The sequence below is a fragment of the Lycium barbarum genome, chromosome 12 (assembly GCF_019175385.1).
Source record: "Lycium barbarum isolate Lr01 chromosome 12, ASM1917538v2, whole genome shotgun sequence".
NCBI lineage: Eukaryota > Viridiplantae > Streptophyta > Magnoliopsida > Solanales > Solanaceae > Lycium > Lycium barbarum.
This window is the reverse complement of record NC_083348.1, coordinates 90,203,111-90,275,199: the sequence shown is the minus strand read 5'-3', so window position 1 is coordinate 90,275,199 and position 72,089 is coordinate 90,203,111. Positions and strand designations below refer to the sequence as shown.

General features: G+C 34.7%; 6 protein-coding genes across 7 annotated transcripts; 4 read left to right on the top strand and 2 right to left on the bottom strand.

Annotated features, from left to right (window-relative positions):
• Positions 1-1,072: 1,072 nt before the first annotated feature.
• Positions 1,073-3,066, bottom strand: LOC132621585 (uncharacterized). Its single transcript, XM_060335913.1, has 3 exons — positions 2,459-3,066; positions 1,512-1,636; positions 1,073-1,379 (listed from the first exon to the last, which is right to left on the bottom strand). The coding sequence occupies exons 1-3, from the start codon at positions 2,690-2,692 to the stop codon at positions 1,241-1,243; spliced, it is 498 nt and encodes a 165-aa protein (XP_060191896.1). The 5' UTR covers positions 2,693-3,066; the 3' UTR covers positions 1,073-1,240.
• A 6,962-nt stretch (positions 3,067-10,028) lies between these two features.
• LOC132621586 (uncharacterized) lies at positions 10,029-10,803 on the bottom strand. The gene has a single exon (XM_060335914.1). The coding sequence runs from the start codon at positions 10,600-10,602 to the stop codon at positions 10,222-10,224; it is 381 nt and encodes a 126-aa protein (XP_060191897.1). The 5' UTR covers positions 10,603-10,803; the 3' UTR covers positions 10,029-10,221.
• Positions 10,804-16,818: 6,015 nt separating this feature from the next.
• On the top strand, positions 16,819-25,224 carry LOC132621433 (DNA-directed RNA polymerase II subunit RPB1). The gene is made up of 14 exons (XM_060335698.1): positions 16,819-17,110; positions 17,197-17,460; positions 18,168-18,467; positions 18,548-18,706; positions 18,852-19,013; positions 19,118-19,338; positions 19,451-19,592; positions 19,676-20,011; positions 20,107-20,393; positions 20,662-20,920; positions 21,008-24,090; positions 24,358-24,429; positions 24,636-24,692; positions 24,767-25,224. Exons 1-14 carry the CDS (start codon positions 17,027-17,029, stop codon positions 24,882-24,884), a joined length of 5,544 nt encoding a protein of 1,847 aa, XP_060191681.1. The 5' UTR covers positions 16,819-17,026; the 3' UTR covers positions 24,885-25,224.
• A 7,513-nt stretch (positions 25,225-32,737) lies between these two features.
• On the top strand, positions 32,738-42,211 carry LOC132625017 (phospholipase D delta). Its single transcript, XM_060339782.1, has 10 exons — positions 32,738-33,984; positions 34,244-34,360; positions 34,910-35,104; positions 38,128-38,430; positions 38,504-38,572; positions 38,708-38,855; positions 39,351-39,499; positions 40,120-40,278; positions 41,265-41,465; positions 41,589-42,211. The coding sequence occupies exons 1-10, from the start codon at positions 33,016-33,018 to the stop codon at positions 41,883-41,885; spliced, it is 2,607 nt and encodes an 868-aa protein (XP_060195765.1). The 5' UTR covers positions 32,738-33,015; the 3' UTR covers positions 41,886-42,211.
• Positions 42,212-49,167: 6,956 nt separating this feature from the next.
• On the top strand, positions 49,168-52,373 carry LOC132621829 (serine/arginine-rich splicing factor SR45a). Its single transcript, XM_060336278.1, is given in 8 exon segments — positions 49,168-49,293; positions 49,386-49,405; positions 50,182-50,304; positions 50,393-50,492; positions 50,803-50,952; positions 51,776-51,845; positions 51,929-52,047; positions 52,049-52,373. Coding segments are annotated over 8 exon segments (690 nt in total). The 5' UTR covers positions 49,168-49,290; the 3' UTR covers positions 52,154-52,373.
• A 2,837-nt stretch (positions 52,374-55,210) lies between these two features.
• LOC132622375 (bifunctional nuclease 2) lies at positions 55,211-59,899 on the top strand. 2 transcript variants are annotated; one of them, XR_009575877.1, is made up of 10 exons: positions 55,211-55,657; positions 56,979-57,191; positions 57,286-57,338; positions 57,432-57,488; positions 58,002-58,067; positions 58,161-58,232; positions 58,751-58,860; positions 58,921-59,026; positions 59,128-59,190; positions 59,380-59,899. XR_009575877.1 is itself a non-coding variant. In XM_060336980.1 (10 exons), the coding sequence occupies exons 1-9, from the start codon at positions 55,390-55,392 to the stop codon at positions 59,169-59,171; spliced, it is 975 nt and encodes a 324-aa protein (XP_060192963.1). In that variant the 5' UTR covers positions 55,216-55,389; the 3' UTR covers positions 59,172-59,190; positions 59,380-59,842. The 2 variants fall into 2 exon arrangements, 1 of the variants encoding a protein (XP_060192963.1); XM_060336980.1 differs by having other exon boundaries at positions 55,216-55,657; positions 58,935-59,026; positions 59,380-59,842.
• The last annotated feature ends 12,190 nt before the right edge of the window (positions 59,900-72,089 follow it).

The window sequence follows — 72,089 nt, the reverse complement described above, 5'->3', positions numbered from 1 at the left end:
TAACCATGCTGGTGTGGTGAGAAAACATTCCATGTGTTCTTACTTACCCTCTTTTGGATGTATATTTAACTAACACATCATGGACTGCTAACTATGGTACTAATTTGCCTATTAAATGAGGGTGAAAAGGAATCATACTTTGAGAGCATTAACAGAGACATCTTTTAAAGGGCAAAGAGCCAACTTGTCTGAAAAAGTTGGGATCATCACTGCTATTAGTATCATCGTTAACACATGAGCTCAATGCTGCCCTTATTGACTCTAATAGTAATAGAGCAGGCTTTGGGATAATTATATCTCTAATTAATAAAGAATTCTCAATCTCTGAATCAGTAAGTAGCATTAAAGAACTGATAACAAATTTACAGTTGTCAAAGACTTGGCTGAACATGGTGGAAAAATCGTGCTTCATATATATGTTTGACAAAATAATGCGTCTCTTGCATGGATAGTGTTTTATTTTAATGACTAACAAGTAATTAGCTGATAGTGAACCAAGCTGGAATCATTAGCTAATACTCCAAACTTAGTAGTACGGAGTAATAATTAAAGGTAAACCGAATTTTCTTTTATCAAATCTTATGTAATTAATTTGCAGAATTTCTACTCTCAACTACCATCCTCAGCCTAACTCGTTTGAAAAGTATGAAGCGCAATTTTGTCGCTGCTCAAGGATATAGGTCCCTAGTTGGAGTTAATTGATTAATGAGCTTAAAAAAAGACTATTAGTGTAGTTTAACCCGTTATAATAGGTTATCTTTTTTCTTTTCTTTTTTCGGACTGGATAATATCATTTGAAAAGAAGCTTAAGTAGCAATAAATTATTGTTCAAAATACTAATTCCACTTATTATGCCCCATCCCCCAATCATATGTTCGGATGTGAGAAGACAGTTACGTGTAGTTACATATTTTTAAATGACCAGATAGTGTAAGTGTTTTTGCATGTCCTTTACTCACGATGGCTTTGCTAATGCAGACTAAATCACAATAGTGTCATATGGTAAAAATAGCAGCATATATAATTCTGTTCTGCAATGACTTGATGAATTGAAAGCTGAATAGATCGAGCATCCAACAATAGAACCATTATTTATTAACACCAGTTTTCACACAAAGTCACAAACCCAATACAACAATTTCAATCATATGACACTTCCTCTAATTTGAGGATCACACTTAACAAACAATGATATACGCATACATGAAATATATATGAATGAGTGAACGGCTTGAATTGTCTAGAAGATCCCAAAAGTGGTTGTAACTGGTGGAGGTGGAGCCTTGTAGCAATATAGTTGCGGAATATAAGTGGAGCCATGGCGTTCCATGGACTTCAAAGCAGGCTGGTTTAAATATGCATATTTGCTCTTCGTCCACCTGCAAGTCCCAAATATATATGTGAGCCTGCTTGTTTGACTAATTGAAAGTAGCTGATAAGCACCAAGTACTGAAACTGATTTCATCAATAAGTAGTTATGTCTCACTTTGTTAAAAGTTTCTACTACTTACCAATCCTTTATACCAACTCTCTTATCCTTCACGTTGTCATGAGTTTCAGAGATGTTCTTAGCTACCATCTCATTCTCCTTATCATACTCATACAAGGAATCCACGAAATGTTTGTAGTCCTCCTCCTTAAATACAACGGACAATATGTAAAGAACTTAATTATTAGAAATATGGACTCTAAATCAAATATGAATTAGGACATAAGTATTTCCTTTGATCACGGATGGGCTCTGTACTTTGTACACCAGTTGCCAGTAGCAGGTTACAGAGCAACACATAGAGTTGTCAATTGACCAAATTCATCTAAATAGTGCAGCATTGGGACAAGGAGACAAAAGGGCGAATAAAAGTTTAGTCATAGTCATTAGCTATAGTTATCAAAGTGCAACTTATAGATCTCTTTAAAAATTCAAGAGGGCGAAATAGTATCTTTCCTAACTTATTTTATATTTCTATTGACCCAGAAAATAATAAGGGAATAGATATTCATCAAAAACTTTTCTTATCATCCCGTGTGGTAGTGGCCTGCTGGTCCCATATATAATAATGCAACGTAATAAGCTTTGCTTATGGGCATAGAAGTCTAGCAGTCATCTATCAATTAAATATTATTATTGGCCTTTCGGTTGAATATGACTTTTAAGGAATCTTACTGATAGGAGTATACGCAAAGAAAGTGGAGCACTCAATATTTCTTACTATTATCTATCCGAAGTATGGCAAAGTTGAAAAGTTATGGTGTGATTTGACATACCTCCCACTTTCTATGACTATGCTTTATCAAAAGATTTATGGCAAGCAAGACATGGATCAGGATAAGGAACGACCGAACGATGTAATTTACTATTTTCCTAACGTTTTTCACAAAGAGCATGTATATTCATCAATAAAAAAAAATACGAATTCTTGCGTATTAACTTCTTTCATAAATTGATATGAAACTTTACCGAGAGATTGCGCGCCCTGATTCTGGCTGCAGCTTTGATGGCATCAAGGAAGTGCTCTTCTTCAGTTTTGCGCTTCTGTTTCCAATACTTAGCAATCTCCTGTTTGGTCAGGCTTGGTGTTGCCAATTTCCTGCTAAGAAGAAACCTCGATGCTGGTGGTGGTGGTGGAGGTGGTGGAGCAATCTTCTTCGACTTTTTTCCATCAGCTACACTCTTACCTTCCCTTTGCTTCATGTTTTTCAATAGATTCTTGCCGGATTTAGAAGTTTGAGCTTTCAAGATTATGAGATGATGAGGAATATAAACTTTCAAGCTTTCAATATGACTATAAGTGGAGACCTCTCAGCAGAACTTTATTTTTTCTCGTGTAGGGACTGATTTTAGACTAGTTGGTCCAGTCCACCATAACAAGAAACAAAGATCAGGAAGGAGAAATTGACTAGTAGGTAAAATCAAAGTTTCAGTAACATTAGAGACTTGTTTGGGACCATATGTTGGAGGACTTACAGGTTTTGATGTACGATAGAGTAGGCAAATAACATGGATTAGCCAGAGAGATATGCTGTAGAAATTGCTGATACTTGAGCTAGACGCCTTTGAAAACTTTGAAGGAAACTTTAAGCTTTAATTATGGCAAACTTGTGGATATATATTTACGATAAATATCAATAGAATATGACCCTGATAGAAGGCTTCTAAGCCACTCGCTTATAATTAACTAAGAAAGCGGCCTTCCTTATGTCAGCAATTTGGTGGGACGTTATCAGTTAACCGCCATAGTCTTGTCTTCTTGTGTGCGTCTATGCTGCAACTTTCTTCTGAAAAGCAACATTGTTTCCATCGGAACTTTAGTGCTAAGAATGAAATTGGACGGCCATTTTTTACAATCCCTCAGAATTAAAAAAAAAAAAAAATGCTGCACGCTTTCCCTCCCACTCTCAAGAAAATTTAGAATAGAACAACTACTTCAAATTCATTTCAATTATATGTTAAATCCTCCCTACCTTGTACACTTTACCCTTCTCAGACCTCACATTGTGGGATTTCACTGGGTATGTTGTTGTTAAATCTCTCAAGAGATACTTATTCTTAAACGTTAAGATATCTGAAGATTAAACAAAAAAAGAACAATCAATCTTTATAGGTAATCTTCTTGTATTCAAAGTGTAAAGTATTACGAGGGACCATTTCCTAATTGAGAACTTATCCTCTCACAGTAACTCTAATTAACTTTGTTAGCAATTTTGCCAGAATTACTGAAAATAACCTTGAATACGATTATGCAGTGATTGAAGTGACAATCAGAGAAATGATCACCAAACATTCTGATATATCAGCTGTTTAATTGAAATAGTCCCTAATTCAATTGATACAATTGGATGGTCCTTGATGGGCCAACATAAGCAACCATATGCACCAGTAGTGTCTATAATTGTCTGTGGCCAACACAATTTTCTTGTCAGTACTGTGGCTTGTTGAATTTCACGTTCAACTAGTCCTAGTCTCTTGCACTTGCCAATCCTTCATACCAACAACTCTTTTTTCCTTCTTGTTCTCTTTATTTTTGGTGCAGTTCTGAGTTACTATTTCACTCTCCTTATCATGATTATCCTCCTTCAGGACTCATCAAGGTATTTGCACTTTACAGTCCTTAAAGTTAAAGGAGACAATATGAAAGAAAGTTAATTAGAATTGCTGGGCCAAAATCAATCTCAGGACGCCTCTTTCATTTTTCTCTATTGCTTTTGATAATCAAATATTAAAACCACATAGAGATAAATAATTCTCCTGATGACGAGATGGGGCTCTATTTTTACTCCAGTTGCCAGTATTAGATGATAGGCAAGATGACTCGTGTTCTCACTTTTTCCTGTCAAAACTCCTATTTAGCACAATTTCTACATTCATCTTGACAGTTTTTTTTTTTTTTTTTTTTTTTTTTTTTGCGTTCAAATTTATGCTTTTATTACTGATTTTTCATCAATCAAGATACATTCTTTATGGAAATAATTGGCACCCCAATACTAATATATTATTGCTCCACTACTTCTTGCTCCTCTGCTCTATCTCTTGGCTCTTTCTTTCTTGATATCACCAAAAGCCCAAGCAACTGAACTACACAAAATCTTTTTTCTTTGATTCTGTTTGCCTCCTTGCTCCTTTCTTCGCATCCTTCCCTTATGTCTGTCCTTCATCTTCCTCTTGCCTTCCGAATCCTGAAGTTTGCCATTTGAGCCTTATCCATTCTCAATGCTCCTCTTGCTTGTCTTGGAATTTCTTGCATTGAAGAATATAGATTAGCAATCAAACTATACTGTGCATTGCTTCCAAATTTAGCTAAAGAATCAGCTGCTGTGTTTGCTTCCGTAAAACAGTGTTGGATTTTGATGTTTCTCTTATCGATGATCCTCTTCATAGCTAACACTTCCTTTGAAAGTTCCCAAGGGATATTATATGTGCCATCTAGCCACTTCACCACCAGCATTGAATCGACTTCTATGATGCTGTTGTTGATATCATTATGATCAATCCAGCTGATTCCAAAATTTGCAGCCTGGATTTCTGCACTGTTGTTGGAACAAAATTGTACAGATTTAGAGAAAGCCATGATGATATTTCCTCTAGAGTCTCTGGCAATTCCTCCTATTCCTGCTTTGTTGCTATGTGTCATGCTACTTCCATCAGTGTTAATCTTGATGACATTTTCTGTAGGTTTGCTCCAAATAATAGGCATGCTTGTTAAAACAGCTCTATGTGCTTCCATAGTATCACACAATCTGTCCCAACTATGACACAAGTCAACTTTGTACCCTTTCTTTTTAATGATACAGATTACATGCTGAGCCACTTCATACTTGATTTTGGCCACAGAGTACTTCTTGTTTCCATATTTCCAAGAACTCCAAGCTTTCCATAATTCCCAACAAATAAAGATAGGAATGCATTGGTATGCCACTCTTAGCATAGAGTTCTTTGTATTGAAATTCCACCATGTTATAAATCTGGCATGGATGCTCTGATTTTGCGTAATGATTCCCAAAGAATCACCAAAGAATTTCCAGATTTTTTTTGCTATTTCCCCTTCAATAAAGACATGGTTGATGGTTTCCTCCTTAGTTTGAGTACAACAGATGCACCTAGGATCAGCATTTCTTGAGAAGTTCTTGATTCTATCATACATAGGCATCTTGTTCTTGATAATTCTCCAACTGATAAATGCCATTTTGAATGGGATTCCCTTATTCCATATGCACTTCCATATAGGAGCTTCAGGTAGTCTCTTCCTTAGAACTTGAAATGCACTGGCACAGGTGAAATTTCCAGAAGAATTAACAGTCCAAATGGCCTGGTCCTTCTTGTTTCTCTGCCCAATTTCTACCCTCTGAATGATGTAGCAAACTTCAGGTGGCAGCAACTTTGATATGTAGTCCATATCCCAATTGTTTCCTTCTAGACAGTCTGACACCATGAGAGTACCTGGGTTATTTTCAGATTGGTGATGCATAGCTAGAGGACCAATGCCTGTCCAATTATCCCACCAAAAGGATATTTTAGCTTCATTTATCCTCCATAATATATGAGGTTCTATATCAGCTTTGCTTCTTAATAATTCCTTCCAGACAAAAGATTGACAACCTTGAATTTTCCTGGCCACTACATGACTTCTTTGACAATACTTGGCCATCATAAACTGAGACCATAGATTATCTTCAGCTCTTATTCTCCACCATCTTTTGGCAGCAAACACTTTACATATGTCCTCAATGCTTTTGAAACCTGTACCCCCTCATGTTGAGGGTAGCACATATTTGCCCAAGAACTCCAATGGTACCTCTTTTTGTTATCAGTCTGCCCCCAGAAGAAATCTGCAAAGTATCTTGACAGTTCAAATCACACTAATGCATAGATTGAGTCGATGAGGAAGAAAGGGAGACCAAAAAAAAAAAATCAAAAGAGTAGCTTAAGCATCTCTTCTTCCAGCTTCAAAAAAGATTCAAGAGAGAGAAAATAACAAGGTATACTCATCCAACATATTTTTTTCATTCCACGTTATTGTGGCCCCACCAGCCAAGCCAATGAGAAAACAAATTTATAAAAATGCAACCTAGATTGCTTTTGCTTACTGGGGCAGACATATAGAATAATAACTTAACTTAATGAACATCTACTATTGCATTGTCCTTCAAATTATTATAATTGGCCCACTGGATCAATTTGACTTTCTAAGGAATCTTATTAGGAGGATACACGGAGAAAATTTAGCACTCAATAGTTTTCGTTTCTATTCTAAGATGGAAAAGTTGTAGAGTAAGTTATAAATTGTATGATTTGACTGATCTCCTACCCTTAAATGCCTTACTTTATAATATAAAAAAAAAAAATTATACCAATCAGGGCAAGGCATAGGATGAGGAATCCTTGACAGATGGGAAGCAAATCCTAGCTGATAGGTGTTAAACAAATGATAAGCAGGACAAAAGACCCTTAAATAATCAACAACCTGAATTCTGGACGAATTAGCAGAATGCTATTCCTATAGGCATCACCTAGGTGAATGTACGATGATTCATCAATCAAAATTTACTCATCTGTAAGTTCTAATGACATCTTTAATGAAATTGATATGAAACCTCGCCAAGAGATTGGCTGCCCCGTTTCGAGCTGCAGCCTTAAATGGAGATCAAGTGATCTTGTGCAGTCTTGGGCTTCTGCTTCCAATATTTTAGCAATCTCCTTATTTGTCAGGCTTGCCGCGGCCATCGGCTTAACTGACAGTTCCCTGCAAGGAAAAACCTCCATGCTTTGTAGTCGTAGTGGTAGTGAAGGTGGTGCAGGGGTCTTCTTTAACTTTTTACCAGCAGCCATACAATCAACTGCACTCCGCTTCATTTCAGAGTCCAAGTGACTATTACTCAATAGCATTCTCGTTGGATTTAGAATCTCTTGCTGAACTCCTGTCTCTGGTGTTTTGAGCTTCTCCACACTCATCATTTCATATTATTGAAAGCTCGAAATTTTGTTTTGGATTTTCTGAGAACTGAATTTGGAAACTCAAAGGTTTTGGTTAGTAGCTATTGTTCAAATAAAACTTTCAAACCTTACAGCAAGCTAGGTTGAGACTCCTCCCAGGAGCACTTTTTCTTCTGAATAGGACTGATTTAGAATAGATGATCCACCATACGCAGACAAAAATCAGACACAAAATTTAACTGGTAGACACAAGCATAAGGGTGCCTTAAGATTTTAGAATATTGGAAATTATGTTGGAGCCGATGCTGGAGGATTTACAGGTTTGATGTTCAAAAGAGTAGGCACATAACATGGATTAACCAGCGAGCCATACTACAGAAGCTACAATTGAGCTACAGACCTCTAAACATGAATCTGGGAAACTTCCAGAAATCTTTGGAGCCAATGTCAGAAGAATATGTCATTGATCAAGACCTCTAAACCACTAGCTTAATTTACTAATAAAACAGACATCATAATCCTTAGTTCAGCAGTTCGGTATGATTTCACCAATTAACTAGATGATATAATCACCAGCATGTTGTTCTTTTTTGTGTCTTGCTACCTGGTCCCTTTGCTAAGCAACAGTGAACACCATCTCATTACCGGGTCGAGTTAGAATGCTAGGAATGATATTGGTGTCAGAAATTTATGAATGTAGCGGGGCCAGTGGGCAATATGCACAATCTCTTCGATCAAGAAACTTTAACATAGCTTGCCTTCCCTCAACATAAATTTATATACACAAAACAAAAGGAAAAAGAAGTTTTAAATGACTCTTGTCCAGTCATAATCGTAACAGTTACACCAATTGCCTCAGTCAGTACATTTCTGCATCAGGATCTCTTTAAGTTACAACTACTAAGATCAACCTTGGGTATAATTTTTATCTTCCTCCTCTCCAACCCCCCCACCCCAACCAAAACATTTCCTGATACGATGTTTCTTTTCCCAGCACAAACATACCCAAAGGCACATGCTTGAACTTAATGTTCATTATCAAGATAAATATATAGAAGCTTTTCCCCCTGGGAAAGGGAGGAACCACCGGTCTTCAACCTCCATCAGTTGGCTTATAATTGCATCTTTGAAAGATCCAGATAAGATGACTAATAATTTGGCAAGGCCAATGGTCAGAATAACAACATAATACTACACCTCAATCTCAATCTAGTTGGGGTTAACTATATGAATCATCGCTATGTATATCGCTTTATTCAGACCCGTCTCAATCCAACATCTAATGTTTTAGGTTCCCTAACACTAAAAGTGCTCTATATTTTCTAATAGAACACAAATCTTCTCAGAAAAATAAACTGTCTCTCCTTCTCCAGAGGACATAGCTCTGAAGGAAAAGGTAGTGGTCTTGTTCTGTCAATATAAACAAAATCTTGAACATCCTTTTTTTATTCATACTACGCTACTGCAACAATGAACCTTTTCCGAACTGCTTTGAAATGCTTTTCCTTGAGCCGAGGGTCTTTCGGAAAACCAGCATCTCTACCTCCCCAAGGTAAGGGTAAGGTCTGCGTACACTCTACCCTCCCCAGACCCACTCGTGGGATTACACTGGATATGTAGGTGTTGTTGTAATCAGAAAATGCATCATCAACTATTCTATATAAGCTACATGGAGGTAGCATTCCTCATAAGATAAATTACAAGGAGAAAGTCTTTAACAAGACCATAAAATAGCATAATAAGTAGGCAAATTATTGTTACATTCATATGTGTGACCTCAAAAAAGATATTGTGGACAAACATCTTTAATGTTGAGTGCTAAAGCAGTAAGGATTTAACGACCATAATTGATTTCCTGGAGGCAAAATCAATATATCAGCGCCAAAGGTTGTCATATGGAAGAAGGTCTCACCAGGAAAGCTACTGCTAATGAGAATGGACAAGGGCCATATGATTGAAAGACAAGGAAGAAACGAAAAGCTACAGAGCAAAAACGTATGCATGGCCATTTGATACAGACTTCCATTGACTACAGTATCAACCTCATTCTTCAAGGAAAAATCTATAACAAACAGGACAATCACTGACCGTGCCTCTTATCTCCAAGGAAGAAAATTATTGCAATAATCAGAGATGCCAAAATCATTAGAGATGGCCTAAAAATTAGTTGGCACAGTTGTTAATTTACTAGCTTTTTCAGTCCAAATCCTAAGGTTATCTACAGGCAGGAGCCTCCCTACATCTAATAATCTAAATCACAAAATTACTTATTAACAAAAGAACATGATATATTTGAGCCGAGGGTCTATCAGAAACAGTCTCTCTACCTACCATGGTAGGGTACACTCTACCCTCCTCAAACCCCACTTGTAGGATTGCACTGGGTTGTTGTTGTTGTTGTAACAAAAGAACATGATACTGCTACTCAAACTTCTTATCCTAGCAAAACACAAGAAACAGTTCAAAGCATTTAAAGCTCACTAATGCTAAGTTTCGCTCATCCATTGTTCAAAATTCTGATTCTAGCATCAAAACAAAAAATGGTCCTTAGCTTTCATCCTTTTTTTAAAGGAAATTTTTTAATTCAGCTTCTAAAAACTTCTGTAAAGAAAGTCAAAAAGGTAGTCTTTTTATTCATCCAGTATGAATATTTACACAAAATAAAACAAATAACAAAACCAACATCTGCGACAATCAAAAATCTCTTATGCAGAATGTCATACATCTCCTAAGTCCAAATACAAACCCCCAACATCTAGAAATTAGCCAAAATATAAAAATTGTAACACATGTCAAGTCTCAGTAGTAATCTTCAAAGCCTTATTCTTTAGCCTATACCTTGGTGCTCTAGGAATAACCTGACTAGGCCCAAAATGAAACTGACCCGGACTATCAGTCATGGGTGGCCCATCATCATACACATAACCCACAAGCTTCCCACAATTCATACACATCATCTTGGTCCTTTTCCTCTGGATACCCCAATAATCAAGGGTCTCGAAAAAGGGTCTAATTTTATCTTCTTTCTTGAACTTGAAGTTGGATGAATCAATAGCTGAGAAAGATAGAGTACCTTTGTTGCCTGCTTCGAAGTAAAAATCAGGTGGGTAGAGATATGTGGTGTGGAGATTGAAATTTGTACGGCATTCTTTACAACTGTAGATTGATGCCATGTTTGAATTGAAGGTGAGAGGGTTTGGTGAAGGAAAGGGGTTTTTATGAAGGGGAAATTTTGGGGAAGATGAATTGGATTGTGGAGTGTCAAAACCGCGTCTACATGAATATGGCGAGGCGTTGAAAAGAATGATAATCTAGAAGTTGGCCGGCAACAAGGACTCTTTTCCTTTCCTTTCGGAAATTGGGTTAAGGTTAAGAAAAAGGGAAAAAGGGTCGAGTATAACCCCTCTACATTATTTTATTAGTTAAATATATCTTTCGTCAATAAAAGTTAACAAAAATACCCCTATCATCTTTAAACTTCACACTTATACTCCTATTTGGATAGAAATTTCAAATACTCTCAAATTACCGGATTTCAAAAAAATTATCCACTTTTTTTATTGACCCGCCTCGCCCGACCCGTCTATCATCATCATCAAACTCTACATTCGTTTTCTTCTATGGAGAAAAAAGCGAAAACGCACTCAAATGATAAAATTTCAAAACTCACTTTAAATTTAATATTTAAATTCAACTCCAAATTTTGATGCAGTCAATAGAGACAGTGAATACCAAATTACATCAAGAATTTTTTTTAAAAAAAAAAAAGGACAGTGGCAATCGCAACAGTAATACAAAGTACCAATTCTCGAGGAAAAGGAAGAAGTTGTAAAAGCTATAGCGTTAGCAAGATACATAAGTGCACCAATTGCACTAAGATATGGTACTTCAGGACCAAGAAGCTCTTCATTCTCTTCTTGAGGTCGGAATGGATCTTTACTCACTTTAAGTGAGTGAACAACCATTGGAGTACTTAAAGGATGCGCATTGTCCATGTAAAATCGTTTTAAAACCTTTTAGGTATAAGCAGATTGATGGATAAAGATCCCATCTGTCAAATGTTCAATCTGCAAACCAAGACAATGTTTTGTTTTTCCCAGATCTTTCATCTCAAATTCTTTCTTTATATATTTGATTGCCTTTTTGAGCTCTTCTGGAGTTCCAATTAGGTTTATGTCATCAACATAAACAACAATTATAACGAACTCTGATTTTGTTTTCTTAATAAAAACACATGGACAAATGACATTATTTATATAACCTTCATTTACCAAGTACTCACTGAGGCGATTGTACCACATACGCCCTGATTGTTTTAGAGCATATAATGATCTTTGTATTCTGATTAAATACATTTTCCGAGACTTTGAACTAATTGCTTCAGGCATTTTAAGTTCTTCAGGAATTTTCATATAAATTTCATCAAGTAAGCCACATCTGTGACAGCATCCATCAGTATAAATAATGTGACATTTTTTGATGTTTGGACTGCTGGCCCAATAAACATTACGTTTACCAAGATGCATTATTTTACTTGGTAATTATTTCTACATCAACATGCTTTAAGAGACGTAGAAATCAAATCCTCACAACCTTATACAATATTGCGCGCTATATTCTATCAAAATATTGTCGACAAGATATCATGTTGTATCGGTTCGCAATTCGACATAACTTATTGAGATCTCATCACTTCATTATTTTCAGGTACTTGAACCTCGCATAAGGTTTCATGAAGTGTTATGTCGTCGGCTCTTCAAGAGCACTTTGCCTCCTTATTATGATCATTTGCTCCTCCCTTTTTTCATGGATTATTATATTTGGAACCGATTGGTCTACCATGCTCCATGCATGTTGTAGACTCTGTCCTTCGGGGATGTTAGGAGAATTTTGCAGATGAAATATGAAATAGTTGGATCAACAAATGCTTCCAGCATTTTACTTGAATTATTTGAGGATCATACTGATGATAATTCAAAACATATTTCTTATTTGCATATTCTTTCCCCTTATGTTAGAAAAACTAACACATATTCTCATTTTCTTTGAGAAATCCATCTACGTGCATTTATAGTATATCCATTAATCATATAACGCACATCAAAAGCTACAAGATGGAAATATTTTGTTCCTGACCCAGAACCAATTATGAGGGGAGAATTTCGCATAATTTATTGGTCTGAAGAATACAAGTGTCATTGTATGCAATATATTATATCTCAGACCAACATCCGAAGCTTTGTTCTCATAAGCAATGGTTTAGCTATATAATGGAGGCATCCAACGCCAAACCAGCTTAGATATAAACCAACTTATCAAGATGAATTGTCTTGATTACATATCCTGAAAATTGTGTTTCCAACTCAATTATTTTGAGCAAGCAACTTTGTAAATGTCAAACTTCCAGTTGACAATAAACTTACATGTGATCGTCTCGTAGATACATCTATTTAAGACATCACATGGCAGGTGAAGGGGTCCACATTCACCTTTTATATTTTTCAAAATTTAGGGGATTCAATCATAACATTAGCTGGTGTAATCAACTTATCATGAGAACAAGCAACACAAACAAATTCTTGAAGAATCTTCTAGTTCTTCAATATATTTCGAATACTTAATTAGCACATCAGATTTAAATCAGGACAATCAAAATGATCTTGTCAACTGATAAAATAATCTGTACCCATAAACTTCAAGTTTACCGTGACAAGTGCTATTTATTTTAGTAAACTTCGAATTTACAATTGCATGAGATTTTATGTCAAAACTTCTGGTTTATTGTGACATGCGATCTCATCATGCTCGGGTAACGCTTTACACACGTGTCCCTACCCGTAATAAGTTGGACATATTCAATTTTCCAATCATTTGTAGTCTCAATATGATGACCATTTTTCTCGCTAGTAAACTTCAGGTTTACTATAATTTATTTTCTGATCGCAATAATTATGATCTGCCGAAGTGCGAGCAAATTTGTTTCTGCTCATAGTTAGAATCAAAGGTATATAACTTGAAGAATTCAAAAGATATAAATAAGGGGAGCTAGGGCATGACTTTAGCTGGACGCGTTCAAGCAGTATAACAAAACATAGATTACCCACTCCTAAAAGGGGAATCCAGCCATATATAGATCAAAATATCCATGTTTATAACTTCAGCATACTCATCCATATATAAGATTGTTTCATACGTGAATTAAATATGGATTACAAATATGGCATATAAGCTTTCGTGATAAACATGGAACAACATAAAAGATGTTTTGGCTGTTAGACATGGCAACGTCAAAAATTCAACATTCGATGACTAAAAGTGTGTTTCATCTTGAAGAGTATTACTTACCTGGAATCCTCGCATAAAGCCACTGTATTATCAACACTTAAGGATGCTACTGGCAACATTTTACTATCTCAATTGGTTAGAACTTCGTGCTAATAACGTGATATAAAATAATACAAATTGAGAGTGAAATAAGAGAATTAGAGAGTAAGCTTAAGATGAAATTTTATTGTCATCTTTTTGATGATATGCTAAGGACATAAAACCTTTCTATTTATAGGAATACAAATACTTGGTCACCAAGTAATTAGTTAGATTCTAACTAGATGAGTCCCATAGTAATTATAGTTATTACCTAGTTACATTGGTCTCCAACCAAACCTTTCTCTCCAAGTAAATAAATATATATTATATAATACATGGACATTCACTTATTATATATTATTTACAACAATTAAAAGTATTTTTGAACAAAATAATTACACCAACAAATATTTACAAACCTTTGGTGAATATTTGATTTCAAAACCATCCTTGTCAGTATCTGCTAAACCCGCAGAGACTTCCACTTCTTCTATTCCATTATTTAGACCTTATGAAATTCCTAGAACATTCGCTAAAGAAATTCAAATACACGAAGCTAGGGACTCTCCTCAACTTTCGGATCTTCAACATAGGATCGTAGAAATTGAGAAAACTTTTAATTATTCAAGATACTCCATGTAAAGAATTACTTCTGAGGCTTTTGCAACAGTTCTTCAGGAAGTAGATACTCACCAAGAAGATGACACTCATTAATATATAACTTTTTTTATTTACTAAATTTATTGTGCCTGCATATAAATAATTGACTGACGGACGTTATTAATTATTAAAAGTTAAAGCTTAATAGAAATATAACTGCATCATACATTTTAAAAAGCTTAAGAAAAAAATTATCATACAGATTAGAATAGATTAAGCAAAATAAATATCAAAATTACGATTAGATTAAATTTTTCAAATACAAAGTCTTTATCTTATCGTAACGTTTATGTTAATCACATTTTATCAATTTTTTTCCATAAATTCGACACATACACTAAATTATACTCTCTCCGTTCCATAATAAGTGTCACTTTAGCCTAAAATTTTTGTCCTATAATAAATGTCACCTTAGCCAAAAAAAATTGTCTCATAATACATTGTCAGCGAGGGGTGTCAATGGTTTTCCAAAAACCGACTTAACCAACCGAACCGTACCGAACCGATTTTTAGGTTTCTTTTAATAAAACCGACGGTTTTTATATAAATTTATAATCGTACCGAATAATTAGGTTGGTTTTTAATTTTATAAAAACAAACCGAAAAAATACCGAACCGAATAAGTAAATATAAGTAAAATATATTTTATATATTAAATTTACATACTATAAAATATTAAAATTTTCGCCTTGGGTTTGGGATGATGAAAACAATTACGAGTTGGCAACATAATTAACACCTAAAATTCCAACTCTAAAACCTATTATATTACTCCTATTGAACTTAAATTAGTTCTAGCATTTCGAGTAGTAACTACTAAGCTACAAGGTATTCCAACGATTTTGGATAGAAAGCTACAAAATATTAGACATTTTTCCTCTCGTGTGATTTTAAATTCTCTTAACGGATACTCAATCTTAGTAGTCTCAGTTATTGAGTCTCATCTTCATTGATTTTTCCCCTCGTGCGATCTAAAATATATTTGTTTTTGCTTAACATTATTTTACACTATCGTAAAATAGTGAGATCAATCTCTATTCTTGTCATCTTTCATGTTTTCTTGATTCATCACCTTTTAATCAGTAAAAATATCTAGAGAGTGTTTGTCAAAGTCATATAGAAGTATGTATGATATTGTGTCTTAATTTACCTAAAAATAGGTTTTATGAATTTATCTCACTTCGTTTCACTAAAAAGGGCCTTTTCATTTTCTCTTTTTTATTTGTCGCGCGTGAGGAATAAGTATTTTTTTTATAGTACTCTGGATGTCCAAATTTATGTCGCATCATTTCTCTTTTGTCGGTCTAAAAAAGAAAGTCATCTTTCTATATTTAGAAATAATTTAACTTTATGAGATAATTTAAAGCCACACATTTATATAAGGCTTATTTTGGACCACATATTTTAAAAGTCTTCCTTTATTTCTTAAACTTCGTGCCAAGTTAAACGGTATCACATAAATTGGGACAGAGAGAGTAACCTTTTCGTTTGTACGGAACATTCTTCTACTTGTCACTTTTAGCAATATTAAGAAAAGACAATTTCTTTTTTCTTATTTTACCTATAGTATTAATTACTTAACCGAACTGTACCGATACTAAAGAGAAACCGACATGAAGAGACGGTTTCGAGATGTCTAATTTTGGCTCTACAAAATGAAATAACCGAAAAATTGGTACGGTATAAATTTTATAAAATAACCGTCTGAACCGTACCATTGACACCCCTACATAATAAGTGTCACCTTAGAAAATCAAGACATAAATTGGATAGTTTTTTTCAACTCTACCCTTAGACAAAAACTCACAAGTTAACATCTAAATGATGATTAGAAAAGTCACATAGTAACTTGTTATTGTTGGATTCTCAATGTCAAAAGGATTACTACTTGTGCATGCTCTAATCAAGAGATAAGAATAATGTATTTTTGTTATATAGGGGTAATTTAGTAAATTTTATATTGTATTGTTGATTTCTTAATATGCGTGTTTTTGGTTAAGGTGACACTTGTTATGACACGGAGGGAGTACTAATTAATTTACCATTTGCGCCGTTCCAGGTAATAAATTGAGAATGAAGACACATTAATTAATTAACTATTTATAAGTAAAAATAAATTTTATGTGAATGAACTTGTCTGGCACTTACAATTGATGGACATATTTCTATGTATAAAATATAAATATTTTTCATTATTCTTCTCCTACTCCTAAAATAGAAAGGATATCATAGACTCGCCATATAAGCGCACTTTAGCAAAGGCCATTTAACTCTCAAAACGCACCCGGCCCAAGTTAGCATCCGCGTCTTTCCTTGCGCCATAGGGCGGTGGATATTCTATAAATACCCTCATATTGCCCTCCTTCTCGCCTTTGTTTGCAAAGCCTCTTCTCAAATCGAGAGGAGACAAAGAGCGAAAGCAAAATTCAGATCCCTACTAATCAACTGAAACTAACTGAGAATCGAGTACTAAAATAGAAACTATAAGCATCTATAAATCAAAACCCCATATTACAATTATCGAAACTGCTTAATTAATTACTGTAAAGTTGAAACCTAGATTGCGCCACCATGGATTTGCGCTTCCCTTATTCACCGGCGGAGGTTGCCAAAGTCCGGATGGTCCAGTTCGGCATTGTCAGCCCGGACGAAATTGTAAATTTCCAATCCCTAATTCACTTATTTGAATTATCTAGGGTTTATTTTGAACGAAATTGATTTGGCTTGTTTTGTAATTGCAGAGACAAATGTCAGTGGTGCATATTGAGCATGGTGAGACTACGGAGAGAGGGAAACCCAAGCCGGGAGGTTTGAGTGATCCTCGGCTTGGGACAATTGATCGAAAGATGAAGTGTGAGACGTGTATGGCTAACATGGCTGAGTGTCCAGGGCATTTTGGTCATCTTGAGCTAGCTAAGCCTATGTTTCATATTGGGTTTATGAAACCTGTACTTAGTATCCTTCGTTGTGTCTGCTTCAACTGCTCCAAAATTCTGGCAGATGAGGTACTTGAATTTTGTTAGGTTGAAACTTTGCATACAATGAAATATTGTGGTTTGTGGTTAGAGTTAGTATTTTTAGGTGAAGAAGGAATGGTCTTGACTTGAATTACTGAGCCTATGTGTATTACTACTGGGGAGATTTTTGAAGTTAGTAATATTAAATTATAAGTGAGTAAACGATTAAATTTGGAGAGTATTGAGGTTTGCCAATTGTTTTTCCTTCTGTTTGAAACTAGCTAAACAAGTTTCAAAAGTGGTGATAAAACAGTATTTGCTATTATATCGACATGATCCTTTTTAGGAGGTAGTTTCTATGTATTAGTGAATCTGGATTTGGTACTTTAGTGACTGGTATTTTTCTTGTGAAGGGTGCAAAATTTGTTAGAAGAGGGAGAGAGACAGAAAGTTTTCTATCTAAAGAGTAGTCAAACTCATTACCTTTTGATAGTTTACTTATTGAACAGTGAAAATTGGACTATAATTTATGTGTAGGAGTGATCTTTAATATTAAGACAGCTCTAATTCCGTTACGGTCTTACTACACTCCTTTACGGTTTCACTGATGAATGAAGAGGGAAAAAAAGGGGTCTTATCTTGACGTCTCATAAAGAAGGAAGTGGTCTGTATCCATTATCTAGACTATTGTTTCTGATGCTCAATGTAGCTCTGGGATGGATTATTGATTCCGTGGTTTTTCCGATTTTGTGCAGGAGGATCCCAAATTCAAGCAAGCCATGAGAATCAGGAATCCTAAAAACAGGCTGAGAAAGATGTTGGATGCCTGCAAAAATAAAACAAAATGTGAAGGAGGGGATGAAATTGATGTACAAGGTCAAGATTCGGAAACACCTGTCAAGAAGAGTAGAGGTGGCTGTGGTGCACAGCAGCCAAAAATTTCAATAGATGGTATGAAAATGGTTGCTGAATATAAGATGCAAAAGAAAAAGAGTGATGACCCGGAGCAGATGCCAGAACCAGTTGAAAGGAAACAACAACTCTCTGCTGAAAGGGTATGTGAATGTTTTCCCTAGGTGTTTTGGTTTTCTTGGATGATCTCTCAACCTGTCTAATATTATACCTCATCTTGTAGGTGTTGAGCATACTGAAGAGGGTAAGTGACGAAGATTGCTTGCTGCTTGGCCTTAACCCGGAGTATGCTCGGCCAGATTGGATGATTCTTCAAGCACTTCCTATACCACCACCACCTGTTCGTCCCTCTGTGATGATGGATACTTCGTCAAGGAGCGAGGTATTCATTTTCCTGTTGAGGTCGAGAGCTTAGTGTACTGTTGCTAAAAGTTTCGCTTTGTCTGTACCTTCTCTTGTTCATTTCATAAAATTCTAGAAAATTGTGCCAATCTAAGGATTACCTTTTTCTGTTAAATTTCATTTAGGATGATTTAACACATCAACTGGCCATGATTATTCGTCATAACGAGAATTTGAAGAGGCAGGAAAGGAATGGGGCTCCGGCACACATCATTTCGGAGTTTGCACAGCTATTGCAATTTCATATAGCTACATATTTTGATAATGATCTGCCTGGACAACCAAGAGTATGCTGATTTTCTCTTTTGAGTATCCTTTTCTTTTAACTGTTGGAACTCTTGAAACTCCACTAAGTTCTAATTGCTGAATTTTACATATTCTAACCTTTCAGGCTACGCAAAGATCAGGTAGACCTATTAAATCAATATGTAGTAGATTAAAGTCAAAGGAAGGTCGGATCAGAGGCAATCTGATGGGCAAGAGAGTAGACTTTTCTGCTAGGACAGTGATCACTCCCGATCCAACTATTAACATTGATCAATTGGGAGTTCCATGGAGTATTGCTCTGAATCTCACTTATCCAGAAACAGTGACACCATATAACATTGAAAGGTGTGTTGTTGTTCTTGTCGAAATGAACCACACTCACCAACCCACTTGAAAAAAGAAAGAAATTTTGAACTGTATAAATTTGTGCTGATTGAAAGGTGGGTTTTTCAAACAGGTTAAAGGAGCTTGTTGAAAATGGACCTCATCCACCTCCTGGTAAAACCGGGGCCAAGTATATAATTAGGGATGATGGCCAAAGGCTTGATCTCCGGTACTTGAAGAAGAGCAGCGATCAGCACCTTGAACTAGGATATAAGGTTTGTTTCTTCCAGTTCCCAAGTTATTGAAGAGCTTTTGATATCTAAGACAGCCTCCCTAACATCCAATGCTGCCAATGCAGGTTGAGAGGCACTTGAATGATGGGGATTTTGTTCTCTTCAATCGGCAACCGAGTTTACACAAAATGTCTATTATGGGGCATAGGATCAAGATCATGCCATACTCAACTTTCCGCTTGAATTTATCTGTCACTTCTCCCTACAATGCTGATTTTGATGGTGACGAAATGAACATGCATGTTCCCCAGTCATTTGAAACCAGAGCTGAGGTGCTGGAGCTTATGATGGTCCCTAAGTGTATTGTTTCACCCCAGGCAAATAGGCCTGTAATGGGTATCGTCCAGGATACCCTTTTAGGTTGCCGAAAAGTCACTAAAAGGGACACCTTTATAGAAAAGGTGAGAATCCTCTTGTGCCGTTTCAAAGCACTTTCCATTAAAATATTTAATGATTTTGCATAACTTAGTAAAGACTGCTTACTTTCGGTTTGCAGGATGTCTTTATGAACATCTTAATGTGGTGGGAGGATTTTGACGGGAAAGTACCCGCTCCAGCGATTCTGAAACCAAGGCCACTTTGGACCGGAAAGCAAGTGTTTAACCTCATCATACCAAAACAAATAAATCTGTTAAGATATTCTGCATGGCATAATGATACAGAAAAAGGGTACATAACTCCTGGAGATACTCAAGTTAGAATAGAGAAAGGGGAGTTGCTATCTGGTACTCTCTGCAAAAAGACCCTTGGAACGTCCACTGGAAGTCTGATTCATGTTATATGGTATGCATTTTCAGAATTTTGTATTTCTATTTTGTTCCCCTGGCCTTATATCTTGCTTTCATATCAAGTTTGCATCTGGGCCCATTCACTTGTGGTTGGTTTTATATCAAACCTAAATACCTTTCTAGACAATAACCATTTTGTGATGCTCTATGTGGCTCGCTTTCCTCCTCCTGTTTATGTGAGTATGTTGTCACTAGTTGATGTGAGGTGGATGAGCTGAGTCATTGTCATTTTTTCCCTAAGTTAACCCTGCCTCTGCAAACAGGGAGGAGGTTGGGCCGGATGCTGCTCGCAAGTTTCTGGGACATACACAGTGGCTGGTTAATTATTGGCTTCTTCAGCAAGCTTTTAGCATTGGAATAGGAGATACAATTGCTGATGCTTCAACCATGGAGAAAATTAATGAAACTATCTCGAATGCAAAAGCCAAAGTCAAAGAACTTATTAAAGCTGCTCAAGAGAAGCAATTAGAAGCTGAACCAGGGCGAACTATGATGGAATCATTCGAGAACAGAGTGAATCAGGTACCTACCTTTTGTAAATTGACATCCATCTTTTCCTCTTTCTTTTTTTGTGATAACTTTTTAATAATGTTTTCGTCGTAATCTCAGGTGTTGAATAAAGCTCGTGATGATGCTGGAAGCAGTGCTGAGAAGAGTTTATCAGAGAGCAATAATCTTAAAGCTATGGTTACTGCTGGGTCCAAAGGAAGTTTTATCAACATATCTCAAATGACTGCTTGTGTGGGGCAACAGAATGTTGAAGGGAAACGTATTCCTTTTGGGTTCATAGACCGTACTCTTCCTCATTTTACCAAGGATGATTATGGTCCAGAAAGTCGTGGTTTTGTGGAGAACTCATATCTCCGGGGACTGACCCCACAGGAGTTTTTCTTCCATGCTATGGGTGGTAGAGAAGGTCTAATTGATACTGCTGTAAAAACTTCTGAGACCGGGTACATCCAGAGGCGGTTAGTGAAGGCCATGGAGGATATAATGGTCAAGTATGATGGTACTGTTAGGAATTCATTGGGTGATGTTATCCAGTTTCTGTATGGAGAAGATGGGATGGATTCTGTTTGGATCGAGACGCAGAAGCTGGATTCTCTGAAAGCAAAGAAAACAACATTTGATGACATGTATGCATATGAGATCGATGATCCTAACTGGAACCCAAGTTACATGTTGCCAGAAGCTGTCGAAGATCTAAAAGGTATTCGGGAGATTCGTAGTGTGTTTGATGCAGAGGTCCAGAAGCTTGAAGCTGATAGACACCAGCTTGGGACAGAGATTGCTGTAACGGGTGACAATTCTTGGCCACTTCCTGTTAACATTCAGAGGCTTGTCTTAAATGCCCAAAAGACATTTAAGATAGATTTCCGAAGACCCTCTGATATGCATCCTATGGAGATTGTGGAAGCTGTTGATAAGTTACAAGAGAGGCTTAAGGTTGTTCCTGGCGATGATTATCTGAGCATGGAAGCTCAAAAGAATGCTACTCTTTTCTTCAATATCTTGCTCCGTAGTGCCTTGGCTAGTAAAAGGGTTCTGAAGGAGTATAGGCTTAGTCGAGAGGCTTTCGATTGGCTAGTTGGTGAGATAGAGGCTCGCTTCTTGCAATCCCTTGTCGCACCAGGAGAGATGATTGGCTGTGTTGCAGCACAGTCTATTGGTGAGCCTGCCACACAGATGACGCTTAATACATTTCATTATGCTGGTGTGAGTGCCAAGAATGTTACTCTTGGTGTGCCCAGGTTGAGGGAGATCATCAATGTTGCCAAGAAAATCAAAACACCCTCTCTTTCTGTGTACTTGAAACCTGAGGTAGGCAAAACAAAAGAGAGGGCCAAAACCGTCCAGTGTGCCTTAGAATATACCACTTTGCGGAGCGTTACTCAAGCCACAGAAGTGTGGTATGATCCAGATCCTATGAGCACCCTTATTGAGGAGGATGTTGAATTCGTCAAGTCATACTATGAAATGCCCGATGAAGAGATTGACCCTGACAAAATCTCCCCATGGTTGCTTCGTATAGAGTTAAATCGTGAAATGATGGTGGATAAGAAACTTAGCATGGCTGACATTGCTGAAAAAATCAACCTTGAATTTGATGATGACTTGACATGCATCTTTAACGATGATAATGCTGAAAAGCTGATCCTTCGAATTCGTATTATGAATGATGAAGCTCCAAAAGGTGAACTGGATGAATCTGCTGAGGATGATGTATTCCTTAAGAAGATAGAGAGTAACATGCTTACAGAGATGGCTCTCCGGGGAATTCCAGATATTAATAAAGTGTTCATAAAGAATAGTAAGGTGCAGAAGTTTGATGACAATGAAGGATTTAAAGCAGAAAATGAATGGATGTTGGACACTGAGGGTGTGAATCTCTTGGCTGTTATGACGCATGAAGATGTTGATGCAAGTAGAACGACAAGTAATCACTTGATTGAAGTTATTGAAGTTCTTGGTATTGAGGCAGTTCGTAGAGCATTGCTGGATGAGTTGAGGGTCGTCATATCTTTTGATGGGTCCTATGTGAACTACCGACATTTGGCCATATTGTGTGATACCATGACCTACCGTGGTCATTTAATGGCCATTACTCGTCATGGTATTAACAGGAACGACACTGGTCCTATGATGAGATGCTCATTTGAGGAGACGGTGGACATTCTTCTCGATGCTGCTGTATATGCAGAATCAGATTACTTGAGGGGTGTAACAGAAAATATCATGTTAGGTCAGCTTGCACCAATTGGCACGGGAGGCTGTTCTTTGTACCTCAATGAGGAGATGTTGAAACAAGCTATCGAGATTCCATTGCCTAGCTACATGGAAGGTGGTCTTGAATTTGGCATGACACCTGGACGTTCACCTATCAGTGGAACCCCATATCATGACGGAATGATGTCTCCAAGTTATTTGCTGAGCCCAAATAATATGCGGATGTCACCGATTACAGATGCTCAATTTTCTCCTTATGTGGGCGGAATGGCTTTCTCTCCTACTTCATCCCCTGGATACAGCCCGTCGTCTCCTGGTTACAGCCCATCATCCCCTGGTTACAGCCCGACCTCTCCAGGTTACAGCCCCACTTCCCCTGGTTACAGCCCCACCTCCCCTGGGTACAGCCCCACTTCCCCCACTTATAGCCCAAGCTCCCCTGGCTACAGCCCGACAAGTCCAGCATATTCTCCAACCAGTCCGTCATATTCACCCACATCACCCAGTTATAGCCCAACATCTCCGAGTTATAGCCCTACATCTCCTAGTTATAGCCCAACATCGCCTAGCTATAGCCCTACTTCTCCTGCTTACAGTCCCACTTCGCCTGCATACAGCCCTACTTCTCCTGCCTATAGCCCTACTTCTCCATCTTACAGCCCCACTTCGCCATCTTACAGCCCCACTTCGCCATCATACAGCCCCACCTCGCCTTCATACAGCCCCACCTCGCCTTCATATAGTCCGACTTCTCCATCATATAGTCCGACTTCTCCTGCATACAGTCCTACCTCCCCTGGTTACAGCCCAACATCTCCCAGTTACAGCCCAACATCACCATCATACAGTCCTACATCACCAAGTTACAATCCCTCGGCGAGATACAGCCCCTCCCTTGCATATTCGCCAACCAGTCCGAAGCTGTCTCCTTCTAGTCCATACAGCCCATCATCTCCAAGTTACAGGTAAATAACCTTACTTTGATATGATGTCGTGATTCTTTTGCTGAGACAGGAAAGGTTCTTAAGTCGGGCTGTGTTTATAATAATACAGTGACTTTAGTAGGCCCTATTCTTCTTAACTAAGTTGCTTTACCTAACTTATCTCTAGTTTTGAAGTCAGCTTCATAATAACTAGTTAGTTTTTGAAGTTGTCGGGGTTTGTATTGGTGGATTTCAGACTGATCTAGATATATTACTAATGACGTGATTATGCGGTTTTTATGTTTGCAGTCCAACGTCACCTTCGTACTCTCCAACATCTCCATCATATTCTCCTTCAAGCCCAACCTACAGTCCCAGCAGGTAAATGATTTGCATGTGTTTCTGTAAATCATGTGTTTCTGTATTTGATTTAATGCCTGAAATATTGGTCGATCCTAGTAATCTTATGTTGTTTGAGGGTAACCTCCTTTTTTAGTTTTAGCACGTCTTTTGCTGCATTTTAATGAACACTATTACCTGATCATTTTTTGAAATAATTCTCTCTTTTTCTTTTCCCCCAAATTCAGCCCATACAACAACTCAGGTACAAGTCCAGATTATAGTCCCAGTTCTCCACAATACAGGTTAGTTGGATTTACTTTACCAGATCGTAATGCAGGGTGATTTATGTTTGTTTCTAAAAGCTGTTTTTCTTCAGTCCAAGTGCAGGGTACTCACCAAGTGCTCCTGGCTATTCACCATCATCTACTAGCCAGTACACCCCACGCATAAGTGAGAAAGACAACAAAAGTGTCAAAGATGACAAGACTGGTTAATCATTAGGATAACACAAAGTTGTATTGCTTTTCACTTTAAGCTTTCAGTGGCGAAACTGGCCCATTAGTCATTACTGTGCTTTCTGGAGCATAAGATTGAATGACACTGGACATTGTAAAATATTTTTCGAAGAATGCTGGTTTTGTTCAAGTTTGTGGGTTCCTCTTTTTCGGTTGAGAATGCTTTGGATAGGGGGTAGGGAGTAAGCATGGTCTCTTTTATTGAGATCAAATTGTATCAATGGGTGATTCGTCTCAATGGTATGTTACATTTTGGAGATTGGAAATGAATTAATCGGGTTCCACTTTTCAACGGAAACCCGAATAGTGCAACCTGCAACCTGTGTTTCCCATTTGGGGAGTGGGCTGTGTGTTTACCTTTGCTGCCTATGACCGAATTGGATATTGTGTTGGATGTGCAGAACGTGGTTCCTACTTTCAACTAATCTCAAAACTCCCGAGGAATAAAGATTCCGGGTCACTCTTAACTGATTCACCCTTCTAGGTTAATGATTATAGATTTGAATTTCCAAGGATATTATATATCTGAACTTCTCCTGGAAAAAGTCTTGTTTGATGGTCTTTACTCTGCTGGACAGAGTTGTGGGGAGCTATTTTCATTATGATAACAAGTAATCTTAGTTCAAGTGAAAGGACGTCCTAATGTAGAATGAGAGTCTCGGTCCTTTTTAGAGATTCTGGTATTTTTTTTACTCTGTTACGATATGTTTTGAGGAGATGAAAAGGTGGTGATCAAGAAGAGGATAAAACATATCAGAGTAGTTCCTACTAGTACATGTCTGTTGAAGTGGGCAGCACGGTCTCCTGTATACCTCTTTAGGGCAATGAAAATTTTAATCCAATTTGTAAGTGGTATTTCAGTGGGGATTAGATTGCAAGGATTTTGCAGAAATAGTAGTAGCAACAAATTTTAGGATCTCAGTTCAGGTGGAAAAATCAAATGTTCAAGTGCTAAGACGTGATTGATGAGTTCTTATGAAAAAAATCGTTTGCTGAGGAGGGCGATTATTTTATATAGTACTGTCAATTAAGGATGCCAAGGGAGAAGGATAAAGCAAGCTCTCTTAAGGATACAGCCTTTCTAGTTCCTCATGTGGAAGTGTGTTAATTTCTGTACCAAACTGAACATCAAGTATAATGTCAAAGCATAATCGTATACTAACCTGTTAAAGAAATTGAAAGAGCAGCTTATTGGTTTCAATTGTACTTTAAAATCTAAATTAAAGTGGCATAATTTAATTATTGCACCAAAAGCTATCCTCCTTCTTGCTTTTCAACTTAAGCTTCCAAAAGTGGATTCCGCTCTCTATAGTTGGCAGTACTTCTTTGGGTAGTTTTAGAAATTGTTGTTTCTTTATCCTGGTTAACCACCGACAATGACTGACCCACATGAACGAGATATGTAATTAGGGAACCATGCAAGCTTAGCAAGTGCAACAATAAATCGTCTGCAAGTTTCATCTACTTCAGAAACCATATGACATTCGTCAGACTTTCAGTCGCGCCAAGTTTCACGCAACATAGGGTGGTTACCTCACAATTCTCAAGGGTTGGTGTAGTTGTTGAATGTGAAGACGAGTTGTGATGTAATATGATCATTACATCAAAACTAAAGTGAGTACGTGGAGAGCAATTGTATGGTTTAGAATTAGGCTGAGTCAGAGGTACCTTATATTACCAATATAACGGAATAAACGTAGAAATTAAAATACGATATAAATTACATACATAGATAACACTCTCAGTTTGTTAATATGGTTTGTGAATATTTACTTGTAATAGTATATGTCAATACCAATTATTAATGTCTATAAAGGGATTTACATATAATTATCTGCTACTGTTATTTGATTGAATACAAAGATTTTCACATACTATTAGTATATAAAATTTAATCTAAATTAATACTCATTGAAATTCATTGTAACTCTGACTATGGATGTAGATCAACTTTGATGATACGGAAAAGGGTCAAAATTACCCTGAACTTTGAAAAATAGTTCATCCATACCCTTCGTTATACTTTAGGGCCAATTATACCCTTACAGTTATACTATGGGGTCAATTATACCCTTATGTCTAACGGCTGCCACGTGGCATCATCTCAGCCCTTCAAAATTATTTTACCCTCAAATAATTTTTTATCCACTAAAATAACTCAAAACGACCCGAATTTTTTTTTTCCAGCAAAAATAATAGGGAATTATTTTTCCAGAAAAAATATAAAAATAATTTCGTATTATTTTTGCTGGAAAAAAAAATTCGGGTCGTTTTGAATTATTTTAGTGGGTAAAAAATTATTTGAGGGTAAAATAATTTTGAAGGGCTGAGATGATGCCACGTGGCAGCCGTTAGACATAAGGGTATAATTGACCCCATAGTATAACTGTAAGGGTATAATTGGCCCTAAAGTATAACGAAGGGTATGAATGAACTATTTTTCAAAGTTCAGGGGTAATTTTGACCCTTTTCCGTTGATGATAAGGTGGACGGACAACCAGTCATTGTCTTCCATCATGAATTTTATTACCTAATGGGGACAGGCATTAATTGCTGTCGACTGATTTCATTATAGACATAAATTCTTTTTGGTTGCAGGACTTTTCTTCAATTTTTGCAATTCTATTTTGAGCAAATCGGCACTCCGCTGCTTCGCTTTCATGTAATTCCCCACAAAAATGTGTATTCGAGTAAGTAATTAATTGATAAACAATGTCTGAAAATCTTTTCTCCCAAAAATATTCCTTGTTTATTATAACCACAGGGGAGGTTTTTAAAATTTATTGCACATATGGATGAGTATAAATTTGAATATTGCAATATGTAGGCTGTTTGTCTTCATCATGTTTTTTCAGATACATGAAATGTTATTATGTTTTGTATATAGAAACATTATCCTAAGACGACCAATGAGCTTGTTCTAATTTTTAATTTTGGCCTGTGAAGTGGTACTATATGCTTTTAAATATTGCATAAGAAATATAATAGGAAAAGGGGGGATATTAGCTGCTTTACTTTTATTTCATTTTTGTCTGTAAAGCTATAGGAGTAGTACGTACGTACTACAATATCTAACCCCTACGCAGCTACAATTCTTTTAACCCTTTTTATAGAAGAAAGTTAGCCATAGACTTATTAAGCTCAAATCTTGATGATCAATCACAACAAAATTAATTGGTCCCACTGCACATATTGGTCATACCCTCTAAGTCAAACATTAAAGAACAAGAAGCAAACCCCTCTAATCAGTTATTATCAAATCGTTTTCCACCAAAATTTTTAATATGTGCTTCCCACAACTCACAATAAATGTGTGAGGCTTTTTTTTGTACCATAGAAAAGTGAACCTAAAATTTATGGATCCAAAAGTATAAGATATAGGTCTACTTTATTGTCTCACAAACAAGAGCCTCACTGTGAAGCACATGGTAAAACTTTTCAATTTCTACGATCACCAAATCACAGATTCACACATGTACCACGTCAATGGATTTGTTTCCTTTCCAAAATGTGTAATTTTTTGGCTGCAAAATTCCAATAATATGTAATTTTCGTGAAATTTTTGAAAAATATGTAAAATGCAGGCAAATAATGAGATTTACTTGCCTCCCAAAGTCAACTGAGGTAACACACCACCTTATGAATTTAGTTTATAATGTATTATTATAGAGGCGAATCTATAATTTCTGTAACATGAGTTCACCATAAAAAAAAATTAAAAAAAGGAAAGATGTATTAAATGAGGCTTGATCCCTGGACCTCTAGATAAATAACTCAAGCTTCAACCAAGTGCACCATTTAGCTTTTTCTAGCATATGTTCCAGCAGATAGTATTATACTAATTGTAGAAAATATATACATAAAAAAACTAATTTTACGGGAGATCATATATTCACGTGCACCATTTTTTATACCTAAAATCGCCCCTGATTATTATGCTTTGTCCTGTGAAAAATATTTGTGATGTATCCTTTTAATTTGTCTAATAAAAAATATTTTGAAAAATCACAACATGATACGTATAGTACTTGTTCTAATTATCGTTATTTTGAAAGATCATAAAGTTCTAGCCTTAACATGTCTGTCATAAATTCTTATAGCAATTACACAAAACCTGCTTTTCATAAAAATTATATAATGACTTTTTAATATGCAACTTTAATTACCAAAAAGCTAACTATAATGAGAATTAGAGACTTTGAAAATTACTAAATCAAAATTCAATTTATGTGATGGTATTTGATTAAACACAAAATGTAAGAATATTTTTTATTAAAAAAAAAAAGAAGAAGCTTATATTCTAAACAAGATATAAATATTCGCGTGCCTTATGAATTACCTCATTTAAAATAAAATAAAAAATTGAATTAAGTTATTATTAAATATTAAAAAATATATTTCTCGGATTCTTGTCCAGACCATTTTTTCTTTTTCTTTTTGTCGCATTAGGATAGAAGACTACTGCTACTTACTAGGGAAAATAAGGTAAAAGGGACATCTCAGAGTGAAATGAAAGATAAGAGATTTTTTTTTTTTTTCTATTTTTTTTTTAATTTTACATGGCTGATTAAGTTTAAAGGGGGCTAGATTAGAATTATTAAAAGTAAAAGAATCCAAAAAAAGCCATACCACCTCTTCCTCTCTGATACGATCTCTTTCTTTTCTTCTCCTCCTCCTCTTCTTCTTCTCCTCCTCCTCCTTCTCTTGTTTTTCTTCTTTTTCTCCAACTTCTTCTTTAGATTTGAAAATATATATTATTTTTGAATAAGAGTTCTTGGGGATCGTTAAAAGTTCACCTAAGCATATTGTGTTATAAGGAGATTTGATTTTTCAAATTTGATTTTGTGTTGATTTGAAGTGGGTATTGTTTGAACTTGTTAAAATGATATTTAGAGGTTGAATACAAAATTTAAGATCATTCAGATGTAATTTGGATTGATCTAGATCACAATCGTCCTTGAAAATTGTTGTTATATTAAGAATATGAGATTATTTACATGTGCAATCTGTGCAATTCAGACTCTGTATATCAACAACTCAGGGTTGTTTAACCAATTTGTGGTTGTTTATATATGCAACTTTTGTTGGTTCAGATTTGTATATAAGCAACCTTAAGTTGTTTAAAAAAAATATGATTGTTTACGTCTGTAACATGTGCAAATTCGTATCTGCACTAAACAATCACGAGTTGTTTAAAAAAATTGTGTCTGTTTGCATCGGCTCTCTGTAAGTTCAGGCTTATGTATAAACAACCACGAGTTATTTAATTAATTTGTGGTTGTTTACGCATGTAACCATTGCAAGTTTAGATTTTAATCATAGGGGTATATTTACAAAGAGAGCAGACAAAATTCATGTCCATATGCATCTATTAAATTTGAAAAAAATATATATTTAATTGTTGTATTTTTCGACAAAACATGTAGTTGTTTAGACATGAAAGTTGTGGTTTATAGACTTAAAATTCTGCTTGCACAACCACAAACTATTTAAAAAATATGTGGTTGTTTAAACACACCCTAGTTGTTTACAATAAACAACAAGAAGTTACCCAGGTTGTTTACATGAGAATCACACTCTTTGTAAATTATTAGCAGTAAACAATCATTGATTATTTAAATAAGTACTGATTATTTACTAGAAACAACAGGAAGTTGTTCGGGCAGTCACATGTTGTTTACGTAAGAACCCATTTTTTTTTGTAAATTATAGTAAATAATCAATGGTTGTTTAAACAGACACTGATTGTTTACAATAAACAACAAGAAGTTGTGCAAGCAATCATTTGTTATTTACATTTGCTTACGTGTAATTCTTCATTAAGTCACTCGATTTATGTTCAATTAATATTCAATTAAGTCATGTTATGTATAATTAACTATTAACTTAATAATAATTGAACGTCAAAATAGTCATTTGACATATAGTTAAATTTTAATTTATTGATTTAATGAAAATTAAACATTAGTTGAGTGATTCTAAATAATAACTTATTGATCTAGTGATAGTTGAACAATAGTTGGGTGATTATATGAATAATCGGACATTAACTTATTAACTTGATAACATTTGAGTATCGAACGAGTCATTCTACAAATATGTTAACTTTAACTTATTGATCTGATTGCAACTGAACATCAAATGAGTGAATCTATTAATAATAATTTAATAGTAACTTATTGATATAGTGATAATTGAACGTCAATTAGGTGGTTCTATAAATAATCGAACATTAACTTATTGACTCAATAACAATTGAACATCAAACGAGTCATTTTACATATAGGTCAACCTTAACGTATTGATTTGATTAAAATTAAAGATCAGTTGAATGACAACAATTAGGTAATTCTATGAATAATCGAACATTAACTTACTAACTTGATAATAATTGACTATCGAACGTGTCATTCTATAAATAGGTTAACCTTAACCTATTGATTTGATCACAATTGAACATTAATTGAATGATTATATTGCTAATTTAACAATACCTTATTGATATAATGATAATTAAATATTAGTTGTGTGATTATATTGATAATTGAATGTTAACTTATTGACTCTATAATAATCGAACATCGAACGAGTCATTTTTACCGATAGCTAAACCTTAATTGAATGATTTGATTACAATTAATCATCATTGAGCATTTTTACTAATAATTTTAACAATAACGTATTCATCTAGTGATAATGTGAAAATTAATTGAGTGATTCTATGAATAAATAAATAAACAACATGTTTTTGTTTAATAAATAACCGTATATTTATCTCAAACAACTCATTATTGTTTAAACAACGAGTAAGTTGTTTAACCAATCACAAGTTGATTACGTTAAACAACTCCATGTTACTTAAACAATATGTGGTTGTTTACAGTAACTTACATTTAATTCTTCATTACTTTACTAAATTGATATTCAATTATTGATAAATTAATAAATACTCATTAACTAGATGTTAATCTATAGAAAAATTCGGTTGATGTTTAATTTTCATTAATTCAATAAACGTAATGTTAACTAGTCGTTGGGCTCTTGTTCTCGATTTAATATTTATATTCTCTTTGTCCTCCTTCCTCATATGTGAGGAGGTATTTTTCTCCAAAAGCTCTAAAGAAATCTCTCAAAAAATTTCAAATGACACTAGATTTATAATGTAGTTATAAACTTATAATACATGGACAAAGTATTTTGTGTAAATAATCATAAGATATTCTGAGGTTATTTGTGTAAACAATAACAAGAAGTTGTTTAAACAATATATATACATGGAGCCTATATGTGCAAAGTTCTCTGTGTAAACAAATATATTTATTTTAAAATAACTACAGTTGTTTAAAAACCTAAAGTTGTTTAAACAACTGGTAGTTGTTTGAATGTAAAACCTACATGTGCAAGTTTTTTGTGTAAGCAACTTTGTAGTTGTTTAAATATCTTAGTTAATTTAAACAGGTATCATAGCTGAAAAACATATAGATGAAGAATGTTAAAATAATTTTTTATCTTAAATCCATAAAATAGACATAATACCATCTTTTTTGAAGTAATATACACTGAATTGACAAAAAAATTCAAAAACCAAATCACTAAAGATAATATACATTAATTTAAATATTTTAAAATTTTCTTCACTAAGTCAAATGCAAAAGTAGAAGGTGAAATTGAATTTTATTTGGGCACTGAGATTGAAGAAGAAGAAGAAAAAGAAGAAGAAAGAAAATGACGGTTTTTTTTTTTTTTTTTTAAGGGTGGGGTAAAAAGATGCTTTCATATATGGGCCTTTGCTCAAATTTTTAAAACAAATAAATAACTCAAAAATCTCTTTTAATTCAATCCCCCTACTTACTACACCTCCACCGCTACGCTGTCACCACTTCGTAGTCGTAAAATCCCAGTAAAGCAAAAACAACTTGCAGTTATTCACCACTTTAATCACAACGTGACCCCATTTTCAACACATCATTTCAGTTACCCCAAAAAATCTTTTCTAAAACCCCAATTTTCGTATATATCCCTTTCTTCAATTTATCTATCCTTCCCTACTATGTTCCTCTAAACACTACAATAATCTCAACAAAAAAAAAAAAAAAAAAAAAAAAAAAAGATGGCAGAAAATTCATCTCAACAAAACTTGATATGTTTACATGGAGATTTACAAGTTCACATAATCCAAGCACGTAGTTTACCAAACATGGACTTAACCACCGACCGTTTACGCCGTTGCTTTACCGGCTGTGACGTCTGCCGTCAACCACCGTCAAACGACGATGAACACGACGGCGTCGACCACGGCACAATTCCCAATGCGAAAACCTCAACCCAAAAAATCCATCACCGGAGAATAATAACAAGTGACCCATATGTAACTGTGTCTGCCCCACATACTGCTCTTGCACGTACACGTGTCATTCCCAATTCACAAAACCCTGTTTGGGATGAACATTTTAATATCCCTTTAGCACACTTTATGGACTGTTTGGAAATTCGTGTTAAAGATGATGATGTTTTTGGTGCTCAAGTTATGGGTAAAGTTACTATTCCTGTTAATCGTATAGCCACTGGTGAGGTCATTTCAGGTTGGTTTCCTGTTATTGGTGCTTCAGGTAAACCACCAAAACCAAACACGGCTTTGAGGTTATGGATGAAATTTGTTCCTTATGATAAAAACCCATTGTATAAACGAGGAATTGCTTCAGATCCAGAACATTTAGGTGTTAAGAATGCGTATTTTCCGTTGAGAAAAGGGAGTTCAGTGAAGCTATATCAAGACGCTCATGTTAGTGATAGTTATAAACTACCTGAAATTCAGTTGGATAATGGTACGGTTTTTGAACACAATAAATGTTGGGAAGATATATGTTATGCGATTTCAGAGGCACATCATTTGATTTACATTGTTGGGTGGTCTGTTTTTCACAAAATCAAGTTAATTCGAGAGACTAAGCGGCCATTACCGCGTGGGGGTGACTTGACACTTGGTGAATTGCTTAAATATAAGTCACAAGAAGGTGTCCGGGTTTTGTTGTTAGTTTGGGATGATAAAACTTCCCATGATAAGTTCCTTATTAACACGGTATGTATGGATCTTTAAACTGTTACTTATTGAATTCCTTGTTAAACTATGTTGAAGTACTTTTGGATACTTTGGTGGCTGTTGTTTTAAATATGTGCTTAGATTGTCTCAGTGTTGCTAGTTGCTATTATTTTAATAGTGTTGCTCAATGTATATTATAGTGAATTATCTTTTTTCTATTTGCTTTTAAATGAGTGCATCATTAGTTGTAGTTCTTGTTGGTAAGTCTCACTATAGTTTGAGGTGGCCTTGGATGCAGGCGGGAGTAATGGGAACTCACGATGAGGAGACAAGGAAGTTCTTTAAGCATTCCTCTGTAATATGCGTTTTGTCACCACGTTATGCTAGCAGTAAGCTCAGCCTTATCAAGCAACAGGTTAACTTTCATAACCATTTACTCATTTGTTAGATTAAATGTACCTCGAGATCTTCTGATTGTTGACTTCTCTATGTGCCTGTGAAGTTATTGCCCCTTTAACCGTGCCGTTTCAATAGTTTGCGTTCAGAATCAGGCGTTCCATTTGATGGAGGGTGTTCTTTCTTATGAATTGGTAGAATATATTCTTATAAGTTTGCCGAAGAAAGATAGGGATCAGGGAAGAGCTTCAGTTCAGCAGATTAACATAAATATGGATGCTTGCCTTTTGGCTTGACAGAATATTGTCATGAATGAGTGGAATAAAGAAATATAATTCTTCTAAAGCAGCAGTACCTGAGGTTTTGATGGGCTGTGTGAAGCTAAATTTTGTTTGGACGTCATAAATATTCCTTTCTGAGAGTCTCTTAAATGTGTTTTTTTTTGATAAAGGAGTGTCTTCAATGTTTTTATGAATATAAAATCATTTCCCTACCTTTGGATCCATCATTTCCCTTAGATAGATATTGCAATGAAGTGATTTTGTGACCTGAACATTCTTGCTTCCAGGTAATTGGAACCATGTTTACACACCATCAGAAGTGTGTACTGGTAGATACACAGGCACCCGGTAATAATAGAAAAGTTACAGCATTCTTAGGAGGTCTGGATCTCTGCGATGGTCGATACGATACACCTGAACATCGCCTATTCCACGATCTTGACACTGCATTTAAAGACGATTTTCATCAGCCTACATTTCCTGTGAGTAGTTTTTGTTCCCAATATTTCCCTGAATAATTCTGATATCTGTTATATGTACTCTGGCATTCTTTACATAATTGATGGTTTTCCAGAATTGTGAAGGTGGTTAAGGGATCAGCACTCTGAGTGTAGATTCACAAAAAAAACATTGTCTTCAGCAAATGAAGAGATTTCTCTTCATTTTATTTGTTCATTCTTTTCTAGAACCTTGGTTCTGGGAATTTTATGTTCTGCTAAGTTTTTCCTTGCAGAATTTGGAACAACAGTGATTGCATTCAGCAGACACTGAAATGGGCTTGTGGAATACTGCTTATAGAAATTGGTTGGTTGTGGTAAATGGCTAGTGTACTTGACCCTAGTGGGACGTTGTGGGCACTAACAGCAGATTTGTTATACTTAATTATCAAAAAGGATAACAGCAGATTTATTGTCATTTGTTGAGAAAATACTCAAAATACCCCCCAACGTTTGACCAAAATCCCAACTACACACCTAACCTTTGCGGGGGTCCTATTACCCCCCGGACAAATTTTTTCAGTATCAAAATGCCCCTTTTTTGCTGATGTGGACAAGAGCGTGAATGCACCGCTCAGTGACGCGTTATAGCCTTTAAAAAAAGCATCTGACGTGTTTTAAAATGCCAACTGGACTGCCACATAGATAAATTTAAATTCCCTCCATTTTTAGGCTACTTCATCTTCTTCTTCTATTTAATACCCATCTCCATTTTTTTTTGTCAAAATAATACCCATTATAAATCTTCCTTTCACATTTGGGTTTGTTTGGATTATAATCACTGTTTTCCCAAATCAAATTAAAAAAAAAAAATCCGAAGAAAAAAAAAAACGAAAAATCTGGACAAAAAAAAAACAAGGTTGAAAAATCTAATCTTGTTAAAGAAAATCTGATTGGAAGTTGCTTGTTTGGAGTTGCTACTTGTTGCTTGGTTGGAGATTCTTTTAGTTGATTTGGGGAGAAAATTAAACTCTATTGCTAGGAATTTGGAGAAAGCTATGAAAAACACCAAGTGGGTTTCTTTAAATTCTTGATTGTTTGATCAATTTAATGGATGAACTTTGTTCTACTTGGTTTAGGAAGCTTCCTTTCACATTTGGGTTTGTTTGGATTATAATCACTGTTTTCCCAAATCAAATTCAAAAAAAAAAACAAAAAAACTGAAGAAAAAAATAAACGAAAAATCTGGAAAAAAAAAACAAGGTTAGAAAAATCTAATCGAAGGTTCTTGTTTGGAGTTGCTACTTGTTGCTTGGTTGGAGATTCTTTGAGTTGATTTGGGGAGAAAATTAAACTCCATTGCTACGAATTTGGAGAAAGCTATGAAGAATACCAAGTGGGTTTCTCTAAATTCTTGATTGTTTGATCAAATTAATGGATGAACTTTGTTCTACTTGGTGTTAGGAAGCTTCCTTTCACATTTGGGTTTGTTTGGATCAGATTTGAGGAAGTTGGTGTGATTTTTTGTTTTTTCCTAATGAAGATGATGATGATGTTGATGAAGATGAAGGAGAATTGGGTATGGGTTTTCGGATCCTTATATTGAAAATGGAGTATGGAAAATTGAGAGATTTTTTTTTTTTTTTTGAAGAAGAGTAGATGGATGGAGGAAGGGGGGAAATTAATAAAAAAATGGGGGGAAATTAAACATGTGGCACGTGGGCCAGGCGCGTGTGGACAAGCGCCATTTAATATTTGGGGGTTGGCATATTGGACTGCCACATCAGCAAAAAAGGAACATTTTGATACTGAAAAAATTTGTTCAGGGGGGTAATAGGACCCCGCAAAGGTTAGGTGTGTAGTTGGGATTTTGGTCAAACGTTGGGGGTATTTTGAGTATTTTCTCGTCATTTGTTAGTGTGACCATGTCATCTGGAAATAATGAGTTTTAGGTTTAAGTAAAATATCTAAAATTCTTCTTCCGAACTAAAAAGTGTAAGCCATCTGTTAATGTTTTGGGAAATGGTTTGCTGCTGGATATTTGTTAACTATTATCACTCACGTGATTTAAAGGTTACAGTGTTTCAGGCTCTGAAGCATGTTGTAATTAGTTGGGGCGAAAGACACATGGTCCTACACTTACGTAATTGCTGTAGATTCTTTGTTCAGGAGACGTATTAGCTGTTTAATAATGAAAGATAAAATCTGAGGACTGAAACTTATGTTTCTGGATTTTGAATGTTGAAATGTCAACCTTACATAGGGTTCTGACATCCATAATTGCTGTAATTATTTTCAGGAGTTCTATGAGCTGTTTGATAATGATAAAATAAATGTGAAGACTGAAATTTAAGTTCCCGTATTTTGAATATTCAAATATCAGCTTGCCGTTTTCTTCTTTCATTTTTTGTTGTTATGATTTCTTCTTAGTTTTTTTTCTTCTTTTTTTGTGATAATTTGGAACTTATTTATTTATTACTACTCCCTCCGCCCCATAATAAGTGTCACCTTAGGAAACCAAGACATAAATTGACTAGTTTTTTTCAATTTTACCCTTAGACAATAAAGTAACATCTAAATGATGATTGGAAATGCCACATAGTAACTTGGTATTGTTGAATTCTCAATGTCAAAAGGTTTACTTCTTGTGCATGCTCTAATCAAAAGGTAAAAGTAATTTATTTTTATTATATAGGGGTAATTTGGTAAACTTCACATTGCATTATTGGTTTCTTAATATGCGTGTTTTTGGCTAAGTTGACACTTGTTATGGGACGGAGGGAGTAACTCTTTATTGGTCACGTGTTCGTTATTAGCCTTAATATAAATGAGCCTATTTCATCTCTAATAGTCAGTCTCTAATATGTATATCTGTTAGCAATGGAAATATTGACAATATTTTTTTTTTTTTAAATAGCTGTATAATACAATATTTGAGAACTATGATGCTTACATGTTTTCTCTGTTCAGTGATATGTTCCTTTCTTTCATTACTTCTTTTCTGCATTTCTCTCAAAGTTGATTATTCTTTTCTCGGTTTTGATTCTTTTTTTGGTCTCATGCATTAGTCAGGGACCAAGGCTCCAAGGCAACCATGGCATGATTTGCATTGCAGAATTGAAGGACCTGCTGTATATGATGTGCTTATAAACTTTGCTCAACGATGGAGGAAAGCGACAAAGTGGAGGGAATTCAAATTCTTTAAGAAATCATTGTCCCATTGGCATGATGATGCTATGTTAAAAATTGAGCGTATCTCATGGATACTTAGCCCTACTTTCGCTGTTTTAAAGGATCATACTGGTATCCCAGAGGATGATCCTAAACTACATGTATATGGGGAAGATCACTCAGAAAATTGGCATGTACAGGTAGATACTTCTTTGTATTGTGGATATCTTTAAAAAACTTACATCTCTTTCAACTCTCATTCTTTTATTGCAGATCTTCCGCTCCATTGATTCTGGTTCAGTGCAAGGTTTTCCCAAGAGAGTTGATGTTGCGCAGGCACAGGCAAGGAAACCATAACCTTCTCTTCTATTTTCAAACTTTTGCAAAAGTAGCTGTAATGTCTAAGGAACCTTATCTGCTCAAACTTTTGTCTTCCCCTCGCACTTCACATTTTCTTTGGCGTTATATCTTTTGCAGAACCTTGTCTGCTCAAAAAATCTGATACTAGATAAAAGCATTGAAGCCGCATATATTCAGGCAATAAGATCCGCTCACCATTTCATATATATTGAAAATCAGTATTTTCTCGGATCGTCATACGCTTGGGAATCGTACAAAGATGCAGGTCAGAGTTTAATCTTCTTGCTATGTTTCTGAATTGCATATACAAGATTCCACTCTCTAGCGCTGATTAATGTAGGCTTGGCTTTATATTCTTGTCCATATGAAAAGTTGCAACCGTGAATTATTGCAACTCAATGCAAAAAAAAAAAAAAAAAAAAAAGTATTGCAACTTAATGCATTGAAACTCATAGGTACAAATCGATAGTGCCGTAGAATATAGTTCAGGAAAAGAAATAATTATCTAAATGACCGTCTTGTCACTTGGATTGCATCCCCATTTTATAAATTGATCATGGTGTTGCTTCAAACTTGGTAAGATTCCAAATTATGCATCTTCCTAGAAAAGAAATGAATGGTTTTGACATAGTGCAACCTCCTGAAAAAAAATTGTGGCTCCCATAGTTTTCCTAATATTTCTTTTCTAGATGAACTCATTTCCAACACTCTTGGAGTTGTTAAATTGCTTCCTGATTTCATTTGTTGCCCACTTGATCAGGAGCTGATCATCTGATACCGATGGAATTGGCACTGAAAATCACTAGTAAAATTAGAGCCAGGGAACGGTTTTGTGTATATGTTGTCATGCCCATGTGGCCTGAAGGGGACCCTAAGACACTCAGTGTGCAGGAAATACTCTTCTGGCAGGTAATTTTTCCTGAAACTCTTTGATTATGTCTTTTGGATGTTAATAAAGAATATAGGTAGTTTTAAATGAGCAATGATTAGGTGATGCTGGCCACAACAATAAAAGAAATGATTAGGTGAAGCTGGCCTCAAATAGGCAGCTATATCAAGGATACTTTCAGAAGGGGAATGCTGGCTGTCTGAAGGGTTACTGCATCCAAATCTCAGAATGTACTAGTTATAGGGCGTGCATTAGTATAAACAGTGGCCAACTTTTATTTAATATCTATATAGCTTTTCTTTGTTTAATGTTTTGAAAGAGCAAATTTTCTTATCCTTTAGAATGGTATTATTTCTTTCCTTAAACATGCAAGGACAAGCGAGAAAATGGACATTGAAAAAGGATGTTTATGTCATTATTGTATGTTTGAGGACCTGATAGAATAATAGGTGAATTTGATAAAAGATGCTACTTTCCATGATATATTTTCCTTCACGCCTCTCATTGTCATTATATTACTATGCAATTTTGATGATTCAATATGTGATTAACTGATTATTGAAGGACCAAGCGATCTGAAAAAAGGTATACAGGAAGAAAATGAGATGTGCTTTTTAACATTTTTGTTTGCTTTCAACAGAGCCAGACAATACAGATGATGTATCAAGTTATTGCAACGGAGCTCAAGTCAATGCAGCTTTTGGACTCACATCCGCAAGATTATTTAAATTTCTACTGCCTTGGTAATCGTGAAGAAATTCCAGGCCCTATCGCTCAATCTTCTGGTAATGGTGATAAGGTAATAAGGAATTTTCTTATTTTAAATATTCTTGTCGTGTATATACACAAAATACACTTAGGAACAAATGAATCGAAGGCTGCCTTTAATATTTGATGAAAATGGGTTCTAGAGTCTTAAATTTTTTAAATAGTATCAAATTTCCTAAACTCCGACGTCTCTCAATTGGTGAATGAGTATTCATTAGCTTGATTACACTAGTTGTAGCGTGCTTTACTATGGACCGCTAGTTGGAGTGGGTAAACCATTTATGATAGAATGAGACTGACTTATAAAGGTGCGAGTGAGATGAGTTCTTCAGGTGAATAGAATAGAGTTGCTTTACTCTAGATTAAGAATTTTGCTTGAAAACTGGTATCTTAAACTTTGCTCTATATCCGAGCCGTAGAGGAGTTCGAGCAAGCAAAGTTCTTTAAGGTTTTAGGTTTAATACCTTTTTATGCAGTGCCAATATTTTTAGTCTTGTCATGCTTCCTTTTAAGGTATGAAGCAGAAGAAAAAACTTAGGGGCCGCTTGGTTGCTTGAATAAGGAGAACTAATCTCTGTATAAAATTAGCATAACCCAATACTTTGGTTGCAATTTTGTCTTTCTCATAAATAATACTTACCTGCATAAGTTATGCGTGAATATGTTATGTCGGATAGAAAGTGAAATAAGAGTGCGGGTATTAGTAGTGCATAGAGTAAGAAACACTAATGACTAAATTAATCCTTATACTGTAAACACAATTTTATTTCGTTTAAAAAGTGCACACATTTTTAAATATGCGAATTGTAATATGTCAAACTAAACATCCAACAAGAATAATCCCCGCATTACAAATTCTGCATTACTATCATGCAGAACTTGTCTCTAAACCATGTGACCCCCCTTACAGTTGTGAGTTGTCACCTCTATGCTTGCTTGATTTTGTTTTATTTTGCTTATCCGGATTTGATCAAGCTTGAATACTTTTTTGAGAAGTTTTCTTTGACGTGCAACCAGATCTCAGACTCATATAAGTTTCAGCGTTTCATGATATACGTTCATGCCAAAGGAATGATAGTGGATGATGAGTATGTTATAATGGGCTCTGCCAACATAAATCAACGATCTATGGCTGGGTCAAAAGATACAGAGATAGCTATGGGTGCCTACCAGCCTCATTATGCATGGACAGAAAAGCAAAGGCGTCCACGGGGACAGGTTTAAAAGAAAATCACATAATGCACATAATTTATCTTGACAAGATGTTGTTAACCAAACACTGATGTTAACAAAATCGTATACATTTATTTATTTATTTATTCATCTCGTCTCTATCTCCAGATCTACGGATATAGAATGTCACTGTGGGCAGAGCACCTCGGGAGAATAGAAGAATGTTTCGAGGAACCGGAGGTATTAACATGCGTCAGGAGGGTGAATGAGGTTGCTGAAGAAAACTGGAAGAGTTACACAGCTGAAAATTTCACTCCATTGCAAGGACATCTTCTGAAGTATCCAATACATGTGGATGCTGAAGGGAAAATAGGTCCATTACCTGAACATGAAAATTTCCCAGATGTAGGGGGTAAAATACTGGGACAATATGCCCCTACTATCCCAGATGTTTTAACCACATAATCTCAAGAAATAACACCGACTGTGAGTCTGTCGTCACTGTAAACATATATAGCTGCAAGACGTTAGTTTGTACATTTTTCTATGTTGTACAATACAGGGCGAAAAACAGGTGGAAATGATTTGATGCGTGTGAAAGATTCCTGGATATTTGATTATGGACTTGTATTTTTGCTGAATATAGAGTAGCTGCAGTCTTTAATGTAATTTCGTTGATGGAACAATTAGTCAAATGTTAGGGAAGCTGTGGATTTACTTCCCTTGGGTGTTAGCTGTTTAACAAGAATTACATTCAAGATATGTAAAAGTACAGATGATTGATGTTTTGATTTCCTGTGTTTTGGTTCATAAGTTCATGGTCTACATTTAAAAATAAAATAAAAATCAATTAATAATTATAGGTGATAATTGTACTGTCGATTAAGAAAAATCTTTGATTAGAGAACTTTATAAATTCCAATTCCTAGTGTCCCCGGTGACGGGGTTGTTAATCAAAGATCTTCTTGCTTCACATGATTTATTCAGCCACTTTATTTTTTATTGTATAAAGTTCAACACACCTAAAATAGTGTCTTGCAATTTAGAACCCGTATAATTAATACATTCATAAGTTATGAAGAAATTTATGTATTATTTTATGTAGGATAAAAGATGAAATAACTAATACTCCACATAAATAATTAAACCATATATAACTAATTCATACATAAAATAATACATATATTTCTTCATAACTAATTCATATATTAATCATACTTGGATAACTCTAACCGGCTACCAAATAACACCCAAAAGCAAAAAAGAAAAGCAGTATACAACTAGTCTTGCTACTAGCACTTTCAATTTATTAAATTGACCACCCGTCCCTTTTGGAAACATCTGATAAAATTGAAATGATATAAAGAAGATTAGCACACACGACTCTTGGGCACAAAAATAAAAAAAAAATGATATTTTTTATGACCCTCTTTTATATACTTTGACTAGCTCAATGCATCACATATCTTGGAGTGTCAAATTTACCTCATGTAACTATAATTCATTCAACTCGTCAAGTGCATCATACATCTTTACCTCACGTAACTTTAATTCGTTCAACTCATCAAAGACTTAGCGAAAAACTTTATTTGACGAATAAATTTTGATTAATCATCTTAACGTTTAGATCGACTAGAAATAACTTGACGAAGTTAGACAACTTCTTTTCATTGGTTTTATTTGTGCATATTGATTTCTTTCTCTCTAAAGAAAAGAAATATTGTTTGTTTTATTTGATATGGTAATTAAATAGAAGAATACAAACAAAAACAAATGTGTTATAAAACTACATAATTGGAAATAAACAAGAGAAGCAAATTAATAACTTTGTAGAAAGGAGGGAGAGATTGTATTTCACTTCTTGTTGATATCTCATCACAAATTGAGAACTTAACCATCTATTTATAGAGATGGTAAATCTCTTGATGAAGTCATCAATGACAACACCAAGAGTTAAAATCAAACTTGTGTTGCTTCATTTTCTTCATTTCATACATGCCACCAAATGTACATGTACCTTGCTTCATTTTCTTCATTTCATACATGCCACCAAATGTACATGTACCTACTCTTATTTAGGACATGTGGAAAACCTAGACTATATGGACATTCATATATATATATATATTTTATAACACTCCCCCTTGGATGTCCATTGATAGATAATATGCCTCGTTAAAACCTTACTAGAAAAAAACCCAGTGGGAAAAATTCTAGTGAAGGAAAAAGAGTACATATTTCTAATAATATACATTTTGGTTGCCTCATTAAAAACCTTACAAGAAAAACCCAGTGGGACAAAACCTTGTATGGAAAAAAGAGTACAACGTGTATTAGCTCCCCTGATGAGAACTTCAGTCCAAGTATTTGAGTCTTCGCATTCCAATCTTGTGCACCATCTTCTCGAAAGTTGCGGTTGGTAGAGACTTGGTGAACAAATCAGCTATATCATCACTTGAACAAATCTGTTGCATGTTGATATCACTATTCTTTTGGAGCTCGTGTGTGAAGAACAACTTTGGTGAAATGTGCTTTGTCCTATCTCCTTTTATGAATCTTCCTTTCAATTGGACAATACATGCTGCATCATCTTCATATAAGATTGTGGGTATTTTATCACATTTCAAACCACACTTTTCTCGAATGAGATGTATCATTAACCTCAGCCACACAACTTCACGGCTCGCTTCATGAATAGCTATTATCTCAGCATGATTCGATGAGGTAGCCACAATAGACTGCTTTGTAGATCGCCAAGATATGACAACGCCCCCACAGATGAATACATAGCCTATTTGAGATCTAGCTTTGTGTGGGTCAGATAAATACCCTGCATCGGCATAACCAACAAGATCGGGACTGCAGTTAAAATAAGCCTAAATCGATAGTCCCCTTTAGATACCTCAATATGTGTTTAATTCTGTTCCAGTGTCTCCTTGTAGGAGCACAACTACGTCTCGCTAACACATTAACTGAAAATGTTATGTTAGGCCTTGTGGTATTGGCAAGATACATTAGTGCACCAATTGCACTAAGATATGGTACTTCTGGACCAAGAATTTCCTCATTCTTTTCTTGAGGTCGGGATGGATCTTTATTCGCATCAAGTGATCGAACAACCATCGGAGTACTTAATGGATGTGCTTCATCCATATAAAATCGTTTCAACACTCTCTCTGTATAGGCAGATTGATGGACAAAAATCCCATTTGTCAAATGTTCAATTTGCAAACCAAGGCATAATTTTGTCTTTCCAAGATCTTTAATCTCAAATTCCTTCTTTAAATAATCAATTGCCTTTTTGAGCTCTGCAGGAGTTCCAATAAGGTTTATGTCGTCAACATATATAGCAAGTACAACAAACTCCGATATTACTTTCTTTATAAAAACACATGGGCAAATTGCATCATTGTTATAGCCTTCTTTTAAAAAATATTCACTAAGGCGGTTATACCACATGCGCATGGATTGCTTTAAACCATTAATAGATGACGTGCCTCGTTAAAACCTTATTAGGAAAAAATCCCGTGGGAAAATGTCCTAATGAAGGAAAAAGAGTACACATATCTAGTAATACGCTTTGAGAGCTGCCTCATTAAAAACTTTGTCAGGAAAACCCAAATGGGACAAAACCTTGGTCAAGGGAAAAAGAGTACAGTGCGTATTTGCTCCCCCTGATTAAAGCATCACATAATTCTTGACGATGATGTGACAAATCATGTATACCAACTTATTATATCTTGAGATTGACAGAGCTTTTATCAGGTCTGTCAAATGATCATTTGACGAACTGGTTGATGATCTGCATCTTCCTTTCTTAGATAGAGTTGCATCATCGCTGTATAATATTGTTGCAATCAAGACAAGTACATCATGACTTGCTTCATAATCTGTTGTTGTGTTTCTATGATTTGACTGTCATGACAATAATCCTTCATGGAAATAGATAACACATCTGGATTGAATTCTTATGTCGATCAGATGAATGCCCTGTATGTCCAAAACACTTGACAGTATTGGTTAGGACAAATACATTCATGTCAGGGCTTTCATTTGCAATATGCAGTTGATCTATTTCAATAACTCCATGTTGGAGTAAATTATATCATGCCTGTAGTTATAGCAAGATATATAAATGCATCAACTGCACAAATATATGGTTCTTCAGGACCATTTCAATTTTCTCATTTCAGCAGATATAATCAAGTGCTTTTGGAAACTCTTTAAGAGCTCCAATAATATTCAAGTCATCAACTTGCATAATAATATGAAAGGTTCTGATTATCATATAGAGACAAGGGTAAACATGATCTTATTGGTACCCTTCGTCAATAAATATTCATTAAGGCGATTTCAGTACATCAGCCTTGATTCATTTAATCCATTTAAGGATTTATAAACAAGTTTCCCAAGAATTTGTATATGCTTCAGGCATTTTGAATCCTTCAGAAATTTTCATATAAATCTTGTCAAGTAATTCATATAGGATGTGAAAACATCTATTTCTATTTAAATGATATGACATCTTCTGGTGTCTGGACAGCAGGTCAAATAAGCTTTATGCTTACCAAGATGCGTCATTTCACTTGATAATAATTTCTAAGTCAGCATGCTTTAATAGACGTAGAATTTAGATCCTCACAATCTTTTACAATATTGCGCTATATTGTATCAAAATATTGTCGACAAGATATCATGTTGTATCGGTTCGCAATTCGACATAACTTACTGAGATCTCATCACTTCATTATTTTCAGGTACCTGAACCTCGCATAAGGTTTCATGAAGTGTTATGTCGTCGGCTCTTCAAGAGCACTTTGCCTCCTTATTATGATCATTTGCTCCTCCTTTGTTTTTTCCAAGGATTATTATATTTGGAACCGATTGGTCTACCATGCTCCATGCATGTTGTAGACTCTATCCTTCAGGGACATTAGGAGCATTTTGCAGATGAAATATGAAATAGTTGGGTCAGCAAATGCTTCCAGCATTTGACTTGAATTATCTGAGGATCATACTGATGATAATTCACAATATATTTCTTAGCTGCTTATTCTCTCCCCCTTATTTTAGTGACATATGTCCCCATTTTCTTTGGGAAAATCCATCTGTGTGTATCATGGTATATCCATTAATCATGTACCACACATCAAATGCTAAAAGATGGAAATATCTAGTTCCTGACCCTGAACCAAATATGAGGGGAGAATTTATCAAAATTTATTGATCTGAAGCATACAAGTGCTATTGTATGCAATATATCATATCTCAGACTAACATCTGAAACTCTGTTCTCATAAGCAATGGTTTAGCTGTATTATGGAGGCATCTAATGCCAAACCAACTTAGATATAAACCAGCATTATCAAGATGATTGTCTTGATTACATATTCTGAAAATTGTGCTTCCAACTCAATCATTTTGAGCAAGCAACTTCATAAATGTCAAACTGCCAGTTGACAATAAACATACATGTGACCGTCTCATAGATGCATCTATTTAAGACATCACATTACAGGTGAAGGGGCCCACATTCACCTTTTATATTTTTCAGAATTTTGGGGATTCAGTTCCAATATTAGCTGGTGTAATCAACTTATCATGAGAACAAGCAACACAAACAAATTCTTGAAGAATCTTCTAGTTCTTCAATATGTTTTTAATACTCAATTAGCACATCAGATTTAAATCAGGACGATCAAAATGGTCTCGTCAACTGATAAAATTATCTGTACCCGTAAACTTCAAGTTTACCATGACGAGTGCTATTTCTTTTGATAAACTTCTGGTTTACTATTGCATGAAATTGTATATCAATAAACTTCTGGTTTATTGTGGTATGTGATCTCATCATGCTCGGGTAACATTTCACTTGTGTATTTCTTAACCATAGTAACTTGAAGATATTTAATAATCCGATCATTTGTAGTCTCAATATGATAACCATTTTTGTTGTTAGTAAACTTCAGGTCTACTACAGTGTTCCGATCGTACCAATTACGATTTACGATGAATGGTATTATCATATATAACATCTTCAAGAGACTTCAATTTCTTTATCATAATCAGATATTATTTGGACATTGCTAGTGTCATGATACTTGTAAATAAATAATTAGCTCTTCTGGAGCCTTTGATCATTAATTTCTATAATCAAATATTTCTTAAATACTTCTGGTACCATGAAAACAAATTTCTGAGTTTGCTACTTCTAGAGTAGATTTCTGAGTTTACTACTTCGGGAGTAAAGCATAGAATATTCAGAATATTACTTCTCAATTATTCTACTTCTTCTGGAGATGATTCGTATTATTTTCACAACCAAATGCACTTTTATAGGCTTTACTACATACTATTACATTCACTTCAGGGAATGAACACGTATTTGCAACATTTATCAAATTTTCTCATTCTTCACGAATGAAATATAATCATTTGAACGTGCCTTAAGCATATCAAATAGTGATAGCTTATAACCTCTTTTGAAATACTGCTACTTCAGGAGCAAATTGAGGTATACATATGGTGTAGAGATTTTTTTTTTTCTAACACATCTTCAGTTGTAATCACAACAAAGCCAACAAAATATTACCACTTCCGATGGTTAATTTTCTTTCTTCAATTTCTGCCAGAGCGTAAGCTTGTATATGCTCATATTTATAATCAAGTTATAAATCCACAAAAAATAAACAAGGTAAAGACGTTACCTGATGAACATGGCTAGATTATAAAAAGGATGTTTGATTTTTTTTTTTTTGACATCCTCAAGTAAAATTCAAAGAATCTGGCTGGAACACATCCAGCAATGAGCATGGCTCTAGTTTGCTGGAATGTTTGGCACTATATTTCTTGTACCGGGCCATCCTTATACCCAATTCTGACAAACTCATGCTGACGCATGGCAGGACTATATTTTGAGGAGTATCACCATGTCACCTGCAGATCACTAGCACAATACACACATCTTACACATAAGAATTAAATAGATACGTAACTGGGGGTGAAATTGTCCACCAATAAGGACCTTGACTCATCCTTATCAAAAGAAGCACCATTAGATATAAAATATAGAGAATATATTTCTCTCCAATCTCACGAGATTGTATCCAAATAAAACTGTACCTGCATCACTAGACTAAAACACGTAATTATAATCATAGGTGATGGACATATTTATTCAAGCTCAAAGGAACCAAAGAGCATAAGTAATTAATACTTATCTTATAAATAGTAGAAGGATTTCATCATTGGCTGAATTTTGAGTTGCTTCGATCTTTCTAAAGCACATGACCAATATGACAGAGTCTCGTGCTGATAACGTGTTATAAAACTACATAATTGGAAATAAACAAGAGAAGCAAATTAATAACTTTGTAGAAAGGAGGGAGAGATTGTATTTCACTTCTTGTTGATATCTCATCACAAATTGAGAACTTAACCATTTATTTATAGAGATGGTAAATCTCTTGATGAAGTCATCAATGACAATACCAAGAGTTAAAATCAAACTTGTGTTGCTTCATTTTCTTCATTTCATACATGCCACCAAATGTACATGTACCTTGCTTCATTTTCTTCATTTCATACATGCCACCAAATGTACATGTACCTACTCTTATTTAGGACATGTGGAAAACCTAGACTATATGGACATTCATATATATATTTTATAACAAAATGAATATTTTGCTACCTCAAAATGGCGTTATACGAAATATGAGGGCATAAATGTAAATGCAGTCACCTAAAATTTCGCTAATTATGATAGGCACGCTTAAAGTTAAAGCTTGAACTCTAAAAAATATAATTCTCTCAGCATAATCCCTTCTCCCTCATATTGGCAATTTAGGGTTCGCTTCTCTCCCCTGAAATGGCAAGCTCTCTTTCTCTCTCTACCATCACTATATGTTTTATGTCTCTTTTCTTAATTAATTGTCGAAATAACTAATTTATGATTTTTTGCAGGCCGATTCTCCTCTTAAAAGGTATGATTTCTTCTTTCTTTCTGTGTAATTGAATTTTTGATCTGTCTTTTTGTGATTGTTTTTTTTTTTTCTTTTTCCCTCTTTGGTTTGTGATTGTTTTATTCGGATATCTATGTGGCGTTTGGATAAGAAAGTAATTCGGTTTTGTTTGGTTTGGGGGAGTTGATTTTTGATTTTGTGTTTTGAAGAGGAGATGTTAATGTTCTTATAACTTTATAGAAAAATGGTAATTTATGAATCTGGGTTTTGAAGAATTGGATTTAAGTTTATCATGGGGGGGTTAGTTTTCCGGTTGTTTATTTACCTGGAAAATGTCACTGAAACATAAAACATTACCGAGGCTCTCATAGTTTATATGTATGAGTAATTTCTGTATAAGTAAGCGATCATCTATTAGGGAATAGTGGTAGCAAGTCATTCATTCTATCAATTTTGAGCTAACTATGGATCAATCCTTTATGGATAAGATTTTACAAATTTTACAGGTATAATTATTGAGCGTGTTTCTGGAGATCATACGTTTACACAATCTTAGCGATGCATTTCTATTATCTTTTTTCCTACACAAATAAAATCTCCAAGGAATCTTCTTTTAAGGAACCAGCTTTAGTAGTATATTAGTTTTCATAGAAATTTTATGAGCTACATATACTTGAAAAAGATGCCATCATTACTCGAGGAACCATCTTAAAGACATTTGTGGTCGGTGTCAATGTTTCTTGTTGAGGGCTCATTGGACTGAACTGGTTCGATATTGTATTTTCTGGACTCCCCAGGTATTCCCGCTCTCCTTCACCTTGGGAAGAAAAGTCAAGATCTCGCTCTCGATCAAGGTCTAGATCCCCATTTAGATCAAGGTCAAGGCCAAGAGGAAGATCCAGGTCCAGAAGTCATGGAAGGTTGAGTGGAACTTTAGTTTTACTTCACCTTCTTTGTGTTAACAGCTTCGTTTCGGTTACCCTAATTTTTCATCCATGACTTGATTAGGGCTGACGATTCTAATCCCGGAAACACACTATATGTGACTGGATTATCTACAAGGGTCACTGATAGGGATCTTGAGGAGCATTTCTCAAAGGAGGGAAAGGTTGGTTTCTGGTTTAAATATAAGCAAGTTGTTTTCTGGTTCAGTTTCTGACTTGATTCGGTGCTCATACCAAGGTTCTATCTCTTTAAACTCATCCGTATTGTATCTACTCTTTATAATGAAAGTTTTATCATCTATGATGATAATCTCAGAAACTTCTAGTTTTGATTTAAGTTTATTGTATGAGCAAAGTCTTGTCAATGCATTTGCCAAGATATTGACATGTGGCATTTTGGCTGGATTCTTTTCCCTTTTTTTTTTCTAACTTTAAGACTCTGTTGAAGTTTCTCTTTTACTTTCTGTTGATTAGGTGAAGTCAGTTTTTCTGGTTATGGAGCCCCGTACTCGCATCTCTCGTGGTTTTGCTTTCATAACAATGGATAGTCTTGAGGATGCTAATCGCTGCATTAAGAACCTTAATCAGTCCGTCCTTGAAGGCCGGTACATAACAGTGGAGAAGGTGAGCTACTTCTACATAACTTTTACCTTATCAAAAAAGAAAAGGTGAGCTACTTCTACATTGATTGGTGTACTATTGTTCTGTTGGGTTGCTTATCTGTTTCCTTGACTTGGAGGTTTTCTGGTTATATTCAGAAGACATTACGTCAGCTTTGTTGGCAGCAATCAAAGATGATCAGTTCTTCCATTGCAACATTAGATTCACTCAGCTTTACCCAATGGCCTGCTAATACAGCTTTTGACATGCATCTGATCAACTAAATATAGCAACTATATTGCCAAACAACTATACAACCTCAGCAATTAGTTTCAACTCTCAACTAATCAACGGTCATTATCAACAATCTAGTCAAGCTTTTATGGTATCTCATCCTGGCGTTGGTTCTATATCCATCTTTTTAGCTGTTATAAGACGTCAGAAGTATTTAAGCTGCTTTCCTGCACGATCCTATTTTTTAGTAATGGACATTGTTATGTGCTTGTGCGACTTTCCTCACCAGTATCTCCAGTTATGGAGAGGTATTTAGAAACGACTTTATTTTTTTTGGCATAGATTAGTTGAATCTTATGTTATTCCATTAGGAGTGCATTTTCTGGTTCCCTTTGTTTTGGATGTAAACATCATAGGTTAAGATTTCTTAGAATGAGAAAAGATATCTGCTTTCTGTTTCGAAGGAAATACCAAGATTAGGAAATGCTATAGTCTTCCATTTCAAGGAGTACATTCTCTAGAACACATAATCTGGTCTAGATAACCCATTTGTTCTTGATGTAAACCTCATATGTTCATATTTTACATATTGAGATGGTATATTTATTTTCAGTCTCGTAGAAAACGCCCAAGGACTCCAACACCTGGTCATTATCTTGGGCTTCAGAGCGGAAGGGGTGATGGTAAGTTTCTCTTGCTATATAAGTTTGTATTATAGTCATACTAAATTGTGGAATCTCTGAATTACTCGTTGCTTTGGCCAAAGGTTTTCGTGGTGATCGTGGTAGGTATCGTGGCCGTGATGACTATGGGCACCGAAGATCTCCAAGGCGCTCTCCATATAGAGGTCGACGAGATTATTCTCCTAGACGCTCACCTTATGCTGGAAGGTCGAGACGTGCGCGATCCCGGTCATATTCTCCTTATGAAAGGAACTACCCTCGTGGTTATAGATAGGGGTTTCACAAGGCATATGTGGTTCCCTCTCTAGCTATGAAAACTGCTTGTAAGGATCTATAAGTTTGGTGTGGACTAGTCTTCATGTTGTAAGGTGTTAAAGAGTACCGGTTAATGAATGTATGTCTGTGTGTCGTCACCTATCACTATGTTTAGTATATACCTTGTATGTGGATAAAGCTGTAACCCTTCTGAAGCTTTAAATAGGCATTATGCCATTCCATGTTATGATGTATCCACTCTCCTTCACTGCATGTCATTTTGTTGTCGTCATGGTACTTGGCATTGTTTATGGTATCTGTTGGTTCTTTCTTTTATATTGTCTAGCCACTTACTGACTTGTGGCCTTGCTTGTCACGGTTATCACCCTTCTACCTATGGGCAACAGACATTTGAACCTTTTTTTTTGCGTAAGCTAACAGGGTGGAATTTAGCTATTAGTTGTTAAATTTCTTGTAGTTATGATTGTTCTGCTTAACAATTTTCATAATATTCAGTCTTTTCACAAAATGTCTAAAGTTTTGGCCCTATTGAAGTCGGCTGTCAAGATTCTCTCTTTAATTTTGCATGTAGGGGAGGTTGGAGCAGAAGAGGCTAATATCACCTAAGTAATTTTCCCCCTCAATTTGCAACTTGGATTACTACTTTGAAAAAGAAAACGTTGATCAGTAATTTGCCTCCCAGAATTCTCTTCAACCAAATAGTGCACCTGATCTGCCACTAAGTTCATCTTTTCATTTTTAGCCTTACATGCAATCCAAGTAGTTGTTGCCAATAGTAGATGTAGATATCAAGATCAACAATTCTACACAATTCATGTAAATTTGGAAGGGATTGAAAAGTGATGTAGTCTACTTTCTTCCTCTTTTGATTGTGAGGAAGCAGCGGCTTTGAAGAACTTCCCTCAAGTCAAAGCATAGCTTGTATTTTCGTTTAATCAATCTTGGTTACTCAATATAGAAGAAAGAAAAAGCAATGAAAGTTGAGGCGTAGAAGTGCGAATATTGGGTTTTTACCTTAGGAATTTTCACGTAAGTCTGTTGGTGTCTCTCATGTGTCTCTTGGATTATTTTCCTGATATTATAAGATATGGTGTTCTTGGAAATATGGCCTTCTTTTATCCTTACCATTGAATCGAAAGTACCTTTACAACAAATGCGGCATAAGCATCGTTTGCAGGTGCTGAAAGTGAACTGCATATGTATCCTTGTTATAAGTGATTAAAACCCATGTTCTTTATTGCAGGATGGTCCAACTCCACTTGACATTTGCCCCTCATTCTAGTACAGACATGAGGGCCTACCAGCTATTAAGTTGTTGGAGCACCTTCTAAGGTTCATTAGTTAATTAGACATCCAAAGCAGCAGCTGAATATAGATAAGGCGGATGGATAATTAGTTGACTAGACATCGAACAAGCTTCCAAAGGTCAACAAGAATATTCTAGATTTTCTAATGAAGAGATGAAGATATTTTAGAAGTTATAAGTATTTATTTTCGAAAACAAAATTGAATTTGCAGGCGCGTCAAAAAATTCCTCTATTTCCACTGAAGTGGTAGAAAATGTGCTGACTCCCACAGATGGACTATTCTCCTATTTCATATTTATTTATGTGACTTTTCTTTCTTCTTTATATGACCTAGTAGTTATTGAAAGATTCAACTTCATGTTATTTGGTCACGAGCTTTGACTATTTCTGCAACAATTTAAGCGAGGCCTTAGTTAATCAAGTCAACCCTTGAACTGAAGAATTGCTATTTCAGAATATTGGAATTTATATTCTTTATTTCGAATGGAAGGGTAAGCATAAAAGAATAAGAAAATAAAATTAGAAGGAAAAAAAAAGAAGAAGAAGACAGAGAGCTCCGCCCACCCGAGCATAAGGAGCATGCGATGCACGTTGTGACGAACTCTTGCCTTTGGTGGAATCGTGTGCCCTTCACGCCAATCGTTTCCTACCACGTACTATGAACACCGACAACTATATTTATACAAAAACTAAGAGTAATAACTGAAATTTAAGAAGGAATAACATTATAACCACTAGGCAAATGTTTAAGAATTATTTCCCTATGAAGAGATGTCAAGGGCTAAGATTACCTCCCAAATAGATCCTCCTATTTTATTTAGCCAACCTGGTCCAATGTCTAATTCTGTAACATTCTTTCCAAAAGTTGTGTTCTAAGATATGAATAAACATTTATATGACTATAAAACTATGTCATTAATTATTTATAAATATAAAAACTTTTTTCATGATAGACAAAACACGTGTACGTAAAACGTGACACAAGAAGCAATTTAAAGTTGAAACTTTAGTGGATGTTAGTATTCTTTATCACCCACGTTAACAAGATATTACAATATTCGGCGTGTCATGATAGTGAAATGCATTTTGCCAAAAGCAGGGCAGACCCAAGAGGAATTTATCTCCGCGGCCTTTCTTTTACCAACACGTTACAAAACAAAGCGACAAGACAAATGAGATAAACGCGAACACTCACTCCATAGCACGATACCTTAAAAAATGGCAATTGGCAATTTTGAAGTATGAAATAAAAACTTCATTAGCTCAATTGGTTGGCACTAAGTTTTACTCCATCGGTTTTAAATTATTTATCGTAATTACTATAAATAGTTATCTCATATTATTTATCGTTTTAGAAATTCAAGACATAATTAATTATTCTTTTCCCAATTTATCATTTGTTATTAATGAAGAATACACATAAATAGAGTATATACAATTTAATGGAGAAAGATTATAACTTAGACGTAAATAAGAGTAAAGTAGGTCAAATATCCCTACTAAGTAATAAGTATTTCTTAAGGAGCTTGTAAACCTAAAAAACGACAAATAAACGGAAGGAGTAACTTTATCAATGACCGTTCGATTGCCTATCTTATAATTCCCTCGCCCATTTTCCCTTTTCGCTATCCTCTTAGTAATAAAAAAAATCGACCATTACAATTTCCATTCTATGAAAGAAAATTTGTATATTAAAATTCTATTCAAGAAGTTCATAATTTCTACTAATTAATTTTTTTATAAAAATATGTACAAATAGCACTCCCCTTTAAAATGATGTTATTGGATTAGGGAAAGAGAATCTGATACCTCGTTGTCAAAATCAAAGTAGAAGAAGTATTCTAAGCCCACTCTAACATCAACATCCATCCTCCATTCCCTCGCCTAACAAGAAAACTTACCATCTTTTTTCACCTAATTTCATTTTATCCAAAATCCCACATTGAAATTATCGTATCAGAATGATGGGAGCTCAGTTGAGGATCCGACCCGTCGCGGGAATTTTAACGGATCTAGCGGACACTAGGCGGTGGAGTTCCAGTTCGCACTGTTACTCCCCGATTCGGAATATTTCGCATCATTTATCTTCTAGAAATAGGCATTGTAGAAAGACGAGATTGATGGTGATTTGTAGCAAGTCATCACGTGGACGCTTTAATGGGAAATCCAATCAGAGTGATGAACGTGATGATGATGATGATTATATTGAAGCCGTCCTTCTCGTTTCAGGTCTTCATTCTTCACCTTGCGAAATTACTTATTCTGCCCTTGCAATTTTAATTTTGCATCGGTCTATATTTTGGTTTTAACTTCTCATATCATTTTTTTTTTGTTGAGAAAGACTGATGCAGATATTCTTAGGACCCGTTTGGCCATGAGAATAATTCTTCACCTCAGTCAAATTTGGAGAGGTGTTTTCCAACTAAATTCCAAATAAAGTGCTCTATTCTCTCATTTGCAATAAGTGTAACCAAACACAACTCCATCTTCAAATTCAGCTTCATAGATTTTTTATAAAGTGAAAAATATTTGGAATCTATGGCCAAACGCCTACCTAATGAACATTACTTTTTGTCTGAAATTTTACTGCTTGTATGAAAAAGATACGATTTTTTTTTATTCTTTACAGTTTTGCTTGTTAATTAGTGCAGCTCAATTGCTGCATTGTAACTTATTAGTTAGTGAAGAATGGTATGTTGCCCCAGTAACATTTGATGATCCTAATACGGATTAGTAAAAATCGACTGTTACAGAATGGAGGGACCTTAAACGTTAAATTTGTTAAAAAGAATGATTTGCAATTGGAAACCATGCACTTTGCTATAATTTCAGAAGCTAAATCAATCAATCAAATAATTTAAATCTCCAATACTGAATCAGTTGAGTCGGCTATTTGATTCCTATGTTTCCATTTTGGTCTATATGAGTATTAGGGGTTTTCCAAATTGCACATATACCTGTACAGATAACTAGTATAATCCCGACTTGTTGGTATAGTGACATTGGTCCCAGGAGAATTTAGATATTTCTACCTAGTCCTTTTCTGTCACCTTTTGGAGCTATGTCCGGGACAATGACCAAACGATCTCAGACTCTCTCTCTTTATTCTCTACGCGGGCTACTTGCATCTTTTGTTACTATTCTTCTCCCATATTCGACGATTGCACGTCTGTCTTAATATCTGTATTTCAGTATTCCTCCGTCTTAATATCCATATCTCAATATTTTATCCTGTGGATGCGATGGACCATAGGGGCGCAACATTCAATCTCAGTATAATATTGCTGGTCTAACAACTTTTATAAGAATAGCATTTCACTTTGTTAGGCATCTTTCTATTGCATAGCATTCCCGTGGCACTATTTATGTGTACTCGGAGAAACTAATTGCTTGATACATTTCATGTGTACTCTTTTTTTTTTTTTTTTTTTTTTTAAAATTTATTATTATTTTTTTATATAAATTTCATGTGTAATCTATCTTCTATTATTAGTATTTTCTTCCCTGCATGTGAGGCTAAGCATGTTTACCAATGCTACAATGACTGCAGAGACAACGAGGCACTACAAAATGCGTATGCATGGATTTCAAGAAGAACCAAGATGGCACTCATCTGCTCACTTGGCTCCCTTTTCTTTTCACCCCAAGGATCGTATCGCTGATGCATCATCTTTAGGGACAGGATTTCTTCGCCGTTTCAAGAATCCAACTATTTTTCTTAAGATTTCTTGTGATGCAGAATATGTCTTACCAGTTATTGTTGGTATGTACTTTAGATTCTACTTCGACAACTAATGCTCTTTTGTAAAGCAGTTCTGTTTTCTGTTATTGGTAACTTTTACTGGCTGCTACCTCAGGTGAACATGCTGTCAAAAAATTGATAGATTCATTGCACGAGGAGGAGGCTGAGGTAATGTTTTTAATTTTTGAAAGCGGATGCTCTGATTTACTCTTTTCTTTCTTTTAACATTTCTTTGAGATGCTGATGTTGGGCCTGCTGCAGGATTACCCCGACCAGTTCCTGCTTTTGAGGAATCTATTGGCGAAATTTGGCTATGAAGTATGTTAATACCATTTTATGTATCTCATCATATGTATCCTTTCTCAATCTTGATTTTTTTATTATAAATAGTATCTCAATCTTGATTTTAGTCTTCATTTTTACCTTTAGCTTCTCTATTTTAAATTGCTATCACATTCCCTGAATTTGAATCACCAGAAACCTTTTGGTTTCAGAAGCATGTCATTCGAAATGTTTATATTTGTTATTTTATATATTCAAATGAAAGCTTTCATGAGGCGACCATTAACTTTTTCTGCCTTATCTTTTAGCTGCCAGTTCGAGGAACTAATATGCTTTTACCAAGTATCATGAAAAGTTCTTACTGATTGGTCTAACTTGTAACATGGCAAGTGAGCAGGAGGCTATTCCTCAATTACTTAGGTGTTTGTAAGATGCAACACTTACTTTGAGACGTGATCACCTTTAAATTCAGGAAACGAGCACCGCATCTTTAATTATTGTTTGAAGTGCTGGTATTTCTTTCTTAATTTGGCAATATATCATTTGCAGGTTAAAATGGTGAGGATTACCGAAAGAGTGACTAGTACTTACTTTGCCAGAATATATTTCCAAAAGGTAAGTTGGAAGTACTTGTTTGGTAAATCCAAAAAAATACTCCTACTACTGGGTAGCATTTAATCTGAGCTTAACATTTTTGATAATACGCAGCCAGGGGAAAAAGATATTATTAATGTGGATGCTCGTCCTTCAGATGCCATTAATGTTGCCAGAAGATGTAAGGTATTGTTCTTATGAGACTTTTGAGATTAAAGTGTGATAATGTATAAAGTAAAGTGTTTTCTAACGTCCATTGAAAAATTGATGTCATTCATGGTGTATCTGTTGAATAAAGAATGGGACTAATGTGAAATTAGCTTTTCCTCCTGTTTTACTCCCAACTTATATGAAATCCCAAAGATGCCTTATCTGTTTAACATTTCATGTCTCTTGAGTGCCTTTTCTCATGACTCCTTTAGTTATCAATGAACTGCTTCATATATATTGCTTACCACTGTAGAAAACATTATGTCTCCCGACTGTTTTCTGTTTGACCTATTTGTTTCCTAGTTAAGAACTTAAGATGGTCTGAAAATACAGATTTTCAGCTGAGTGGTAAAGTTGTATGTGCATGATCAACTTCTTTTCAGTTTTAGCTCCTTAACAATCAGTCTTATTGATCTTATGTGAGCTGTAATGACCTAACTACATTTTTGAAAACCATTATCTGTCTTAATTGCGTTTGATCTGGTTTTATGCAGGCACCAATTTTTGTAAATAAGCAAATTGTCTTGACTGATGCAACGAGGATAGGTTATGGAATGGACCGATCTAGCAGAATTAAGTCCACGTATGATGTATTATTAGATAGGTTGGTCTCTTTTCTCTCCTATGTGCATATCTTTGGACTTCTTCCGAATTTAAGCTTAAGACTGTCTGGCGCAGTGCATCAGATGGCCCCGATTTACTTTCAGAAGAACTTAGTATGTTGAGAAATATGAACTTAGCAGCGAATGAGGAGAGGTACAATGATGCAGGTACATCAAACTAAACCTTTGATTATTTTATTGGAGGTATCTGCTATAGTTTTCCCATAATTATTTGTTGATACATCACCAATATTTTCTGGTTCCTTTAGCTATGTGGAAGGACAAACTGATGAGACTTCGTGAGAAGACATGAGATCTAAATCTTTCTCCAGGTATATCTGTCTACTGTTGACGAAAGAGCTCTTTGATTACATTAATAGTCATGGAATGAGCAAATTTATGTTATGTTGGATTATGGCTATAGTATTCATCTGGCTCCTGAAAATATACATTATTCTACAATGAACATCTTTCAATTTTTGCTGCTATTCATTGTAACTCTCTCCCCTTGTCCTTCTCAGAAATAAAATGTAAATATTCCATCTGGATTCGACGATAAAGGATGGCAGCTACGACACAGCGCTGTATTTCAACTTTTCAACAACATACTAACAAAAGTTTCAAGGAATCAATAATCTACAGGGAAGTTCGAAAATTATTGTTGTGTACAGGTTTCCCTTGTGTCGGTTGGCTTTTTATCTAGCTAACCGCGACAATGCAACCTCTAGGTAAAACTGTATATAGTTTATTTGCTGAAGAATATATCAAGTCTGTGAGAATAGCATGTACAGAAAAGACGAGAATTTGTTTAGACCAAATCATCTCGTGTAACAGATATTGCAAATATGGTATGCCTTAAAAGCCATGTGGGGGATATATTACCATGGCATACAGACGGTGTCTTTCCTTTGGCTCTTTGATGGCAACCATCTCCACTCATAGATTGCTGTATAAAGTTAAAGAAAGGGGCTTGGCTATGCTGAACTGTATTGTAGAGAAGGCTTACGTGAATCTGATCAATGTACATATTATGTTTTTTGAGGCGAAAATAGATACTTTGATTATAATCAGTGTTTTAAAAGGCAGGGCGTTTTACATACGCCTCGACGAGGCGTAAGCCTCGAGGCACGGGGCGTAAGCCCCATGGATATTTAATTTTTAGTATTTCTTAAAATAATATAATTACAATAAATATTTTTAAATAGGTAAAATTACATAAAAAAATAAATGAAAACTGTAAATAATGAAATATATATGTATATATGTATATGTGTGTGTGTGAGCGCGCGCACGCGCTTGATCCTCACAAAAAAAAATGATTAAAGCTCATTATACACCGCTTATAACTTATAATTATATATAATATAATTTTACAAGTATAAACAATACAATGAAATAAAAGCTATTATGAAATGCAAAACAATTCTAACATTTTAACTTTCAAACATGGAAAAAAACACAGTTTCTTAAAACACTATTACTATCATACTATTCATTTTATCTCCCTATAAGCAAATAATCAATAAAATTTATCAATATTACAATTAAAACATAACTTCTTCATGAACAAAAAATAAAATTATATGATAATTCTGATACATAGGACTTATGACCAATGACAAGTGAAAATGTACAATTCCGCTATGTGTTTTTTTTTTTTAAAAATAAGTGATATTCACCCTCACGACGTTCTCAAATAGTAAATATCTAATATTACGACTTGTTATATGAGTTACACCCAATCTTCTATTTCTATAAATGAAAAACTATTAAGTATCATTATTTTGTTAAACAATTATGAGGGTGAATGATTTTAATTAAGGAATTTAAAATATAATTTGTGTAAGAACTGTTAGGCGAGTCCTGGGCGTTGGGCGTTAGGCGTGTTTAAGGCGTACGGTTGGACGCTTAGGGCGTAAGCCTCATAGGAATTAAGCCCCGCACGTTAGCCCCAGGGCGTTTTGCCACTGCCCTGCCCCGAGGCGAGTCCCAGGACGAGTCCTGACACTGCCTTTTAAAACAATGATTATAATAGTGTTAGATGTTTAATAATTATCAGCTTTTAAATTCGAAATATAAGTTAATAAATTTAAACGTTTAGATAAATCAACTCAGGTGTCATCTTTAATATATGTTATTAACCATTGTAGTTAAATTTGACTTCTTCCTTCTAATTTTCTCCAAACATTTTACTTAAACTAGTAAAAGGAGTGTTTAAAAACGCTTCTTTCTTTTATACTTTTTCTACCTATAAAGGTCAACTGACAATTTTTCTCTTTCTTAATCACTAACTACCTTTTATCTCATAGACCAATAAATACGATAGCTTTTTTCAATTTTTGGTTTTTCACTGGATGTATGGTATTTGCTTTGGGGTATAACTAATTGAGATTGGCGTCAGGAAGCCCTATTTTGGGGTAAAATGTTCCTTAATAAAAGTGAATTTATTCGTTGGGCACAAACCCGAAACCTTTAATTGAGAATGAAAGAGTATTGACACATATATCTCTATGAATCTAAATAATACAATTGCATTAATTTTTTGTAAGTTCTTGCATTATTGTTTTAGAAATATAATACTTTTTGATAAGTCATTTTCTGGTTTCTTTTGACACTTCAAAATAATTAAGGTGATGCTATTACCAAGTCACGAATCCGAAATCTTTAATTAAGAAAGGAGGGATATTGTCTTATAATTTTTGAAATCTAAATAATATAATTGGATTTAGTTTTGAAAGGTTTATTATTATTATTATTATTATTATTATTATTATTTCAGAAAGATAATACTTTTTTATAAGCCCTTCTTTTGTGTTTCTTTTGATACTCTTCAAAATAATTTTCTTTTTCTTTTAGAACTTTGAGCTATAAGATATTTCTTTTTAAATTTTCCATCGGTTTTTAGTTTCTTAAAAATGGGCTAAAAGAAGAAAGGGCGTTTTCGGGAACCTACCACGTCATCACAACCTCTAGTGGTATGATTTCATTTTCTTGTTTGTTCATTAAAAGTAGGGGTGTAGATGAATCGGTTTTGTTCGAGTTTTTCAAATATCAAACCAAATTAATTGTGTCGGGTTTTTAAATTTATAAACAAAATCAAATCAACAAAAGTCGGGTTTTTCAACTTCGGATTTTTTTTTTCCGGGTTTTTTCAATTTTTGCAGGTTTTTCAGATTCTTTCGGTAAAGTCTTCATACAATACATATAATTTGTGTTTCAAATATTTCTTAAGTCGTAGTAAAATACTACTATCTAATAAGGTGTGTTTTAAGAAACAACATAAAATGTGAGATAGAGTGATGACATTATACTAAAATATTAAAAAAAAAGAATGGAATCGCATAAGATCACGGGAGTCATGTTTCCCTAGGGTGCTCACATGAGTTCAATATTTTTTCTGGTTAAAAGGTTAAAGCCAGATTTTTGCAGTAATTAATGTAATTGTTCCAATTTACTCTTTAGTATATATTTTGAAAGGTTAAGGCCTGATGTAGCTTATATGACTAAGGTGGTTTAGCTTTTTCTTTCTCGACATGGCAATAGAAAACTAATTTTGTAAAGCGACACCCAAAACAGATTGAAAGAGTGAATGGATTTCCGTGTGATTATGAATGATTATTCAAACGATAAGAAGTGGATCTTTTATTAGCATTTTCGTTTTGATTTGAGTTTTATTTGAGTTACTAACATTTATGGACTATAAAACTTATTTGAGCATTCAAGATTCTAAGTTCAAATTTGAAATAATAAGTTAAAAGGCCAAAATTATGAAAAAGTTTAAAAAATATTTATAAATTACATTTCAAATAACTTTTTATGTATAAAATATTTTTAAAAAACTATATACATGTAATGTCGGGTTGGTTTGGTTTGGTTCGGTTTGACTTTTTTTAGTTAAAGCCAAACCAAATCAATTATGGTCGATTTTTTTTCCAATACCAAATCGAGTCAAACCAAACCACTAATTGGTTTTTTTTCTCAGTTTGGTTCGAATTATGATTTGGTGCGGTTTGTCGATTTTCTTGTACACCTCTAATTAAAAGTTTGCCCCTCGAATTAAATTCAGTTGCTGAGTTTTTTAAACAGAAAGTCTCAGCTCCTAAATACTTCATTTCACTTTTATAATATCTGGTGATTTTGGTATCATATAAATTGGAATTATTGAAGTTTTTCGCTGTAAAGGGAACATTCTGCAACGTCACCCTTAGCTGGAAACTTCAATTAATTCGTCCAAATATCCAAAAATTGGATAATAATTTTTTCATATGGGTTTTCGTACACTTATTATGTGCCTTTAACGACTTTTAAGCTTATATTCTTTTCAAATTACGTCTGTCTCTTTCCTTCGTGTTTCCTTTCGTCAATTTATTCCTTTCATATAACTACCTACTTGTGGAAATATAATGGGTATATGGTTGTTGTTGTTGTTGTTGTTGTACACTTGTACTAACACAAATTATATTTCTTTAATTAAAATATCTATTTTTATATCTTGAATTTGGGCCCGGGCTTAGCACGGGCCTCACATAACTAGTATGTATATACAAGGAAATATAAGACAAGTTTTGAGATTTTTTAAAAGCTAGCCATACCAGTGTGCGTAATGTATGAGGAAAGACTGAAAGTTGTGGGTGGGAGTAACTAGTAAGGGCCCTTTAGCTTGTGTAAGGTTTTTATAAATAGCTAGGTGTATTGTTTGATGACAGGCCCACTTTTGATCATTTTTTTGGCTCTAAAAAGAAAATATTTACTGTTTAGGAAACGTGTCAAGGTATTCTATTTCATTGCCTATATGGATTAGTTGGAGAATACTAATGTATTTTGTACTATAAGGTACGTAGTCAATAACAAAAAATCACCCTGATCTTTGATGTAAATATTCGGTGCGAGTAAACTTTTACCTTATAATCAATGTATAATTTGTGTATAGGCCATGTACATTTATGATGGCTACAAATTATTACGGCGAGGAGAGTGATTCTTTTTCAGCCGGGTGGCTAATTTTTTTTAAAGATTCCGCAAACATAAACCAAACTCAGCTAGACAAAGGAATATCTAAACAGCGCTATATATTAATTATATGTACAATTCAAAAACGACATGGATATACATACACAAAATGATGTACCCTTCAACCAAGGTTGAACAAAAACAAGAAGAATGGCATATACGGAAACAAGAGAAAATGGGGGATGCCAAGAAAGGGGGGAAAAACAAAAAACAAATGGATCAAATACTCTTGTTGTATCGGTGCCAGAAGATGAGCATGATGACACATCTTCTAATGATATATAATCTTGAACGTTTCTCTTTCATCATGCTTGCTAAACATGAACGACCCTTTTTATCACTATTTCTTGCTGCCTTGTGGCTTTTAAATGATACAGCAACAACTTTATTGATGATCAAATTTTCTCTCTGATGATCTCTTGCATGGCTCGGCCTTGATGCTGAAATTGCAATTCTGTTATGGTCACAGGCAGACGTAGAAACACATTGACCCATTTAATTTACAAATACCAAAATCAACTAATTCCCAAATACTATTATTGAACCCTCTTTAAGAATTTAATTTCTTCTCTCTGTCCAGAAAGACCTTAGAAGAAGAGAGAGCAACTTGCCCCCTATTTTTGAGCCATCTTTTCAGCAATTTTTATATCATCTCCCTTTTTCTCTCTACGCGTCTATATATATAAGTATTATCTTTTTTAGGTATGAAAGTATATATATATATAGGGTGTGGATTTTCTCAAATTAAAAATACGTGTTTGGGAGTATATTTTCGTTGTCGTTATCTCAAGCAATTTTATTTATTTTTATCCACAAGAAACAACAGTTTGTTCGTGAAAACTAGAATTTGGGTGGACCAGCATCGCCCCTTACTGACTAGATTGGGACAACTCCGATGTGTGTTTCATGGCTTACATTTCTGGAATTTACTCTGAGTCATTGATTTTTTTGAGGCTAAACGTTACTCTAGTAATTATTTCCCAACACAAAAAAAAAGGTATGAAAATTGAATTTAAGTTATATATGTAAGATTTTTTTACACTATCAGATTGCACTTGTATATATCCATAATTACAACATTCCACATATTAAGGTAATTTGTAAATATCCTTTGGGTGACCTGACATTGGAAAAATTATGTACATTGACACACACTGCATACAACTTAAACTCTAAAATTTATAAACAATTTTACATTCATCAGAAATTACTTGTACATTTTTTCTAGGGGAAAATACATTAAACCCCCCCCCCCCCCCAACGTATAGCCGGATTAATTATGACGCACCCAACCTTTGCGGGTGACCTATTACCCCCAGTCTTAATTTTTCAGTATTTTAGTAGCATTTTCGACTGACGTGGCAAAAAAAAAAAATATGGCGAGTGAAAATGGTCCAAATGTGATATTTTAATAAAAATTAATTTTTAAAAATTTGTTTATATTTTATATCCTCTCACCCACCCCCACCCTCCCTCTCTTTCTTATTTTTCTCTTTCTTCTTCTTTCTCCTCAACCACCGCTGCCGCCGCCACACCGCTGCCTCCTCCGCCGCCACCGCAGCAGCAACCACCGCCACCGCCGCCACCACCGCAACAGCAGCAGTAGCAACCGTCGCCGCCGCCACACCGCCGCCGCCGCCACACCGCCGCCGCCGCCAGAGGAAGAATGTGCGTGTGTGTGTTAATAAAAGAAAGTGAAAAAAAGTGGCAGTGGCGTGGCGGTGAGTGTGCAACTGGGCTTCAATTTTTTTTTTGCCACGTCAGCCAAAAATGCTACTAAAATACTGGAAAATTAAGACTGGGGGGTAATAGGTCGCCCGCAAAGGTTGAGTGCGTCATAATTAATCCGGCTATACGTTGGGGGGCTTTAATGTATTTTCCCTTTTTTCTAGTTTAGATGAAGGAGAACTTTCTTTTTATGAAACTTTTTTTTGAAAAAAGAATTGTATACAATATTGTGGGATCAGGTAAAAAGAAGGAGAAAAAGAGAAAATAAAAACTGAGCTCACACTTGCAAGGGTACTCCCAAGGAAATAATTAAAATGAAAACCTTGAAATTGAATTAGGAAAGGTTAAGCAAAAGCATTTATGAAAAAGTTAAAAAAAATGCGGGAGAAAACCTCGGGACAGTGTTTAGCTGGATCGTGTGGATGTTATGAATGATTGAAACTCATGAGTTGTGTATGATAAGGTTGAGGAAAAAAAAATACATTAGCAATATATTCTAACAGAAATATGTCCTTTTTGTGTAATGCAATATATTATAAAAGGTTCTCTAAAGCTACTGGTTTGGTGACTGGTGCAAATCTGCATGACGACTATTATTTATATGTAACTGTAATTATGAGAAGTGATTAACTAAAACGTACTGATCACTTAAATAAGTTGGTAGTTGGAGGATTAATTTATGAATGATCTGTGTGTGGGCTATATATAATTCAGAAATATATATACATCATATTTTGTAACAGACGATACTTGTAGTCAAATAATTGACTCGAAATAATGTGCCAAACCTATTTAATATATACACAATCAATTTATATAATTAACTAAGTAATTATTTTTTCGTCTGACCACTTGGCACAAAATACAAGTTCATTGAGCTTATAACATTTGCCACCATATGTGTAAACATATAATGATATATAAATGTGTGCAGTGAATATTGATATTCAGTTCTGATTGATAATATTGCACGAGTGGGAATGTCAATTTTGTTTTCCATTGGTTTACTTTATTAGGTGGACAATTAAATCTGAATGCAATCCATGTGTTATTTCACTAATATTAAACAGGTCTAAAATGACTCAATTTATTCTGAATTTTAATAACGGAAAAGGCTCAAATATGTCATCTAACTATCGAAAATGACTCATTTATGTCACTCGTCAATAGTTTGGCTCATTTATGCCATCGAACTGTAGGAAATGACTCATTTATGCCATCGAACTATAGGAAATGACTCATTTATGTCACTCATCAATATTTTTTGACTCATTTATGTCATCGCTTGTTATCAAAATAACTCATTCATGTCATTTTTTATTAACGCCGGTTTTATAATACCAAATATGACACGTGACCTCCAATTAGAGGCCTACGTCGTTTAATTAAACCATCCCAATTTTAAATACCAAATTAATAAAAAATACAACCCATACACCTTACCCACCCACAACCACATTCTAGTTGGAGGCCACGTGTCATATATGATATTGTAAAACCAGCTTTAATGAAATATGGCATGGATGAGTCATTTTTATTAACGGGCGATGGCATAAATGAGTCATTTCCTATAGTTCGACGGCATAAATGAGTCATTTCCTATAGTTCGATGGCATAAATGAGCCAAACTATTAACGAGTGACATAAATGAGCCATTTCCGATAGTTGGATGACATATTTGAGCCTTTTCCGTTTTGATAATATATGACCTACTCGGTACTCGGTAGCTTAGATAAGACTTCTCCATGTCATCAAATTAAACTGGTACACTATTTACTGTGATGTTTAACCATTCTTAAATCAGTTGATTTTTTTTAAAAAAAAAAAAAATTATACATGGCCGGGGGAGGGGAAGAGGAAATAGGGAGGATTATAAAGTGCGGAGTCTAGCATTCGTCAACCAACTTGACTATAAGAATTTCCTAAAATCAATTAATTCAGTTTGTCTTTAGTGATCGTAATGAGAACAACGTAGAAATTTATCAAATTATTGCGTTTCAATGAAAAATACTAAGAAGAATAAAGGAAAAAATTATGTAATTCTTGTTAATTGAACATAGAATTTCTGATATCAGTCTGTCCATTTCAACCAAGCTGGTTCTTAAGATGTAGGAAATTAAAGAAAGTAGAAAATTAGTAATTCGTACTGCTTACTATTTGTATATTTGGGTTGATGAAGAGTTAACATCAGGTGGATTTGGAAATCCTCACATTTGGTTGCTACCAAAAAAAATTCAAGTCCTATGTGCAGAATCTAGGTAATTCAACATTTTCTTTTATCCTTTTAATTATTTCTTATGTGGTATCCTTTCATAATATTTGAGCCTAATAAATTGTGGTACTACGTATTGATGCATCATCAGGTCAGTGCCATAAAGGCTAATATGAGATTTGAACAATGTATGACGTGCTTAATATATTATCTCTCACTAATCTATGTTAGCTAGGCTTTTAGTCATTATTATAGCTCACCGTATTTATTTATGTCATGTCCTCTCAGAGGCGGATCCATCATTTAAATTTTGTGGGTTCAATCTTAAGATTTTTAATATTGAACTCATTATATTTTAAAAGTTAAGGATTCATATCTACTATATATTATAATTTTAATTATTTTTTACATATAAATTTATGCTCCGCCTCAAAAGTTCGGGGTTCAATTGAACCCCCACTTAATAAGCTAGATACGCCCCTGTGTCCTCTTATTTGTATCTAGCTGAGTACTAACTAGTGGTTATGATACTCAACTGTCATGGTTCACAAATCACAAATTACACATATGTAATATTGACGAATTTTTGGCGTATATACTGATGTTTACTTGTTAGTTGTCACGCATGCAGTGATTTTTATTTTTATGGTAAAAGATTATGATCTAATTCCTTGAGATAACGATCTGTATTTGGGAACTGATTGATCAATTAACTTTAGATACTTAAAACAATTCAGAAGCCTCTTAAAATTTCTACAAAAAAATATTAAAAACAAAAGAAATAAGTTAAAAGTGGTAAAAATTATCAAACGTTTTAAATGAACAAATGCAAGATACCTAAGTATTATTTAACTAAGCTTTATACATAATAATTATGATTAAATAATAGCATGTAGTTTTACTTTAATCTATATACTAACTTTTAAGGTCAAATTGCTAGAGTTGGTGCAAATACCGGGTAAAATTAAGTCTTTTCTGCTTCAATTTATGATCCATCTAACTTTTAGATTATCTTTGGAGTACTATCACATTGAAAAACAAAAAAATGTGTGAGAAAATCATTTAAAAAATATAAGTGAACGTACAGAATAGCAATAGTACTTACATCAAGCAAGGCAAGGAGCTGACTGTTTTTACTAGAGATTAATAATAGTTTAAAATTTCAAAAGCTTATTACTACTTATTTATTCCTTTTAGTTTCCAGGGAATGATAAATGTGAAGCTAATGTTGCAAGTGGCCAACAAATCAGAGGTTTCCGTATTTTTGACGTTTTGACTTCTAGTGTCTCCAAAACAAATTAACTTTACAATTTGAAAAGGCTACTATATATTTCAATTCTAGTGTCGGCAAAGTTATGAGTGTATTAAATTTCAAGCTATTTCATCAAAACTTGCTCTCCCCAATAGTGGATTTATTAAATTTCATTTTTCGTCTAAAAAAAAGTAAACATAAAAAATTAACTATAAGAAAGTACAGAAATGACAACAGTTTTTTTGGCAACAAAAATAATATATAATTGGCAAAATTCAACATTTGGCAATAACTTAGTTTTATTGTTGGCATATATGATGAATCTTTTAAAAATGAACTTTTTTTTGTTGCCAAACAATTTAATTTTGTTGCCATAGTATCGACTATTGTTGTAAAAAAATACTTTTGGCAACAACAAAAGAGTTGTTGCACGTCGTTGCAATAACAGCCGCTGGAAAAAGTTTATGCAACAACAAAAAAATGTTGTTGCCAAAAGTACGTTTTGCAATTATAGTCTATCTATGACAACAACAAAAATTTTGTTGGCAAATGTCTTCTTTCTTGTAGTTATTACAACTAAATTATGATCTTTTATAGTTACTTTAAATTATCGACCTACTTTGCCGCAGGAATACATTTGCAAGTAAACGAGAATATTGAGTTTGTGGTCAAGAAAAATACTTATTGACCCCCGATATTTACACAAAACTAATAATGATTTTATTATTCAATCATGTTTAACTACATATTATTATCAGAATTTACCACTTAATGATACCATTTGAAGTAAATGTTGAATATGATGAGTTTACGTCTGTAGCCAATAAACGTGACTGGTTGGAATTTTGTCACATCCTATACGTGAATTCAAATGCCCTAAAGGGAGCATGCATTTAATTGTTAGTATAGAAATATGTAGTAGATAGCTACACTACATTAATTGCTAGAACTGTTTCTCTGTATGTACCACAATGTTTTCGTGTTCCAAATAAAAATTGTTTGAATTGGCCTGACTCCATTTAATTTGGGACTAGCCAGCTTACAGCTTTATTTAGTTTTCGAATTTTGTAATTTTAGTTCCATCTTGTACACTTCAAATTTTCCTTGTTCTTCACTGTTTGGATTGAAAGTAGAGTCTAAATCTATCCAAGAGAAGAAAGGGGAAAAAAAAAGGAACAATTAAGAAGTCATAAAAACTAGTAGGGCCGTCCTTGATGGAAAAGAAATTAAATATAATTTGTGAAACTGAAATGGTTTGCTAAGAATAGGAATTGGTCCCTGGTGACTCTGGAAAAAGAAGTTGCAAGTTGCCCACTATAGAAATCAATCTAATATTGGTTGGTTCATATGCAGAAGAGAGAGCAAAAGTGAAGAGTCTGTTAAATGAGTGCCATATCTGAGTTTCTCACGAGCATAAGCTACAAGCATTAAACACACATATATTCTGAATCTATCGACAGAAAAATATATATAGGGAAAAGGATCAAAAATGCCCCTCAACTATTGAGTTTCTCACGAGCATACGCTGTCTTCTTCGAGTACAGAGGGTCCAGTGGTGGAGCCAGGATCATAACTAAGGTCTTTAAAATATGAAGAAGTAAACACACGAATAAGTCAACGGGATTCAACATCTACTATATATACATAAAATAATAATTTCAACATTGTATATACAGTATAATTTTTTGCCGAAGGAGATTTGCATGAACCCCTGCCCCTACCTGGCTCCGCTCCTGACGGAGGCGGAACTAGAATGTGCCTGGTGTATGTTTAGCGATATAAACATACAAAATAAATTGAAGTACATATACATATAACAAAGTTACAATTATTCTGAATCAATGTAACTCTAGATTTTGAATTCGTCTCTAAATTAATTTGGTGTTAAACATAAACTCAACAAGATCCATAAAGTTTGATTCCCTTACTGGGCCGGGGTCAGGCTGGTTAGTTTTACATTAAATGTCTGGGCTGCCCTGTGGTTATCCATCTCCCTTTCTCTGCCTCTCTCTGAGCTTCTTTCATTAAGGCAGTGAATTTATTTATGTATGAGAGAGAGGTAAAAATAAAGAGAGATTCCCTTTCCCTCTTTTCATTTATGATTTACCATTACTTGGTTGGTAGGACTGGAGTATCACCATCATGGGCAATCCTTTTCTTTAATTTCTTTTCTCTCTCATTAAATTTCTTGAAGTCTTTTTGTGTTAATTGAGTTATGATAGCCTCCCTCTTTGGAGTAACAAGTTTACCCTTTGTACCATTCTATCTTTTAAACAATTATGCCCTTTTTACCACCCTTTTACTGTTTTTTGTTTTCTTCCATTGAGGGACTGGTTACATTTTTCTTCTAGTCTATCTCTTGAATAGGTGTAGGGGTCTGTTTAACTCAAATCATACCGAATCTCTAGAACACAAGCACTTAAATTTAGTTAAAACTATGCATTCAGCTAGCACAGAGTTCCAATGTGAATAAGTTACTACTCCCTCCGTTCTATTTTACTTGGTCCTCGTTGACTTGACATTTCCCTTTAGAAATTATTTATTAGTATGATTTACTTAATTATCCTTATTAATTAGGAGTCTATTTGGATGGGCTTAGAAAAGCAGCTTATAAGCTGTATAAGCCAAAAAAGCTGCTTTAGATAAGCTAAGCCAAACGGACCCAATTATTTTTTTTGGCTTATTTTAAGCATAAACTGACTTTAAGCTGGTCAGCCAAACACTCAAAAAAACTGAAAACAACTTATAAGCTGTTTTCAGCAACTTAGAAGCCAATCCAAACGGGTTCTAGGTGTTGACAAACTAAGTTTGACTATTATTACATTATATAGTTATTTAAATATTAAAAAAAATCCTTCAATTAATATCTGTTGATTTGCTAAAATGAACGAATAAAAATGAAAATTTATTTTTAGTATAAAGTCCAAGTAATTAAAATGAAACGAACTGAGTAATTAACTAAGAAGAGGCGTTGATAAGCAAAGTCTCAAGTCTATTCACATCATAAATAAGTGAGAATCAAAGATAGA

Excerpts from the sequence above, each read along its gene's own strand:
- LOC132625017 (XM_060339782.1), top strand. The coding sequence starts at position 33,016 with ATGGCAGAAAATTCATCTCAACAAAACTTGATATGTTTACATGGAGAT. Across the intron at positions 35,105-38,127 it reads TTCATCAGCCTACATTTCCT|TCAGGGACCAAGGCTCCAAG; the intron begins GTGAGTAGTTTT and ends CTCATGCATTAG. Across the intron at positions 38,431-38,503 it reads CAGAAAATTGGCATGTACAG|ATCTTCCGCTCCATTGATTC; the intron begins GTAGATACTTCT and ends CTTTTATTGCAG.
- LOC132621433 (XM_060335698.1), top strand. The coding sequence starts at position 17,027 with ATGGATTTGCGCTTCCCTTATTCACCGGCGGAGGTTGCCAAAGTCCGG. Across the intron at positions 18,468-18,547 it reads AACAACTCTCTGCTGAAAGG|GTGTTGAGCATACTGAAGAG; the intron begins GTATGTGAATGT and ends CTCATCTTGTAG. Across the intron at positions 24,430-24,635 it reads CCAACCTACAGTCCCAGCAG|CCCATACAACAACTCAGGTA; the intron begins GTAAATGATTTG and ends CCCCAAATTCAG.
- LOC132621586 (XM_060335914.1), bottom strand. The coding sequence starts at position 10,602 with ATGGCATCAATCTACAGTTGTAAAGAATGCCGTACAAATTTCAATCTC.
- LOC132622375 (XM_060336980.1), top strand. The coding sequence starts at position 55,390 with ATGATGGGAGCTCAGTTGAGGATCCGACCCGTCGCGGGAATTTTAACG. Across the intron at positions 57,192-57,285 it reads TGTCTTACCAGTTATTGTTG|GTGAACATGCTGTCAAAAAA; the intron begins GTATGTACTTTA and ends CTGCTACCTCAG. Across the intron at positions 57,489-58,001 it reads TGGCGAAATTTGGCTATGAA|GTTAAAATGGTGAGGATTAC; the intron begins GTATGTTAATAC and ends TATCATTTGCAG.
- LOC132621585 (XM_060335913.1), bottom strand. The coding sequence starts at position 2,692 with ATGAAGCAAAGGGAAGGTAAGAGTGTAGCTGATGGAAAAAAGTCGAAG. Across the intron at positions 1,637-2,458 it reads TCAGGGCGCGCAATCTCTCG|GAGGAGGACTACAAACATTT; the intron begins GTAAAGTTTCAT and ends GTTGTATTTAAG. Across the intron at positions 1,380-1,511 it reads AGAGTTGGTATAAAGGATTG|GTGGACGAAGAGCAAATATG; the intron begins GTAAGTAGTAGA and ends TGGGACTTGCAG.